The 72,089-nt window shown below is 35.1% G+C and overlaps 3 protein-coding genes across 3 annotated transcripts; 1 reads left to right on the forward strand and 2 right to left on the reverse strand.

The window, feature by feature from the left end:
- Window positions 1–3,291: 3,291 nt before the first annotated feature.
- Window positions 3,292–6,457, forward strand: LOC114322650 (trimethyltridecatetraene synthase-like). Its single transcript, XM_082924226.1, has 3 exons — window positions 3,292–4,197; window positions 5,555–6,123; window positions 6,403–6,457. The coding sequence occupies exons 1-3, from the start codon at window positions 3,292–3,294 to the stop codon at window positions 6,455–6,457; spliced, it is 1,530 nt and encodes a 509-aa protein (XP_082780352.1).
- A 1,549-nt stretch (window positions 6,458–8,006) lies between these two features.
- Window positions 8,007–12,270, reverse strand: RIPK (Protein kinase superfamily protein). The gene is made up of 5 exons (XM_028269995.2): window positions 11,657–12,270; window positions 10,781–10,916; window positions 9,441–9,577; window positions 9,195–9,318; window positions 8,007–8,965 (listed from the first exon to the last, which is right to left on the reverse strand). The coding sequence occupies exons 1-5, from the start codon at window positions 12,035–12,037 to the stop codon at window positions 8,412–8,414; spliced, it is 1,332 nt and encodes a 443-aa protein (XP_028125796.2). The 5' UTR covers window positions 12,038–12,270; the 3' UTR covers window positions 8,007–8,411.
- Window positions 12,271–34,537: 22,267 nt separating this feature from the next.
- LOC114269970 (uncharacterized) lies at window positions 34,538–37,504 on the reverse strand. Its single transcript, XM_082923059.1, has 4 exons — window positions 37,373–37,504; window positions 36,730–37,245; window positions 35,117–35,348; window positions 34,538–34,995 (listed from the first exon to the last, which is right to left on the reverse strand). The coding sequence occupies exons 1-4, from the start codon at window positions 37,502–37,504 to the stop codon at window positions 34,538–34,540; spliced, it is 1,338 nt and encodes a 445-aa protein (XP_082779185.1).
- Between the last annotated feature and the right edge of the window lie 34,585 nt (window positions 37,505–72,089).

Below are 72,089 nucleotides of genomic sequence, written 5' to 3' on the forward strand. Positions count from 1 at the left end.
TCTATTTGCATACTATCGGAGCTCCGAAAGTTAATAAAAAAATAAGACTTTTCTTCTCGTTTTCAATTTTTCTTCGAGCCATCTTTCGGATTTCATATCTTTCTCGATTCTTGACGGTTCTATTTCATTCTTTCGCTATTCTCTTCACCTCACTTCCTACTTTGCCTTACACTACCTCACTTTCTCATTTCTTCGTGTAATGGACAATTTTGGTATATCGAAAGTACAAAAATTAATTTTGAAAATTTCAAAACATTTATATTTTGTTTATTTCTCCTTCATATCCTCATTCTTCTTCTTCTTCTTCTTCACTTATAACATGATGTGGAACATGATTCTAGGTGGTAACGAAATTGGTGATAGCAATGGTGGCAGTAATGTAGTTTAGTGGCGGTGAAGTTGGTGGTTCGGGTGATATCTTCTTCTTCTTCGTCTTCTTCTTCTTCTTCTTCTTCTTCTTCAATTATCCATCTAAGCTTTTTCTTTACTTTAGTGAGAAAGATGAGAGAAAACACAAGTCAATAATCACAATATCATATTTTCCACCACAAAGAGATCTAGAGAGAGAGAGAGAGATACAGAAAGAGAGAGAAAGAGGGATGACAGATATTGCTTTGTTGGTTGCAGAGGAGTATGAGGGAAAGGTGACGAAATCAAGACAAAATGAAAATGGGTTTGAAAGGGATCAAGCGATCAACTTGTTTTTTACTGTATCTGTCTTGGTTCATAATCGGAAGAGGCTACATGATGATAATGGGTGTTTTTGGATCATGATAACAATGAAGAATTTTGGAGAAGAAGAAAAGAAGAAGAAAATCATGGAGCTATTCAATTTCAACAGGGTTGCTATGGAGATAGATTATTGATATGTATGTATGTATATATATATATATATAAACATGATTTATATATCTCTTCATCAAATTTATCACCCTCATCAACTTCACCAACATCACCACTCGAACCACCAACTTCCCCGTCACCAAACTCCATTATCGTCACCATGAGCATTACCATCACTACCACCTTACAACACCAAACCCACTTTTTTCACAACCAAGTTCCATTACCGCCACTATGAGCATTACCATCACCACCACCTTATAACATCAAACCAACCACCATCGTCGGACCACCACCACCACCACAATTACCAATTTCGTTTCCACCTAGAACCATGTTCCACATCATGTTATAAGTGAAGAAGAAGAAGAAGAAGAAGAAGAAGAAGAAGAATGAGAAATATGGAGAAAAAATAAATAAAAGATGAATGTTTTGAAGTTTTCAAAATTAGTTTTTGAACAACTTTCGACATACCAAAATCACACGAAGAAGTGAAAAAGTGAGGCAGTGCAAGGCGAAGTAGGAAGTAAGGTGAAGAGAACGGCGAAAGAATGAAGTAGTATGCAAAAAGAGAACCGTCAAGAATCGAGAAAGATATGAAATCCGAAAGATACCTCAAAGAAAAGTAAAAAATGAGAAGAAAAGTCTTATTATCAACTTTCAGAGCTCTGATAGTATGCAAATGAGGAAGAATGAGACGTGTGAGATGTGATACGAAAACTAAATTGTGAGTTGAATCCAACAACATAAAAATGTGGCGAAACGGAGGTGTGACAAAAGAGATAGAAGGGTTTGAAGTGGTGGTTGATGGTGTTGATTTGCTAGTAGGAAATGGTGGGTCTGAATTTTTCTTTTGAAATTTGAGGCCAAAATGTAATTTTTTTTTAACTTTTTCTATTTCAAATGTGACAACAAGGGCAAAATTGATAGTAACTTAAATAGCATGGGGGTATGGGTGAAAATGAGAGTAGTCTGAGGAGTCATTGAAAATCGTGTAAAAATATAAGGGTAAAAATAAAATAATCTCTTGTGAATTTGTCAAAAATCTTAAAGGAGGTTGTTGGAAATTAGCCCTATATATACAAAATGTTGTTAGAATTTACATTTTCATAATTTTAAAAAGATTTTGTTAGTGTATGCTTTTAGAATAGATGTTAAGAAATTTAAAAGTGTTGTACATCTTGCGTGAAAGCAAGTGTAATCAACAATATACATTTGTTTTAAACTTGTTTAACACAAGTTAACAATACCTAATTAAAATACCTAATACTTTTAAACAATACCTAAGAAATTTAAGAAATTTAATCCAACGAAAACAATACCTAATCAACAATACATCTTGTTAATTAAAATAATTAGGTATTGTTAGGTATAGATGGATACCTAAACGTACATGGATACCTAAAAGTGTTGTTAATTAAAATATCTAAAGTATAGATGGATACCTAAAAGTATTGTTTAGGTATTGTTTAAAACAATTAGGTATCCATCTATGCCTAATTATTGGGTATCCATCTATACTTTTAGGTATCCATACTTTAGGTATTTTTAAAGGGTTAATTGGTGAAAAATTCATTTCTATGGGGTTATATGTTATTTGGTCTAAGGTTTAATTTTTTTTTTCGTGATAATGACGCGGGTTGAAAAGGCACTGAAAAAGTGGCCCAGATATGTTGTTTGTGGCCGATAGTGAGATGGACAGATAGGTGACGTTGAACAAATATGTGAATTGATAAGTGAAATGTGTACAAATAGGTAAGATTTAAACAGATAATTGAACATATAAGTGGCATGTGTACATATAAATGATGTTTGGACAAATTGACAAATAGATATATTTTGAACAGATAAAATTACACTTGACTTGTTTACTAGTTTTCTAAATCCATTCTTTTACTTTAAAAACATTTTATTTTATTCCATCCATAATCTTCATTAGATCATACTTTTTTTCTATGATAGTGAGATATATAATACCAATCTAATTATTTTATTATTATTATAATTTTTACATAAAATTCATATAAAAAATTTGACAAGAATGTTGTGGCATTACAATTATTATAAATAAATCTATCTTTAATGGTGTTTTGTTTTGAAATTAAAGGTACATAATGAACCAAATTATTATATATCTTTTTTTTTGGTTTATATAGTATTACTCTTCTTTCAAAATTAATTCTTACGTTATAAAATTTATTTATTTTTAACATTATGTGATCTTCAATAGATCATGTTAATTATAACAAGGTGAAATTGAAATTTCACCAACTTCGTTTCAATTCATAAATAGATTAATTATTCGTCCACCAAATTTATTTAACTTGAATTCGCTTGAATGAGTCTCTTCTCATTTAGAAAAATTCGGATTAAATAAATTCGGTGGATGTAATGATGTTGTTATAAATATTCATCTCCCTCATCCTCCTCAGAACTCACAACCACACTATGGAGACTCATTCTTGGATTTTTTTAGCCATGGCATGGCTAGCAACATTGGCCATTATCTCAAAAGTCTTCAATTATCGTCAAGGCCAACGTACCTCTCCACCGGGTCCTAAACCATGGCCGATCATTGGCAACCTAAACCTCATCGGTCCCCTCCCACACCAATCCCTCCACAAATTATCCCAAAAATATGGGCACCTAATGCAACTTAAATTCGGCTCTTACTCAGTTGTGGTTGCCTCATCTGCTGAAATGGCCAAGCAATTCCTAAAGACACATGATCATATCTTCGTCTCTCGCCCTACAACCGCTGCTGGCAAGTACACTACTTATAACTATTCCAACATAACATGGTCTCCCTACGGACCATATTGGCGCCAAAGGCGTAAAATTTTCCTCATTGAGCTATTTAGCGCGAAAAGGCTCGAGTCCTACGAATATATTCGCGTGGAGGAGAGGCAAGCCTTCATATCCCAACTCTTTGCCTTGTCAGGAAAGCCTATTATGCTTAGAGGTCATATTTCACAAATGACACTAAATGTTATGAGTAGAATTGTACTGGGTAAAAAGTACATTAGTGAATCCTTGCATGACAAATCTGTTTCGACAGTTGAAGAATTTCAGGAGATGTTGGATGAGTTGTTCTCTCTTAATGGTGTCGTGAATGTTGGAGATTGGATACCATGGATAGACTTCGTAGATTTGCGAGGATACGTGAAGCGAATGAAGGCTTTGAGTAAGAAATTTGAGAGGTTTCATGACCTCGTGCTCGGTGAACACATTGCGAGGAAGGAGGAAGAGAAGGATTTTGTGGCAAAGGACATGGTGGATGTGCTATTGCAGCTTCTTGATGATCCTAACCTTGAGATTAAGCTCAATGGTGATAGTGTTAAGGCCTTTATACTGGTATGATTGATTCTTTCCTCTCTTTTTTTTTTTTCCCTCTTAATTGTCAAATGTACGGTTTGTTAGGTCCCTTATTTCATTTTTCAGTATTTCATAATATTATTCTTTTTTCAAAAATTAAAGATTAAAATAATATGAATTTTTTATTTTGTCATTATTTTAAATTCATTAACAACACAAAAATTACAATTATGACAATTGATATTATTAAAAAATGTACTGTTAAAGGGCATTTTGAAAAAAAAATATTTTTAAAGTTTAATAATTGTACTACTAAAAAAAAATTAGATTCCCAAAAAGGACTATTATTTTGGAACGGAGGTAGTATTTAAATTATAAATTCTTTTAATGCTAAGTTTGTTTTGGCAAAAAATGGTTTTCATATTTTGTAAGAAAAACTTCTTTTGTTTGGTTGTGCCTTGAAACTAATATACTAATTGTTGTATTAGTACTAATAGAGGGTAGACTACAAATGAGCCGAGTTGAGCTTTGCTGAGCTCAAGCTCGACTGATTTGCTTATCAAGCTAGTTTATTGAGTCAAGCTCGGCATGATAACTAACTAGGTTCAAACTTGACTTGATAATTAACTGAGTTCGAGTCCGACTCGACTCGTTAATATTAATGAGATTCAAACTCAGCTTTACTTGATAAGATTTTTTAAATATTATTTATATTATTTAATATATATAAATAATATATTTATACTATTATTTAATATATAAATAATTATATATATTATTTATTATATAGTAATGTAAATAATATATTTATTATATAATTTAAATAAAGATAAACCAGTCGAACTTGACGAGCCGAGTTTATTCAAACTCGAGTTTGACTTATTTACTAAACGAATCGAGTTGAGCCCTTAACAAGTCGAGTTTTTTCGTGAACAGTTCGTTTCATTTGTAGCCTAAGCGCGAGTGAAGGTAGAGATACAGGTGGAGGTAGTGGTGGTGGGGTGCATCATTCTTGTAATTTTTCATTTTTGCTCAATTGAAATCCCCCTCTCAAAATGTGCAGTTCAACTTTCATTTAAAAAATTCATAAATTTGGTTTTGTTTTCATAATTTATTTTATTTACCAAAAAAATAATTTGATGAAAATAAACACTACAAAGATATTTTGAAAATTTTATTTTTGAATATATTATTTTTTTCACCAATTTAATTTCTACTTTTTTCAAAAAATAAATTCTGAAAAAAAAAAAAAAACAGGCGCATGCTGATAGTTGCATCCATGTATCATTATAAATTTTAAAACCATTGTTCCTGCAAACATAATCTTTGTCTAGCATAAATTACTGAAATTTGCTTTGCATGGCAAATTATTTTTTTTTTTTTTTTTCATGGACAGGACCTAATAGCTGGTGGCACAGATACCTCGGCAATTACTCTAGAATGGGCAATGTCTGAACTCTTAAAAAAACCAGAACTAATCAACAAAGCAACCAAAGAGCTTGACAGAGTGATTGGAAGAGAAAGATGGGTAGAAGAGAAAGATTTTCCCCAACTTCCATACCTAGATGCGATCGTGAAGGAGACTATGAGGCTACACCCAGTGGCTGTACTACTCGTACCACATTTGGCTGTTGAAGATTGCAACGTAGCCGGTTATGACATTCGTAAAGGGACTAGAGTCTTCATCAACACATGGAGTATGGGGAGAGACCCTACAATATGGGATGCATCGGAGGAGTTTTGCCCTGAAAGGTTTTTAGGGAAAGAAATTGATGTGAGGGGACAGAGTTTTGAGTTGTTGCCATTTGGGTCGGGGAGGAGGATGTGCCCTGGTTATAGTCTTGGACTTAAGATGATTCGGTCAAGCTTGGCGAACATGTTACATGGATTTAATTGGAAATTACCCGATAATTTGAAGACAGAAGATTTGGGTATGGAGGAAGTGTTTGGACTGACCACACTTACGCTGTGTTTGGTTGGGGAATTTGGGAAGGGAAATGGAAAGGGAAATGGAAATGAAAGGAAAAGGAGAAAGAATTAATAGAATTCCAAATCCCAACTATGTTTGGTTGTGTTGGTTATAAAATAGAATTGATGTCCTAAAAGGTATCCTATTTCTTTATTTATTTATCACCCCCTTTCTTTTCCCATATATTTTTTATTATAACCAAACATAAATAGGATTACATTTCTCATTCCTTTTCCAAATCCCACCTCAAAAACTCCAACCAAACACAGCATTAGAAAAACTCCACTTGTTGCAGTTGTGGAGCCTCGACTCCTAGATCGCCTTTATTAGTTAGAAAAATATTGAAACAAACATCTCATGTTGGTTGTTTAATGTTGAATTACTAAAATAATCTTATGTCTTGTGGGAATTAATCTTTGAACTTTTCTAGTCACAAAATTGTGGAAATTACTATTGAGTGTGTGACGAGGGAGTATTTTAAATTCCAATGAGGGGCATTTGCGTGAATTCAATGTTGCAGGCAGTGGCGAAACTAAGAAATTAAATTAGAGGGGATATTTATAAATTACAACAATGAAAATTTTTACAAAAATATTTTACATAAATTTTTACAATTGATTTCAAAATAAATAAATAAATAAATATATATATATATATTATTTGTAACTAGTATATCATGGATAATATAAAAAAAAAAAAAAAAAAAAAGTCACGGATATGAGTTTAAAATAAAATATATGATGATAAAGTAATTTTTTATACCAAATTTCAATAAAAATTCAATATAATAGTTATACCACATCATAATTGACATATGATATCACTAACCAATAGTAAAGAAATACATAGAGGATGAACCTCACATGTCAAATGTAATTAATAATTCAATAAATTTCATATCTTCATTGAGATTAATTATATTTGCATATCAATAATGATAGACATCATCATTGTATTAAAATTTTTATAGATAACAATATGACATATCGTAATATGTTTATTTTCAATAAAAAAATAACCATTATTATTCTCATAATTTTAAAAATGTCATTCAAATTTCACTCTAAATAATATTTTATAATTTTTTTATTTAAAATATTTTCTTTATATTTATCAAAAATATATATATATATATATATATATATATTCCAAAACCCACAGGGACACAGGTGACCCGTCTGATCCCTCGCCTCCGCCACTGACTGCAGGCACGATAGAAGTCACTTTAGGAAAGCGGTTTTAATAACTAGAATTACAGCAAGTTTGCAGCAGTAGAAGATTGATACTTGCCACCAAAAAAAAATATTAAAAATAAAATAAAGGAACTGTAAGAATCCTTTTTTGTTTTTTAGGGGTCAAGCCATATCTTTCTGATAATTTAATCTAATTTCATAAATAACACAACCCGAATCAGGGGATTTGCCGGTCTTTTTTGAAACAGCGTATGTCATCTGCCAATATTAAAAATGTCATACAATTTTTTTTAATTATCAAATAAAGGGAAGTCGTATTTTGTGAATCCATGCAGTTCATGACTCATTAATAAGTCAGGATCATTAACTGATACTAATCTTATAGACAATACTAACAGAATATAAAAGAAAATAACTGTCTTCTCTTTTTCTTTTTCTTTTTTTTGTCTACTTTGTTCTGCTCTATGCAGTTGATCGGCTCTATGCAGTCTTGGAGACTCAACAAAGCACGAAAAGCTAGAATCCTTCAGAAAATGTTTTCCTATTCGAACAATGCATAACTGTATGACTAGCTCACACTAACCGGTCAATTTGAAATCCAACATGAAATTTTCCTTTGGAGGTATTGGGACGGTTGGTTTGTAATAATATCGATTCATACAAAAGAGAAAAGGTTCACATGCCTCTGATTAATACATTCAAGTTCTCTTTTATTTTATATAGTATGATGGTCCAAAGGTGAAACAGTTTGTTGTTGCTTCATTATAATTCAAACTGCACTATTCCAGCAGATGGAAAAAAAGAAAGGGAAAAAAAGATTGAAAGAATTATTTCAAAAAATCAGCATGTCCTCACAAGAATCCTTACACTTTTGTGCCAAAACAACCCCTTGAAAAATCTGTATTTACAGTGTGATTTACAATTCTACTTGCCAAATGTTTGGGAGTTCCTCCATTCAATCCTTTTCCTTCTTCTTGTTGGATATCTCGTTTGCAAGCATTTCTCTTTGTTTCCCGGGCCTCTAGTGAGTTAGAGACAGAACTCATAAAGGTCAAATCTTTGGCGATTCCATCATCTAAAATTCTACTAGCCTATGCCTTTCTGGGTGAGTTCAACCCATTTTTTATATTTTGGTTTAGAGCGGTTTCCGAGTAAACGCTTTGTGACTTCGGTGACTTTGTCCGGTGGTGCCTGTGACCATGGTGTCGGTTTCCGTAATTTTGGTTTCCATTCTCTCTCTTCAACTCCTTCGGCGGCGAATCGCATTCCTTCACACTTTCCTTATTCGAATCACTCTCACCAGGAGCTGTGTACACAAATGTTACCATTGGAATATCAACATAATCCTTTAGAGTCTCCAAGGTCTTGACCACAGAGCTCATTGTGGGCCTAAGTTTGGGCCTGTGACTCAGGCATTCATAGGCCAATTGGGCTGACTTTTGGGCCCCCGTCTCAGAATACTGGCCCTCGAGCCTCGGGTCCATTATTCGGCCAAGCTTTCTTGGACACTTCAATTGAGGCCTTGCCCACTCTGCTAGGCTCTGTTCTCTGTGAGGCCGGGTTTTGTCAACCGATCTCCGACCCGTTAGAAGCTCCAAAAGCACTACTCCAAAACTGTACACATCACTTGCTGCTGTTAAATGGCCTGCAAAGAATTTTTAATTTGGTAAATGACTTTGTCAAAATCTCTGTCTAGTTGAATATTAACTATTTTTTCTTGCAAAACAAACAACCGATTTCAGGCCCAACCCAATATACGAAGACAAATCAATCTTATTAGAAAATATTTTCTATAGAAAACGTTTTTGTGTTTTATAGAAACAAATGGAGCGTTCAATTGAATATTGACAATGGAACTGGATAGAGAAAATTACCGGTCATGATGTATTCAGGAGCAGCATAGCCTTGTGTGCCCATGACTCGAGTTGAAACATGCGTGTCATCTCCCTCTGGACCGTCCTTTGCAAGCCCAAAATCTGAGAGTTTTGCAGTGTAATCCTGGTATCAGCAAGAACAAAAATAAATTCAATAATTACAACAACAACAACAACAAAAAAAAAAAAAAAAGGGAGAGGAAAGTGATACATATATATGGAGCCTAATTAGTTAAAGAAGCTTACAGAGTCTAGCAAGATGTTTGAAGCTTTGAAATCTCTATATATGACTGGTTTTTCGGCCTCGTGGAGGAAGGCAAGTCCCTTGGCAGCTCCAAGAGCTATTTTCATTCTTGTCGACCATGGAAGTGATACCGAGTACCCTGCACACCAAGAGAGAAAACCGTTAAATTTGTTTAGCAAATTATTTTTGAGGAGTGTTCTATGAAATTTTTTCTAAAAAACCTGACACACTTAAAATAAAAATGAAAAGTTGTTCCCAAAATGGAAATACTATTTTAACTAAAATCATTACGGGAAATTTTTTTTAAATTCGCTAATATTAAGATTGTATAAAATAAAAGAACATACAATATTTTCATAATAGTTAAGGTCTGTTAATATTTTTACAAAGAAAATTTAACTCAGAGAAATTTCTCTGAGTCGAGACGAAATTTCTCTGAATCAGGTGAAATTTTTCTAAATCAAGCAAAATTTTTCTAAGTCGAATTTTCTCTGTAAAAATATTAAGGGACCTTAGCTAATTAAAAAAATAAAAAATAAAAAACATGTTGGACCTCTATTACCACACAAAGTTAAAAAGAGGAATGTTTCATTAATTTTCCCAATCATTAAATGTGAATCCAATAAGTCTAAGAAATATGTGTATATGTGTTTGGTGTAACAGAACGGTTGCTTCTGAAAGCAAAATAGGGAAACTTGGTCAACTTCATCCAATCCTTTTATTTATTTATTTGTTTTGTGTCCATACATGATCCACAAATAACATATTAAAAATAAAAACACTCAAAACAATATCAAACTAAGTCTAAATTCACACTGTATATTCAATTTTTAAATTTTTTAAAATATTTTTCTATAATACATAGTATTCTCTTACAATTAAACTATATTGATAAATGATGTCATGGTAATGCTCTGATACTTCAGCACTAGCGTGACCATTGCCAAGTCTTATATATAGCTAAATGAACTAACCCTTACATTAAAGAAAAACAATATTGGCAACTGGTACAAGTCATGACATATCACCTTAAAGGTAAAATTGGGTACACATGTCCAATAAAAATAATCAAGTGAGGTTAAAAGAAAAATCACAAAGTCAACTATGTCAAAAAACAATTTCTGACTTTTTCCAATTTTGTTGTCATATCTCAACTAATCCTAAGCTAATTATAAATTATCCACTTGTAATATCTTATATTTAGAAATTACCCAAATTCCACCGTAACTTAGTGTGACGTCAGGAGAAATATTCAAATATAAAATGCGTAAATATTTTAAATTTTAGTACATAACATTTATGTTATTAAAGTGTTACAAAGTGAAATAGAGAGCATACTTACTTCTAAATAGTTGATTTTCCAAGCTGCCTCGAGGCATATATTCATATGCAAGTAATCTATGTTCTTCCTCACAACAGTATCCAATTAGCTTCACTAGATGTGGATGTCTCAGTTGCCCAAGAAAGATCACTTCTGTCTGTTAAAAACAGAAAAAAAATACAAGCAATAACTAATCAGATAATGAAATTTGATTCTTCATTTGTCACTCAAAAAAATTGATAGTGTTTGATACAACAAAACTGTCATAAAATTGATAGTGTTTGATAGTGTACGATTTACCTTATCAATTATTATTGATTATCACTTAATCGCTCCAACTTTAAATTAAACTGTCCAATTTTAAAGTTGTATGATTAAACTCTCTCAACTTTAAAATTATACACTTAGACCCTCAACTATCAAAATTGTTTTACTTTCCACCAGAATTTGATAGAAAAATTGTCATAAAAACAAAGGTTAATTATGTTTTACCCCCTCAACTATTATTGAATATCACTTAAAACCCTCTCAACTTTAAAATAATTTATTTAGACATCTCAACTATCAAAATTATACATTCACCCAAAATTGCATTCATCTCCCCAGAAAGGATCTTTGTATGTTTTTTTTTTTTTATAATTAAAGAGTCTAAATGTATAATTTTAAAATTGGAGGGAGTAATGTGATATTCAATAAAAGGTACGATAACTTTAATTAACCCTACTTAAAATGCTCACACAAAACTTACATCATTGCAATGAGTATCATAGTAAATTAACCAACATAAATAAATAAATAAATATTCAAACTTATGCTACATATTCAAATTCTAAATAATTTTAATAAAAAATAATAATTTTTAAGTACGTAACATTTTTATTAACAAAATGTACATACCAGCCATTCCCTGTGACCTTGCGTGCCATCTAAATCCAGGAGCTTAACAGCCACAGGCTGAGCCTTCAAACCAGGCCTAAGCTTATCATCAATGAACCCTTTATGAACCGGTCCAAACCCGCCTTCGCCGAGAAAATTACTCTGAGAGAAGTTCTGGGTGATCACTCTCAGCTCCGCAACCGTAAAAACATAGAGGTTTGATCCAGCAAGTGACACCGACAAGTCCTCAGACAACGTGGACGAGCTCAAATCCGTCATAGAAATCCTCTGAAACGAACTCTGCTTCGAAACAATAGCTTTCTTGGTTGGTTTTGGTGATGGGTTCTCAGTCATGTAACAGCTTAAGATGAGAGATCTCCATGTTATCTTTTTGACAGTCATTGCTAGAGGTAGTGGTGATGTGAGGAGGGTTGAAGGGTTTTTAGATGTTGAGAGAATGAGTCATGAGGAGGGAGGTGAAGATGAGGAATGGGTTGGAGTTGGAGGGGTTTTTAAATGAAGGGGAGAGAGAGAGAGAGAGAGAGAGATTAGGACATAATACTATTCAAATCTAATGGTTCAGTGTTTTCTCCTCCGACAATAGAGGTTTCCAACTCCTTTCTTTGATGTTTTCCACATAGGACGGCTCGCTATTGAGCTATATATTATTTTTGAAAATTTTTAATACGTATCTTTGAAATGAGTATATTATATATAATTTTAGTTATATTATTTTTATCTTTAGGTATGATTAATTTTTTTTTTTTTTTTAGTTATAAGTCATGGATTCTTTAATTATGTCTCATATTATATTTAGTTATGACATTTTTTTTAATTATGATTCAAAAAGTATAAAATTATATCATTTTTCTTTTTATTTATAAGGTGCAAGTTTCCATATTACTTTTCCTTTTTCTTTCTTTGTATAGTTTTATTCCACTGGATTATTTAGCAGGTTATGATTTAATTTTATTAATGGCTTAATAATTATTTTTAAATAAAAACATTAATCATGAGTATTTATATAAATGGTGACACAAAATGATAAGGGAAAAAAAATCAATGATATATCAAAATTTCCAATTTTTTTTTTTCATCTTAATGAAGCATTAAATCATTAGATTATTGATTTGAGATTTATGTACTTGATATTTTCACCAATCTTGCTATGGAATCAAAAAAAAAAAATTTATCGGTAAAAGTCAATGATTAATGGTTAGATTAGCACTTTGAGAGAGTTGAAACTCACACTCATATATCTTGCAAGAAAATCTTGTCTTCTCATTCCACTCCTATGAGTGGAACCTAAAACCTCCCTCCTAGGAGAAACTTGGTGGCCAAAGGACTAACCAATAGGTTAGTACCCCTTGGTTGTCACAGAATCAATTTTGCGAAAAGGAAATGGATATTCTATGTGTTGGAGCATGTATGAAGGTAAAGTCTCACATCAAATAAAGAGTGAAAAGATATGAGTTTTAATATACATTAGATGGGCCTCCACTATAGGCTTAAGCTTTTAAGTGGGTATAGTTCCAAATAATGTATGTTGGGTCTTAATATAGCGTTTGTGGACTCTTGAGTTTCTCCTTAATGGATTGAGCCGGTATTGATGTGCGCTTATGGGCTCCCTAATTCCCTAACAATTGGTATCAGAGCCGATGGCAGACGATTTATGGGCGGACTCTTCTAGAGAATTGATGTTGGTGGGCTTGGGCTTGCACAAAAACTCTTGATGGAGCCAAAAAAAATCCATAATCTTAATGAAACAAAGAAAATTCCTGGTGCACGTGGCAAGGTTGAACCGCAACAAGGTGGCTCTCAATGGAGTATGGTGGCTCATGATGGAGTGTGTGCAGATGGCCCAAGCTAGTCTCGATGTTAGAGAGTTATAAATCAAGATTAAAGGGTAATGATCTACAATGAACTTGCTGATGATAGATCAAGACTCGAGGGGGAATATGAAGAGGCCCAATGTTTGGTTCACACATAAGAGAGAGATTGTTGGAGTATATGTGAATGTAGAGTCCCACATCGGATAAAGAGTAAAAAGATATGAGTCTTAATATACATTAGATAGGCTCTCTACTTATAGACTTAAGTTTTTAAGTGGATATGAGTTCGAAATAATGTATGTTGGGCCTTGATATGACGTTTATGAACTCTAGAGTTTCTTCCTAATGGATTGGACCGATATTAATGTATGCTTATGGGCTCCCTAATTCCCTAGCACTATGTACTTTAATTTGTTCATCTATTTTTTGATATTTGATATAATTGATTTTTACATAAATAACTTTCAGTTCAAGGTTTACGAGATAAATAATTCAAATTATCACTATGGATTGAAAGTGTGACTTACAAAGTGAAATATAGAGGATTATAGTGGATAATGGTGTGGAGATGAGTTATCCCTATAACAGTGAGGCTTATCTCATATGATTATGCGAGTCTCATTCCTATTGTAATTAAATAATAGAAAATTGTGTGTTTATAATCTTATTTAATTTTTATATAATTTAATGATTAAAAATATAGAGGGATTTTGGATTATAAAAATAATATGCTCTAGGGGTGAGCATGGTCCGGATTGGACCGGATTGGGATAAAACCAGGACCAATCCGTTATTTACGGTTCCTAAAAAATTGGAACCAATCCAATCCGTTTAAATCATGGAACCAATCCGAACCAATCCATTTAAATACGGATTGGATCGGTTTAGGACCACGGATTCACATAATTAAATAACAAAAATATATATATAACACTTGAATTTCATAAAAATATAAACATAGCGCTATATTAGTTCCATAATAGCAACATGTTTTTCTATAATAACGACATACTGTTCTAGAATTTAAACAACCATAAGAAAACTGGTTTCACCATAAGTATTTAGACCATTGCAAATTAAAACTTAAAACTAACAAACAAAAGTAATAAAAGAAGATATTATACGATTTTAGGTTTGAGTTTAGATTTTACATAGAATAAGAAAAGATACTATGGGGGAGGATGTATAATAAAAATATAGACTATTTGTATACGGTCCGGATCGGTTCCAATCCGGAACCGTGGGATTCAATCCGGAACCAATCCGTGAACTACGGATTTTTAATTATTCAATCCGGAACCGAACCACGGATTCAAAAAACCAATCCAAACCTATCGGATTGGACTGGACTGGATCGGATTACGGATTTCACGGATTCCTTGCTCAGCCCTAATATGCTCTATATAACATGCTTTCTTCCATGGCTCCACCTCCATTTTATACATGTAAATGCAAGGTAATTAATAAGTAGACTCGAAGTACTCATGTAGCATTATTTATGGAATCTTCCTATATGACATGACCAAAAAAAAATTATGAGTGGAATGGTGTTAACCCACCTTTAATAAGTAGTTGTGAGATAAGAAAAGATTTACTCAATATATTTTATAACTTTTCATTTTTTAAGAGTATCACATATTACACGTAATTTTCTAAGACTACATAAAAATTGGGTGCTCGGACCAAAAGTCCAAAATAACATTTTCCTTGGTCAATGATCTAGGCACATAAATAGTTTGTTCATAAGGACAAACAGAAACAAACTAACTAAAATACCCATATATATATATATATATAACAATCAAACCCTACATCTCTCCCATTAACCATCTGTCACTTTCTCTCTATTCTCTTTCATCTATCTCTCTCTCTCTCTCTCTCTCTCTCTCTCTCTCTTCGCGATCTAAACCCTAGGTACGTCAACCTCCACCGCTGACACCATTCTCTCCCCCTTTCTCTCTTGATCCGATCAAAGAGGTCCTTCCCGCCACTGGCTTTAAATCAAGCAACAATCGCCGCCACCGAAACCCTACATTCATCGTGCTCCTCTCCACTTCTCCATTCGGCGCATGGTTGCCATGTCTCACATCAAGGTCATGTGTTATTTGTATGTAGGTCTCGACGGTGAAGGAGACACTAGTCTCGACGATGATAGCAGTTGAATTGTCAATAGAAAATAGGCGACGAATAGAAATGGAGCTTGATCGTTTTCTCTCTCTAGATCTGAGCGATCCATACCAATCCACTGACGTCGTCTCTAGATCCGATCCATGGTCGTTGCTATTGTCTCTAGATCTGTGATCTTTTTGGAATTTGGATCTAAAGTTTATATATATATGCATTAATATATATGTATATATCCTTATATATATATATATATTGATCAACAAAAGAAGAAAAATTTATTGATGAAATTGAACATACGTTACATATAGAAACCATCAATAAAGAAAAGACGATAGATAAATAGCATCATAGCACCCCAACCTAATCCCAACTAGGTTGGCACCAAGAGAGATACGCAATCATGTGCTAGCTCAAGCCAAAAAGTTGGTGAGAAACCAACCATAAACAAAAGAAAACACCCCAGATAGAGGAGTAACCAAACAATCAAACTTGAAAATTCTAGAAATCTCCTAGATGTTGATTTGTGATTATGTATCAATTTTAAGCAGTATATAACAATCCCAATCAAACAATCAAGACAAATCGACACAACGATTTTACGTGAAAAAACCACAATTGGACACCTCCAATTATGATAAAAAAAACCGCGGGCAACAGCCACAAAACAATCCACTAAGAAGATATAAAGGAATTACACAGGTATACTCTCAATTACCTAGCGAATCCACACTCGAATTGAACCAACCTCTATGTGCCTCTTCCAACCCCGTCTTCACCTCGGAATTGTCTTGACGATAAGCCACTCCAGAATCCACCAAAGCTTCAGGCTCGAATTCTTCAGAATCCACCAAAGAACAACTCCCTCTTTTGTGTGGAACAAACAAATAATCCTTTGATATATACTCTTTAAACCATGAGTTGAATACTCAATCAAACATCAAAAAAAACTAACAAAATATCCCTAGATATAAACCCTAGAACCCAAGAAAAAGATCTGGAGAAATAATCCTAAAATTTGACAGAAACCCGTACTTACAAAAATCTGGGAATGCGAAGCTCGCTCGAGCGAGGAACCAAAAATGTGTGTCTTCCATAAGTGGCTTCGTTCGAGCCAAACAACCTATGCTCGAGTGTAAAATCATCTCTTTCAGGTTTTTACACAGACGCAGCCTTCGCTCGAGCGAGTAAGGGCAGATATGCAACTTTGAATGCAATTTTGCATTTTGCTTCGGGGGCGCTGCCCCTCGATCCCGCCGTGGCGCTGCCCCGGACCCGCCAAAGGGTGCTGTCCCCTGGACCCCCGCGAGCTGACCAGGCAGCTCGATCGCCGTCATAATTAGCGAAGTGGCAATCTTGAAAGCATTAACATCACAAACTTCTCTGCAATGCACAATTCGGGTTGGATTCGCATCTAAACACTCATAACCTCACTGAAATAAAAAAGTGCGAAAACAAATACAACTTAAAGGAGTTTTGTCAAACGGGGTTGCCAAGAATAAAAACCTAACAAAACTAACCCCACCTAAAAAATCTTCCAAACAGCAGTCACCTAACCTACAAACAATAATCTCAACAACCAAAGTAGCCCAGAATTCTGATTCTATTCTGTTACCTTGAACAGGATCTAACTTGTTGAAGGTTGAACACCACATCATTAATAGAATAATGTACCCCAAACGTGTTATATTTCAACCATAAAGAAATTATAACCTTTAGTAACTTCCCAAAAGCCGTAAAATCTTATTGAATCTCGTTGAACAAACATTCATTTCAGAGCTTCCACACAAACCACATGAGAGCAAAAGGAATAGAATGCCATGTCCTTCTTTCAAACCTGCTGCAACTTGTACCTAACCACCATTCCAGAAGACATCCAATAGATCCAAGGATTACCCAAGACAAGTTCCACCAATCCAATAATTCAAACCACATTCTCCATACCAAAGGGCAATGTAGCAAAATGTGATTGGTAGTTTCTACATTCTCCCTACGAAACAGACAATAATTGTTTACATTGGGATCCAAAACTCCAATTCTTTGAAGATAGAAAGTCGTTTTCACTCTACCTCTCCATTACCCCATAACAGTTTAGTAATCCTAAGAGATGGACCTTGAGCAGACTCACACCATCTTCTGGCAGAAGAAACAGAGAAAAAGCCCGATGGGTCTGCATTCCACCAAGCTTGATCATCAATATTGACCCTTAGATTGGGAACATCCTCCAATACCTCAATAAGCCTTTTAACCTCCTCTTTCTAGGCTCTTAAAGGTCTTCTGAATGAGAACTGCCACCCTCCTGCTTCATTTTTGAGATGAACAAAAGACTTCAGGGAGCCATCTTTAGTCTCTGATAAGCTAAAAAGCCTAGGGAAGGCAACCTCCAATTTTCCAATCTCCAACCATTTGTCCTTCCAAAAGTGTGCCTTTTACCATTACCAATTACAATTTTAAAATTTACAACAAAGAATGAGTGTAGATCAATATTTGACAGAACAGATAATAATATATCTTGCCAAACTAAGGACATAGATCTATTAATCGCCACATTTGGGCTCCAATCCCCACCCTCATGACCATATTTGCTTGTCACAACAGTCTTCCATAATAATCCATTCTCATAACCATATCTCTACCACCATTTTAGGAGCAAACTTTCATTGAGATCCTTAATTCTGCTTACTTCCAATCACCCTGAGCTTTAGTTTTGGTAACTTCCTTCCATCGCACTAGGTGAACTTTTTTCTTCACAGTTGAACCCCCTCATAAAAAGACAGCTTGTAGTTTTTCAATGATCTTCACCACCCCTTATGGCATTCTGAAAATAAATAGAGAGTAGATAGGTAAATTTGATAGTACTGACTTGACGAGTGTCAGTCTACCTGCAAAAGACAACAATTTCCTTTTCCAAGATGCTAGTTTCATTTTCACCTTGTCCATTATTGGTTGCCATGTCTTTTTTCTTCTTGGATTTGTTCCCAAAGGTAATCCCAAACACTTTAATGGTAATTTTTGCCAACCACATGAGTAATGATGCATAATACTGAACACTGTCATCTTCTATCCCAATTCCACATATCATACTTTTATGGAAATTAATTTTTAATCCTGACAATATCTCATAGCATCTTAAAATCCTTTTTATTGATAGGATCTCCTCCCTTTTAGCCTCACACAAAATTATTGTATCATCAGCAAATTGAAGATGAGAAATACTAACCTCTCGACTGCCTACCACTGCCCCTTTTATCAATCCCCTTGTTTTTGCCCTTGATAACTGGATATTTAGTTCCTCTGCCACTATTGTGAAGAGGAATTGTGAAAGTGGATCCCCTTGTCGAATCCCTTTTCCAAGAGAAAACTCCTCAGTAGGTGATCCATTTACCAACACTGATAGTCTTGCTGTTGCAATACAGGTTTTAATCCATTTCTCACCAAATCCAAAGTTATCCATCATAAATAATAAAAATTCCTAATTAACTGAGTCATAAGCTTTTTGAAAATCAAGCTTCAAAATTAAGCCCTTTTTCTTCGATTTCCTTCATCGATCCATTAACCACCTCATTAACAATCAGCACCCCATCTAGGATATATCTTCCCCCCAGAAAAGTAGTCTAGACTTCACTTTTATATATATATATATATATATATATATATATATATATATATATATATATATATATATATATATATATATTTCTTCATTCTACAAATACAAGGGTTCTTCATTTGCTCCTTCTATTGATTCCGACTCAACTGATAATAACGCCTTTATGTAATCAATCTTTATTTTTTTCTACTTCTAAACTCATTTGATTGTGCACATCTATATATATGTCGTATGTGTATTTGTTTGATTTGAATTATTTAACTTTGTATATTTGATATCAATAAGCTTCAAGTTCAAATTGAAAGGTTGAATAACCAGTCCTTCGATTTGTATTTTGAATGTATATATATACATATATCTTTCTCTTCTTTTTCCTTTTTTGTTTTCTTTTTTGATATTTCTTCATTCTACAAATACAAGGGTTTATAAGATCTTCATCGATTTTTACTCTCTCTCTCTTTCTCTTTGAGAAAGGTGGCTATTTTTTTTTTTTTTTTTGGAGGGGGGATTTAACAGAACAATGGTGTTATGGAGGACTCTAACCTAGTTTTACATCTTTATAGTGGTTTTATCACCATTTATCTCTAGCTCTACTCCTAGTTAATCTCTCTGTCTCTCTCTTTATTTGGGGTAGTTGAATAGTGTGACAACCCTCACCACTGATTAGTGCTAATCTATGATTAAGCATGTTAAGTGACTGATTGACTGAAATTCTGACTGATTGATTGAGTGTATTAGTTTAAATGCATGTCTATCTGTTTGTCATTGATTTATCTGTTAATGTTTTAAGTTTCGAACTATAAATTGAAGGCCTTATCGGCGGTCGAATCCGGAATGATTAGTGTTTTGTGTTAATTAGAATTAATGTGATTTTATGGTAAATTTAGTTAAAATTTGATTTGGTATGATTAAATTGGATTAAATAATGTTAAATTACATTAGTTGGCTTATTTATCAAAATGCCATTAAGTGGACTTTGCTAGACCAATTGTTTTGTCTTGATTTACATGTGTGGGCATCACTTTTCATCATCCTTCTTGAGACCCAAAACCGTTAAAAAGAGTGAGAGAGGAGAAAACTTGGCTGCAATTGAGATTTTACTTGGAGAATTGGAAGATTTGAGGGAACTTGCAAAATTTGAGCTTCTATATCTTGAATTACAGACTTGAGGTAGGAGACTCACCCTTTTAATTGTGAGTTTAAGTTGTATCTTGCATGTTTCATGGAAGTTTGGTGATTAGAGTTTAGAATTGGTTCAAAATGTTGAATTGAAGCTTAAATCATGCGTGCATGTACACATTGTTGAGTTTTGAGGTTGATTTCATGGAAATCCTCACATACATGTCTTTATTCTAGCCATGGTCCATGAATTCATCATGTTTTTGGAAGTTTTGACTCATTTGATTATGTATTGGAAGCTTTGAAGTTGATTAAATTCATGCATGTTGCATGTTCATCATGTTCTTGAAGTTTTGTTTGGAAATGGGTTCAATTGAACTACCTTTGGGCTTTGATTTTACAAATTGATCTTTGAAACATGTCATATTATGAGTTTGAAAGTGTTTTCCAGAAAATTAGCCCAAAAGGATTGAATTTGATGCTTTAAATGTTGAGTTTCATGCTTGGAGACAAATCTGGAAATTCCAGATTTTGGATCCACGCTCGAGCGTACACTCTGAGTTCATGCAGTCCGCTCAAACGAGTAAAGTAACGCTCGAGTGTGAAATGCGTGTATCCAGTACTTTGCATGTGTTTACAGTCCGCTCGAGCGAGGGAATGCACGCTCGAGCGAGGATCTGTGTCTCACGCTCGAGCGGGGGTCAAGCGCCCGTCGAGCGTGAATTTCGTGCATCCAGTACTGTTGTAGTCCGCTCGAGCAAGGAAAGTCACGCTCAAGCAGAGCTCATTTGTCTGCATGTCCGCTCGAGCATAGAAAGCCACGCTCGAGTGAGGCCCCTGTTTTTTTGAAAATTCTGAAAAGTGTTTTAAAGTGCATCTTTGCATCCTCATTCCATCCTAAGCATTCCTAGGCCTAGTTTAAGGCATCTTAATGAGGATAATGCTAGAACCACACTGAGTCAAGATAGGGACTAAGTTATTGTTTCCCAAACGTGCAACTTAGTGTGTGTTCATCCTGTAACTGTGTAGGGTTGGCATCTAAGGACGCTCACTAGCCTATCTGTAGCCCAAAACTCTGTGAGTAACAATGGTGTAAAGATATATTCAATCATGAATATTTTCTGAATGATCAACTGTACTGCTTTCTGAAATGATATTTCTTACTGAATGAATGTCTGTCCTATTTGCGAACTGTATTCGTAGCTTCCATAGCAATTTACTGGTACTGTATTATACTGCTACTGTCACAGAGATCTCTGTTGGTTTCCATGTTTGGAACCACTACTATTTACTGATATAATGGCCATCAACTGACTATTCGGTCTGTTAAGACCTACTGTACTGTTTTACTATGGGATGTACCACATATGACTGCTATGACTGAATGACTGATATACTGTTATAACTGACTATTTTAAATACTGAAAGGACATTCATTCCTAACATCTTTATGCATATGTTATTCACTGGGCTTTAGCTTACGATTTATATATATATGTAGGTGTCCAAGCACCGGATCGGAGCTAGGAGCGTTGGGTTTAACTTCTTTTTTGTCAAGCCAACCACTGTGTCTCACTAAGAGGTTCCAAGTCCTTCAAGCTAGGGCTTTTTGGGGTGTTTTAGATTCATCCTTTCTGTCTCTGTTTTTGTATAGACTGACTGTATCTGTACTATACTGTTCTAATAGGGATTAGGTCCCTGTCCTCGATGATTGTATATGTATGTATATACTGTTTTGGTTCTGAATGTGAATATGTATGAAAAGTCTTTTTTTTTTTTTTTTTGCATACAGACTATCACAGCTCATTAGACATCTTTTTTACTGTTTTGGCTTCCGCCAGCCCCTGTACTCTGTATTACTGTTATTACTGTTAAGCAGGCCTTCGGTAATCACGGATTACTGGCCGGTTACAGTGCTAAACCCATAGGGGCGAGTTTGGGTCGTGACAAATAATGTAGTTAACTTCTTCATTTTTTGGTGTTGTTGACTAGGATCTTCATTTTTTTTCTTTTACAGATACTTGCTTACTAACAATTGTTGTTAGATAACTATATAATCTAAATGGTTTGATGGTTGGAGACTTTGGATTTGAAGATCCTACTGTGTTTCCCACCCCCAACAAAATATCTATGAGCTTTTTCTGTGATTGGATTTGAAGATCTTAGTATGTTTTTTAATAAATGTTTATCTGTGTTGTTGTTGTTGTTGTGTGAAAAGGATTCTTCAAATTGTTACAACAAATAGTGGATTCAAAAAATTGAATAGATTTTTAACAAATAGAAAAAAAATTTACACAGATAAAAGATTTGAGTAGATAAAAAATTGAACAGATAAATATAATTTAGGAGAAAAAACTGAACAGATAAAAAAATTTGAACAGATAAATAGAATTTAGGAAAAGAATTGAACAAATAGATATATTTTAGGGAAAAAAATTGAACAGATAGATATAATTTTGAACTGATAGATAAAATTTGAGCAGATAGGAAAACAGATTTAAACAGATAGATATATATTTAAACATATAGTCAAAAAGTCAAACATATAAAAAAGTCAAAGGGTAAAATTAGAAACAAAATTTTTTTCAGAACTTCTCACCAGACTATTTCACAAAACGTGGACCTTTCATCGATAAAAAATATATCTTAGACCTAATATCTTATACTCTCCTTAGATTGGATTAAAAAAAATTTAAAATGCCCATGCGTGCACAGCTACACGCGCACGCACACAAACACATATATTTGCGCTAAAATTTGAATGTCTGAGAGTTTCACCACTCATGTAAATTTTTTACATAATATTGGTAACTAAACTGACACATCATATAACAAAAGTAGATAATTATTGTTTAGTAACTCAAATTTAAATATGGTAATAGATATGTTGAATCTGATTCACAGAATTTAAATTCTTTATATCTATATATATTCTTTTCGGTGTAATTTTTTTAATGGATAAAAAGTCTATGAAGTCTAAAAATTTGGTTGAACGGACGATGACTTAGCCACCCATTTGACTTTGTTTTTTGGTTTGCTTTGTGAGGAAAGTTCTTTCCGGACCTTCGCAAGACTCTCTCTCCCTCCCAAACTTTATTATGTAGTTTTACAAATTTAATTCATTCATGTGTTTGTTTTGTTTTACACTCTTCGTTGGTTTATTCGTCTAATTTTGTGAAGATATATATGTACAAAGTAAACACGGTTTGGTGGATTCATATGATGATTTGGTCTTGGAGGCGATATGGTCAGATGTTGTTTAGACTTTTTATTTATGAGAGAAAAATAAAGGCAGGTTGGTTGGTTTGCACAGTTGTTTCTCTTCTAGAAGCTATTTGGACCCCTCTCATTATATTTAAAAATAAATAAATAAATTATTTAATCAAATAACCCCATCCTGATTGTTAGGTTACAAAACACACAATCTAAACCACCTAAGGTTTATTATATAAACAAATTTTAATATTATCTAATTAATGGATCATCATAATCATGAATTCTATGCATATGGTTTTATACAGAGAATAAAATTAGAGATTCTTAAAATATTACTTCTAAATTTCTAAATTAAATCTAAGTTAATTTCTAAGCAAATGAACCACTAACAGGATTGGTGCCCTGGTGGAGGATGCGGCACATTCCCTAGCCGAGAGTCCGAGTCGATTCCTGGGAGGGGCGTTTGACATCACTCCCTGTGAACACGCTCATACTCTCCTCGAACCCTATCCTCTGCTGCGGCGTGTGGATGCCCTCCATTGGTGCCCTGGTGGTGAGTCTCTCACTTGGTAGGGGTTAATTCCTAGTTGGCAACCGGTTACCCCGGGCTAGGGCCCAACGGGACCGTGATGACACCATAGAGCCCTTTTTTTCCTGATAAAAAAAAAAAAAAAAAAAAAAAAGGATTTAAACTTTTTTTATATTTCTCGTGAGCCAACAGACTAGGCTGGGCCACCCAGGGTACACACGATTGGTGGGGCACCATCACCAAACATACTGTTCTTGCTAATCTCGTTGTTCTTGCTATTCTCATTGGACTTCTCATGGTTGCATGCATCATGCATGAACATTCTTGAAAAAAAGCTTCATTACCAAACTTATGTATCTTAATCACAACCATTTGAGAGAAGAAATTAACAATTTTGGGTTATATTTCTTGTCAACCAAGGAGTAGGTATGCGGGGCCATCCTTCTTGCAAAGTCAGTGGGTATTATTGTCATTTGACTTATAAAATAACAAGATCATGACGATTTCATCGTGAAAGTCAGATATCAATAAATCATGAAAATGATTTATTTTATTTTTTTTTCTTTTTATATCTGCGTATTAGATAATTGGTTACAATTAGACATGTTTTGGATGCTAAAACACATCAAATAATTGACACATTAATTAACCAGTTGTAATGGGGCTGTTTGGGAAGAAGAGTGCGCTAAAATAACTCACTAAAAGATAAAATAAATAAAAATAGTTATAAAATAAAATGTCACATTTAATTCATAATCATTTCACTTTTTCTTTCACAACTATCAAATCAACTATAAAAAATAAAAATAAATAATCAAAAAAAAGTCAACAAACTTTTCAAACACTACTATTTTAGTCATGCTAAAATAACTAAAAAATCAAATAGTCAATGAAAATAATTAACTTTCTAAACAAGGCCAATAATATATAGAGATATTTTGGCTGAAAATAATTCAGATTTTTTTAGGGGTTCAGGAAGAATACGTGGCATGACCCCCTTTTGGTATGAGAATGATTTAATTTGGTTTCATATTTTTAAAATGATACCCTACTTTGCAATATGTGAGAGTTATTATTATTAAAAAGAAAAAATGATACATAAGTTTATTTTTTTAATTTAATAATATGTAAGTAATATGATTATTTAATGATTAGAAAAGATATGAGAAAAAATATTACATTTAATATTCTAATTAATTATCACATCATTGACCTTAAAAATTGAATTTAATTTTTGGATCTTAAATAGTAATGATCTATTAAAAATAATTGAAGCAAGAAAGAGCGTAAAAGTAAAAGCAAAAGCAAAAGAAAAATTACACTGAAATGAGTAACAGTAAAATTACATTAAAAGCATGAAAAATTAGTGTATGTCACCATTGTCCATGCCTTTATGCTCACCAAAAGACCTAATTTTATGATTTTTTAATAAATTTTCATTCAAAAAAATTAGAGTGATTAGATATTTATAGTCTTATATGATTTTTTAATAAATTTCCATTCAAAAAAATTAGAGTGATTAGATATTTATAGTCTTATAACTAAATTATATTTATTTTCAAAATAATAGACGATCCAAATTTAAAATTACATACATGATCCCATCATACTCTATTAATCTGATCAATTTGATTTTTTTGCATGAAAAATTTGCTAAAAGGTCCTACAAGATTAATGATTTAAATTATTGAGACGGATCACGTGATAAGCCCACATAAACCAAACAGTGCCCTCCTCTTAGAGAGTACCTCCATCAATAGATAATTGAAGAGTAATGCTATGCTAACTAACAAATTTTCTAAATCTTTTAAACCTATGAGTTGTGTGTATTATTATTTTAATAGACCTTGAATCAGATAACAAAAGTTTTATTACTCTGTACATGTCATACTTGTTTGTAAGAAAAATTTGTCAATTTTATTAATTGATACTGCATTTTTCACGACTTCAAGTAATTTTTTTGTTGAAAGGAAAAAAATTGTAAAAAAATTTGAAATCGTATTTTTAAAACATGATTTCAAGCTTAAAATTACAATTTCATAAAAAATCAGGCATTTAAAAAATAATTTTAAAACAGTTTGAGTTTAGAAATTCTGCTTCAAATCAACCTGATTTTGAAAATAAATAAATAAACTCTTCACTCACTACTCAAACGATAAAGTACCAGAACACTTTTGGGTCACGTGTTTGAGTTATTTTGCTGGTCTGCCACTGTGCTTTGTTACCTTAAAAATTATCAAAAACACATACAAACCATTGGTTTAGTTCTATACTATGTAACAATCAAGTTTATTATTATTATTATTATTTTATATATTTAATCAAGTAACCACAAGCCACACTTCTACTTTATCTATTTAAGAATTGTCTACTTGTGATATACTATGGATTAGTATGTTGTATTGGAGTTTGCTTGTACTAGAAGGTCAAAGATATAGGATGAACAAATATAGAAAACCAACTACCTCACCTTCTCAAATGGATTGTTACCAAACACCAAAGAAAAATCAAAATTCTAGAGAAAAAAAAAAAAAGAAATTATAATTTTGCTGACCCAAAAAAAAAAGTGTTGTTTTATGGTTATTAGTTGATGGTTGCAATATGTTACAGGTTATAGTTATTGGGTGTTCGATTATTCAGGTTTGAAATACTGAACCTTAGCTGTAATTCTTTTTAAAGTTGAAGATAATCACTTTTGATGTATTTGTTCTATCTATCAATGAAATCTAACTTTGGCCAAAAAAAAAAAAAAAAAAAACTTGGGTCTTCTTGTACCCTGAAACAAAGGTAAATAGAAAAGTTTGAAATCAAAATGTTGACTTCCCACAGTTGTAGTGCTTGTTTACACACTGATGATGTTAAGTTAATAATTGTTCCAAATATTTAAATTGTTAAGAAATGAATCTAATAATATATGTCAAATAACATTGATGGTGTATGATCAATTGCAACGAGTAAAAAAGGGGGGGGGGGGGGGGGGGGGGGGGGGTTAAGTAGAAAAATAGTCTAATTATAACCAAGCGTGGTAAATGTTCTTTATATCAAGGATTCTCTTCGATTATTCCAGATATATCATTTGTCAACGGTCTAATTTGACAATCTCTAAATAAATAAATAATGATTTAAAAAAAATCAAAGTAAAATATCTATTTAGTTTGTTAAAAATAAAAAAATAAAAACCTCCTTAAGAAAGTAAACATTTTTTAAAATGTCAACAGAATTGTTAAAGACACAATTTTACCTTTAATAATTTGAAAATTCTTTGGATTATATTGATAAGGCTCTACAACTCTAATTTACGAACAAGTTTTGTATACCAATAGGGTACCAAGTGATACTACTTTTTCACCAAATAAATATATATGTCTCTTAAAAGCAAAAATTTGAAAGATCCTCAAAACTTTTTTTTATTAAAAAAGAGTAACTTTTTAACAATTATAAAACATATCAATTTTATAAAATTATTTTAAAAAAACACAGAAAAACTACTTAAAACTGAGTTGTTAAACCCCACTTAATTAATTAATACATATAGTTTGTTGATGACTAGGTAGCTATGGAATTACTCTGCAGGAGTTTAGAGTTTACAAAGCTAAACTGTGTACACACTTTTTTATTTTAGAATGTACCATAAGTAAAATGTCATAACTAAATTATTTTTAGTAATATTTACAAAAATAATAATAGATTATAACAAAACACAAATCAAAAAAAATTTCGATCCTAATCAAAATAATAATCGCAATAGACAATATCATGTCATAATCAAAGATCATAAACTTTATAATTAGAACGAATGGTATATACTTCAAAATAGAATATGTATTATAGAATTTCCCAAAATTATGTATATATTATAATTTGTAAACAGAACAACACAGAATATGCAGCGGATAAAATAATTTTGATCATACCTTCTTGATGACAGAACCTTCTTGGATAAATCACGTGCTTCTAGGAAACTTCTTGATGAACCAGCCCAGCAGTGGAGTGATATCACAGATTGAATATCACCCACACCAACCACTAGGGGTGTGCGCGGTGCGGGTCGGTGCGGTTTGAAAGAAAAATAGAAACCGTATGGCGGGTGGCGGATTGATAAAAGTGTCACTAGAATTTGCCATTTTCCTTATCAAAAACCGGCGGTTCGGTTGGCAAATAATAGCGGATTTGCTTTGGCGGTTCGGGCGGATTGGCGGTTTATAAAAAATATAATTCAAATTACAAAACTTAAATCAAAGAGTAAAAAAAAGACGAGAGATACCGTGATGTTAAGCTTCTTGCGAAGCTTTCTTTTGATGCAGCAAGTGTAGCAACAACATGATAATATCAACGACTATGCCATCAATTCATTACAAGCATCTGTGGAAGCTACAATAATAAAATACAATACATAAAATTAATATTATTCAGGGTTTACAATATATTGAAAATGTTTACTGTTGAAAAGTATTTAGATTGAAAAGTGAACTGATGCAAGTTTGCAACATGGCCAGAAAAAAAAGATTGAAAAGTGAATTGGAATCCAACTTTATTTTGGATTATTGACATCTTGAATTTCCCCCGAGCAGTAATGTAATACTATATTCTAAGGTATAGAACAACAAGCAAACTTAAGTAAAAAAGAATTTTTAGAATCTTATAAAATATGATTTAATAGCGGTGCGGGTCGGTGCGGTTTGGAAGAAAAATAGAAACCGGCGGATTGATAAAAGTGTCACTAGAATTTGCCATTTTTCTTACCAAAAATCGGCGGTTCGATTGGCAAATAATAACGAATTTGCCTTGGTGGTGCGGTTCGATGCGGTTTTGGCGGTTTCAGCGGTTTCGACGGTATTATGCACACCCCTACCAACCACAGTGTCAAAGACTTGATCGTTGTTTTTTTTGTGGGAGAGAGTCAGTATGTGGGTAGAAAAACAGACTACGTTGTTTTTCCTTTTTTTTCTCAGATTACCCATAACCATATCAGATATTTAATATATTATAATATCTATCCATATCAGTTAAAACTGATAACAACTGTATCTTGAGTGGTTATCCTAAATAGGTTTGAATTCAAAATCAAAACCTATTTGGATAAGGATCAAATGTTAAATTTAAATGGTCATGCCACATGGGCGCCCATTACTAACATAATTGCAAAAAACCTAGGGTTTCAAAATTTGGGACTCAGAATTTATCCAGAAATAGTATGCGTGGTGGAGATTGAATTGATAAAGTGCGAAATCCATAGATAAAATAAAGGGGGAACTACATGCAGGTGGGAGAAGAGGAAAAAAATTATCTACACATGGGGGTGTAAGTTGTCACAACCCAAATCCAGTACCCAAAGGCTCGGCGTCGTAACAAGATAAAAATAAATAATTCAAATAATTTTGTAATCGTAGCGGAAGCGGATAAATTAAATAAATTAAAATGAAATAATTGGATACCAAATGTTTATCAAAAGGAAACAACCATAGTCAATTGAGTTTTATTGTATTACAAGAGTCCAAAAAAAACATATAGAAATCTTAAAAAATGAAATAAAAAAAACAACACTGCGATTCATTTCCCATCTTGATCCCGCTAAACCTCGTCACCTGAAAGGGGTAACAGTTATAAGCACATAGCAGAGTGAGAAATATTATACTGTGAGTATAGGGATACAAAATAGTCATAGATAGTTATTTAAGCTAAAATATTTAAGTTGCATAAATAAATTATTTAAGTGGCAGAGACTAAAATAAAAATTATGTAAATAACTATAACCACAGTACAGAATAGGGGTCACTGGAGTGACAATCAGAGCAGGGGTCAATAGATCCATGACAAACAAAGGACCACAAAGTGGTCAAACAAGAGTTAATGGTTATTTAAGTCCCTCAAGGCTTGGGACGTACTTACAGAAAATAATTATTTACAAGATCATTGTCAAATAATTTCTAAAATTTAAACAAATATATCTATGAGTTTTAATTTAAGCAAATGAAGTTCATGAAATAATCCACGTAATTAAAACATTAACATTATCATAAAACATAAATTATATAAAACAAATCATGATAGCTCAAAACATTCGTAACATATATTATGATAATTCAAAATATATAAAAAAACATATTATGATAACTGAAGATATAATATAACTCATTTTAACATCAACCTTTAACCTTTACTTTCCTAGTATAAACTCCTTGCTAATGGCGCGCTGCTTCTTAGCTATTCGTATCTCCCTATATTTTCGAAGCTCTCCAACCGTGCACTACTTATACGTGGTACTTGCATGTTGTTTTCTCACATGTGATTTGCTTAAATTCAGCCACCTGTCTAACAAATGGCAATTCCCTCCTTATCAAACTTGATGATTCACCAAGGCCATATGGCTTGGTCACCATCTTATTTATTAGGATGGTGATAAGCTACCCCCTTTCTTTCTTTTTTTTTAATTCAAATTTTGTTTTATTTTTATTATTTGGACCAAGATTTGTTTTAAATGTATTACTACCATTATTGTTATTATTATAATTGATCATGATATTAATTATATATTTAAGGTGTCATATAAGTGTATTTATGGTGATGTGCAAATGAAAGGCTTGCACCCCTCTGTATATGAATTATTTTTTTCTCCTTCTCTTACTTATCTATAATTTCTTCTAAAATGAATCTAAATCATTGATGTGAAATTTTAAGTAATTTTAAAATTTTTATATATGAGTTCGTAACATTACGGATGACAACTGGGTTTTGTCGTGGGAGCCCCGTGGATCTGATGTATCTTATGTGGCTGATTTATTGGGGGCTGCGGTGCGTTGAGTTGTTGCTTTGGAAATAAGAAGATTAATAAAGGTGCTTTTTTGGAGTTTAAACTATGATGTTTTTGGCTCAAGTATTTTTGGTCTATTTACTTTGTTAAAATCATACAAAACATCATGCTTCCAAACTAGCTAGCACATTTTTTTGGCTTGGAAGCATCATGCTTTGTATATACTGTTTAGGGAAGTGGCAAGGACAGCCGGCTTTGGGTTTGGCAAACGGCAATGCATAGTGCATTTTGTGGGTACTCGGTTGTCATCATTTAAAAGGCCAAAAGAATGTGTATTTACTCTGTATATATCTTCAATTATCTTGAATAATGTATAGGGATTGAATTTTTTCATGTTGATCATCTATTTTGTGAGAAGAGTTTGAGCTTAGTAAATTTATTTTAAAGTCGATTTCAGGAATTTGAACCGTTTACTTTTTAAAAATACTAGCATGATACTTGTACTATGCATAAGCAAAAAATAAACAATTAAAAATTAAATAATAACATAAATTTTGTTTAAAATATACAAGAAAACTAATTTAGAATTGATTAAGTTTTAACCTCTTCTAAAAATATTTTTCTACAAATAATTGTATGTTCTTAGTTATAAATAAAAAAACATATCATATTTTAATTGGTAAAAAAATAATTAAAAAAGGGGAGAGGATAAATTACAAAAACTATATTTAAGATAAAAATAAATAAATACGCTCCATCCTATGAGTTTTGTATTTTAGTTTATTCTAAGAATTTTTCAATACATTAATTGTGTATTTATCTTTATTGTAGTTTTATACGGTGTATATTTTATGTAAAATTTAATAAATTTTAAAAATAATAAAAGAGAGGACTTACATATGGTTAAAAGATATATCTAGAACCATAATGTATTTTTAATCATGGAAAATATATTTTTAGATGTCGAATAATAATATATACATATATTTTTTTAATTTCTTTTTACTTGTACATTTGAAATTTCTTTCTTGATTTATAAATGTGTAGTAAATATTGTGACACCACATATATTTTTTAGTTTTTAAAAATAATTTTTTGATAATTATCTTTAAATAAATATTTTAAAATTTTAAAATTATATAAGACTAAAGTTATATTTGGAATTTCTTTAGAAAAAAATTTAAATTTCAAATTAGAAATGGGTTAAATATTACTAGATTTTTTATTTTTTTTACTTTCTATATAAAATTTTAAATTTTAAAACTATAGATACAGTTAGATGGACCAAATTAAATTATTGCATATTCTTTCCAATATTTACAATCAAAGAAAAATAGAAAACTTGCCATATTGATTATTATAGTAATTAAAGCAATGGTAAGATAAAAATGAAAAATTTACCCATAAATCCCATATGGAGGAATATTGATCCATTTAATTTTAAGAATTTTTTATGAACTAATTAGTCCTTTTTTGTTTAGAAAGTTGTGTTTATTTGATTTGGTGTCATTGGAATTTAAATGTCTTTTTTGTAATTCATTTTTATAATTTTTTGATTCTTTTTTTAGATGAGAATGGAAAGGCGAGGTGTGATGTGGAAGATTATTTTGGGGGGATTGGTGGCTGAAGTGTTAACTGTCGAGCATGAAAATTTATATTTCTAATAGTGTGATTTTTTGGTGTTGTATTGGAGTGTTATATTAGAGTGCATTGATTAAAGTGTTTCGTTTGAAAATCAATACACTAAGAGTTTTTTTTTTTTTTTTGGAATATTACGTCGTTACATTTAAGAAAAATATACTAAAGAGTTTTTTAGTATGTTACATTGAAGTGTTACGTTTGAAAAAAATATACTAAAAAAAATTTTAGTGTGTTATATTGATTGGAGTGTTACGTTTAAAAAAATACATAAGGAGTTTTCTTGGAATGTTACGTTTAAAAAAAGTAGATTAAAGAGTTTTTTAGTGTATTACATTGAACTGTTATGTTTGGGAAAGTACACTAAGACATTTTTTTGAAATGTTGCATTGTTACGTTTAACAAAAATATACTAAGGAGTTTTTCAGTATATTACATTGGAGTGTTACAAAGTGTTATATTGTAGTGTTATGTTTGAGAAAAATATACTAACGAGTTTTTTTTGAAGTGTTACGTTTAGTAATTTTAATATTATGAGAAAACCAACATTTGTCTCTCAACATATAACACATGCACGTTTATACTTGGCCCTTTATGTAAAACACACTAGAATGTGACCTTTGGGTCCATAAGAAAAAAGAAAGAATCAAACAATTCATAATATTACTATTTGAAATTTATTAGTGTTTCACCAGAAAAATTATCAATAAAATGAAAAGAACCAATAATATAATCACACAAAAAAATAATATAATTTGATTAGAACTTTGACCCATGCTTACATAATTGTATAGATAGATTGATGTGATTTTGTTTTTATTTCTATATCCAGTTTTTAGAAAGATTGTTTTTATTTTTTATATAGATTATATTTGATTTTGGAAAGTATGAATTTTTATTATTATCGATATCTTTTTTAACAGAAAAATAAAAATACACAAATATCTCTATTGGTACCCATTTATAGTTGGGGGTAATTTTTTGATCTAAAAATATAAATCAAACAGAATTACGATAGAAATGAGTGTTTTTTTATTAAGAAAAATGGGATAATGAGAAGGGATGTGAGAGCTCCAAGTTCTCAAACTAAATTTTTGATTTTCAAAATTTAAAATGTAAAATAAAAATAAAAAATCTATTGGTTAGTTAATTAAGCTTCCGTTTGGAAAGTGGATTGACTTTTTGGCTTTTTGACTTTTTTAGTTATTTGAGCCTGGGCTTAAAAGCCTGGTTTGGGAAGGGCTTTTTGAATTTTTTGGCTTTTTGGCTTTTTGGTGAGGTGTTATCCCGTTAAATTACCAAACTGCCCTTTTTGGCTTATGTTTTTTTTTTATTTTGGGTTTGGATTTCCCATATTTTGCTTTATTTATTTATTTATTTCTTTATTTTAATTTTGGGTTTGGATGTGGCGTTTTTTGCTTAATTTTTTTTAAAAATTTTTTTTATTTTGGGTTTCGGTTTGGCGTATTTTGCTTTTTTAATTTTTTTTTTTTTTTGTTGGGTTTGGATTTGGCGTAGTTTTCGTAATTTTTTTTTTTTATTTTGGAAGTGGATTTGGCATTTTTTTTTTCATTTTTTTAAAGTTTTAATTTTTTTTATTTTGGGTTTGGATTTGGCGTATTTTGCTAAAAAAAAAATTTAGCATTTTAAATTTATGTTTTTGTCTTTTTTTTTTTTACATGAATTAGTTCTTGTTCTTTATTTTTATTGGTATAGAAGAACTTTTGTTGTTATTTATGTGTTTCATTTATTTGTAAATTACGTGGCGAATGGTGATTTATATTTTCATGTTTTTTTTTTTAAATGTTTTTGAATGAGGCGTATTTTTTTCTTTTTTTTTTAAATTTACGATTTTGTCATTTTCTTATTCACTCACATTAACTTTTTTTTTTTTAATTTTTAAAAAATGGATTTTCTTTTACGATCTTGTGAATTTTGGTTTTTCAAAGTTAGGCACGTCACCAAGTGAAAGGGGGTATATCCCCGTGTAAACACATACATATTGTACATGATAATATATTTCAATACAGTCTGTTCCACGTGTGTCATTAGTAATGTTACAACCCTACGAAAATTAGGTCCACTATTGTATATTTCCTAACACTCCGTTATTACGCATGTAACATAATTTGTCGCATATGTGAATGCGCACCAATGCCATATGCGGGTTCTCATCCCCAACCATTAAACCATCCTCGTCATGTTCAACTTCTGGTATGGCATTTACTATTTTCATAGCCTCTTCCTCGTCACAGATTGGGTGAACAGTTGTTGGGTTACCTGTGTTGCGCCGTATATAATTATGTAATGCCATTGACACACCTACTAACTGAACTTGCACATTTGCAAAGTCATACCGAGGCATGTCTCGAATAAACCCCCATCGATTTTTCCAAGCACCGAAAGTGCGTTCCACCACACTGCGTAAGGATGAGTGCACTTTGTTAAATAATTTCCTTGGCGTGTTTGTCGTCCTATTCCGTGCAATATGTCGAAATTCTTGTTGGTGGTAACGGTGCCCTTTGAATGGTGCTAAGTAACCTATCCAGTTTGGATAACCAGAATCGACAAGATATTATTTCCCTGCAGACATGATAACAATGTATGACACCAAAAATTTATATCTGTGCCCACTAAATCCACAAACATCGGCATGTGTTACCTTCGTCAGGATGTGGGAATGGGACATTGTCATTTGTTAGTATCTCGTTGAATATGCGACTATCATGCATACTTCCTTCCCATCCGCACGAAATGAATATGAAACACATGTCGAAATCGACTGCGGCCATGATATTTTGCGTGTGACAGTATTTCCTACCGAAATATATTGCTACATCTGGCCCGGTAACCCATGCACTTACATGTGTTCCATCTATTACGCCAATGCAGTCCTGCAAACAACCCAATTATTTTGTTGCTTATTAGGGTATACGATGTTTTGTTTTTTCCATACATCACGTCCAGTTAATAATAAAAACAAAATAACTGACACTCTTTATGTATATGTGAATAATATATTTCGGTAGTACCTTGAACGGTAGGTATTTCCGTCTAGACCGCACGTATGGATGTATACGATGCTGATTGTATGTGGGCCGGCAATGAACAACAGTGAACTTCTTCATGGAAGTTAATACGTTATGCACATACCGAGACACAGTCTCTCCCGAATGTTGGAACCGTTCTTAGATTTCCTGATTTTGCTTCCCTTTTAACACATGGATAAACATTGCAACGCTTTCTTCAACAGCTAAACCATGTGGACGTTGCGGGACTTGTAACCCAAAATCATTTACTAATGTCTGACACAGGGCGACAAAAACTTCCTAAAGGCATGGACACGTTTTCCTCAAATCGGCCCATATGGCCCGCATATAGTTCGGATATCCATGCATTCACGGTCAGTATAGAAGTGCGACATGGCGTTTTAGCCATGTGTTTTTGGTACCACTCTGTCGCATACTGGCATGCTTGTAGAAATGTACAATTGTGTTCTTGTTGCACCTGGACCGCCATTTGATTAAGCATTTCCGTTATTCTGTCATTGTTGCTTCCATCCCAGGGATTCATTACGTCTTCGTTGATGCGAAACCTACAAGAGTCGCACTGTTTTCAATCAGTTTGCTTCCCCTTCATCGAGTCAATAAATTTGAAAATGTGCAATTACAAAATTCGAAATGTTGATAATAATTTAAGGATTGTTAAACTTATAGATTTTTCACACATAATGATATGAAAAATGGAAAAATTGTAAACCTGCTAAACTTGAATTTACAGGGGGACCATGGTTGTGACAACCACAAAAGTTGACGTCAAATATGAAACTAACAGTGAACTTTGCAAAATATAAACATACACAAAGCTAGCAAGCAAATCCGTTGTTGCCTTTCTCGAAAATATCCATACATTTAATTTGAACAGAAACATTCCATTCATTTCTCAGAAAGCGTGCACAACCATGCTTCCATTGTGTCAACCCATGCACTGAACTACAAGTTTTTGAAACCATAGGTAGCAAGAAAAAACAAAAACGAAGGAAAAAAAAAAACATGCACACACAACCATCCTATTTTAATACAGTGCCAACAAATTAATAAGTAAAAGTTTTTAGAATGCAAGAGAAGGAAAGGCATCTTCAACACTCGTAACACCGATACATCACATCCGGCGAGCCCCGAACAGATTTGCGAAAGGCGCCGACGCAGTACACTGGAGCTATTTCTAGGTAAGCCACCCTATGATAGAGTCGTCATCAAGCTGGCACATCATCACCTCCCGTAAATCGGCGTTATCCATAAGTGTCGAGGCGAAGTGGAATAACGGCGTACCAACCAGTGATGTAATACCTGTCAGGCGATGCATGCACTCTGAAATAGTAAACAGCGATTCGTTGCCTGTGAGGTGCCTCACCGTAACCTGCTGATTCTTCGTTCGCACCACATCTGTCAGAGTGTTCATGCTTTCCGCAATAATTGACACTCCATTTGTTGCCTTCTTAGACTTTGAAACGCTGCTCGATGGCGTCTTTCTCTTTTTTCCCTTTTCAATCGGAACATGCTCCAGTGAAGAATCTGAATCCACGTCCTGTACTCCTACGGGTATCGGAACAGCAAATGGTTGGGCTTCCAAACTGTGCACTGAATCAGATGAGTCATCAGCAGCTTCAGGAAGTTTCTCGCCCAGGGTCCAATGGTGCTTACCAATAGCTGATGCCCCCATGAAGACGGTCTCCATCAACTCACGATGTTCCAAGGTTTTTTTCCTAAACTTGGCACACTCCTTGTTTATCTGTTGAAATAGAGATATATGAAAGAGAATGACGTTACATTTCATATAATTAATTAAAATTTAACTACAAAAGTAAAAAATGTACTGGTAAATGACACATATGAAACATAAGAGTACATGTACTTACCGATTTCATCTTGTCCCACCACTCCTCAGGTGCTTGAAACATACCAGTGTCACAGTCAAACCCTATCCCTGACACTCCTTTGCTTGAATCCATCAACTTTGTCCACGCTTGCCAGTCTTTTTTCAAACACATGTACTTATTCTTCAACTGTTTGAGTCCATGTTTTCTTCCTGTTTTTCTCTCAAATTTTCGTGCCAAGGACTTGTACCCTGCTTGGCTGAGGACTAGGAATGGACGATTGCCTTTAGCTATCTCATTTGCAATCAACTGCAGGAAAACTCAGATTGAGGCACTGTCCTATGTGGCCTAAATGATTATGTGTATCTTCAAGACTGCTTGACTTGTCAGTGACAATGCCTTTGCTTTTGGATTGGGTACGCGGAGAAGTACGTATGGAAGCCATTACTAATGTACGGTTACAAAAGATTACCATCACACATACGGTTCTTATATACAAAGACGTAAGCCATTACACATTAATAACAAAGAAACAAAGAGATAGGATGCTAAATTACCCAGCATATAACCATTGCACATTAATTTTATACTACCACAGGTTCCATGGAAGGTAGTAGTGCACATAGTTATGATAGTCATTAATACGTCTACCGTTTCGAAGTGGAGGAAGCATGTGGCAGCTTAAACTCATACTATTGTACATACTACCAATAAACAACCAACATAGTAATGTGTTTGTACATACTGAAACATCGTAATGTTGCTTACATACGGAACAACAAAACGACAACGACAATGCATAGCACATACACGATGGTCTTAAGGACACGCAAGGAATGTTGAATGTCTATGACATCAGCCCGCAATTGCATGACAAATTCATCCCTGGGTGACGCATAGTCTTGGTTATCTCACCTGGGTTCATCGCACCAACCAATCCAACTAACACAGGGCTGATGAGTGCAAATTATGGAACTATTAGTTTCATGGGTTGTTAAAGAAGGACAGTTATGACCTAAAAGAATAGGTCACTCACCAAAGGGCGGGGACATGCAAAGTAGGCACGCCCTGAATTTTTGGTGGACCTAGAAATCTTAACAACACAGGGGCTATGTCCACAGGCACACATTCGTGGCCATGTACTAGAAGTTGCAATAGAGGTAAACGAAGCCATGCTACGCCATGACAACAATCGGCATTTTTTATTAATTTACATGAATCAACAACAAAATGTACAAAGAGAAACGGTATTTAATTTTTGATTCCGATCATGGACATTGAATTATGATAAGGGTATTGTGCATCTTCAATCAGTAGTATATTGGTAGGAGTAGTTACCGACCCATATGCACTTGCACAGAGTTATGTTGTAACCATGGCATTTTATTATAATTATGCACATTATTATTACTATACTAGTAAAATATGTTTTATTATTGTCAGCTGTTTGACTCAAGTGTTTGACAATACTGAAAAAATATATATAACTTGCAAGATTGAACTTAATTTTAAACACATTGGAGATAAAAGTATAACAGAATTGACATGCACATGAAAAATGGACATACTTGTTTGGTAATAAAATTCCGTAACATAAACTCGTGATTTCATGACAAGTCAATGGGTATTTCACAGAATCAGACATGCATTCGCAGTGGTCATTCACAATACGAACAGCAACTGGGTGGAGACTAGCTGTGGAATTTATGTATACATGAATTTGATAAATAAGAATTCATTCGGGTACTGAATTCGTAACATTCGAAATGCATTGACAATAATCAGAGTGTTTCATCAGAGTGTTTTAGCAGAATCAGATATGCGTTAACCATAACACGGCCTTCTTCACAGAGTTATGTTGTGGATTGATTTGGAAAATGGGTTAAGAGTTAGCAGTGGAGCAATGTGTAAATATTTCATTCACCTAATGAATTCCTAACATTCTGAATTTGTAGCTGAAATTTTCCATACATTTAATGATCATTGCAAAACCAAAAATCAGAGAGGAAGAACTTTCATGTTTAATGGATCTCAACCACCTATGAACGTATACCGGCCCTCATTACTCACAAAAATATAAATTTATATATAAGAACAGATATATGTATATATATATATATATATATATCTGTGCCCAAAATATGTGAACCCAAGCAAAACAAAATGCACTTCAACAAGTCGATAATGAACCCAAATTGCAATGAACCCAGCCTGAACTCAAAAAATTTGGAAATTTTTTAAAACAAAGAGTCCCCAAATATCCATACAAATTTTTTCAAATCGTAACCTTGTATGCAGAGAAAGGGATTGTAGACATGAACCCTAAGCAGAGGCAACACACACTCACACAAATCTACGAAATCAGAAGGGTTTGGAAGAGTTACCAGTTAATCGGTGGTGTATCACAAAGGGTTCTTTCTTGTTCTCCGTCGCCAGATGCGTACTCTGCTGCCGATCGCCTCTGCGAAGCCGTATTTTGATGTAGTCGCCGTTGGTTGGGAGAGATCGCCTCGTTCGCTTCTTCCGTGCCCTAGAACAGTTCTGTTGTGTGTGTGTGTGGTGAGGCGTTTTTTCGAAATGAATCAGAAGGAGATGTGAGGGTAATTTGGTCAATTTACCCGTAGAAAGGTTCCTCTCAAACCCTAGCAAGCATTTTTGGTGTCATGTGGCTAAATGAGGCTCTTTTGTCGCATGTGGCTCATATAGCCTGAAGAGGCCTTCCCAAACACACGCTAATTATAAAAAATAAAAAAAAAAAACCTAACAACTACCAAGCACACAAATTCCAACATCTTGTTTCATAATTACTTAGATTTTATGCTAGCAATTTTAAAATATGTTTAACATAACCATAAATAGTCTTTTTAAATTGAATCCCATGCATATCATGGGTGATATGCTAGTTAATATTTATATTGTGAAAGAGAATGTTAAATAATATATTAATTAACTTAATAAGTTTTTAAAAACGACAATTTAATTATAGACAAACAAAATCAACCAAAAACATAAATCAAACTCATATCACAATATAAATATTTTATATGTATATTGTAACTTCATAACATAAATTGGGTCCATTGGCTATTGACACAATTATGAAATTCATGACATATCAGTATTGTAAAATATTTATAATATTAAGAATGTCACTTAAGATACACAAAGGGAAAAAAAGCCACACTCAATTATTTTTCTATTTCAAAAAACACAATAAGTTATTTTTCTTTTAAGAATGTCTCGTACATCTTACACCCCCCTCCCCCACCCCCAAAAAAAACAAAACAAAACAAAACAAAGAGAAAAAGAGAGAGATAGATAGATATCAATAAAGATAGAGATCAAATTTGTTAATTAACAAAGTTTTAATTAGAGAGATAGAGATCAAGTTTATTAATTTCATCTGTTTATATATTTGATTTTTACATTTTTTTGTTAGGTTTATTTTAAAAAAATAATTAAAAATTAGATAAATGAGTAAATGAGACTTCACATAATGTCATGTAGGAGAGACATTAGTATTAAGAGTTTAGAGGCCCCTCATATTTCACTACATTTGTTGGGAAGCCAAAAATTGGCTTCTTTTTTTGGGGGGGAAGGGGGGGTTAAAATTCACAAAAACACAAAATAGGCTAAAATAGTCAATAAGACAAAATGTCATATTAAACCCATAATCATTTCGCTTTTTCTCTCACAAACATCACATTCAACTATAAAAAAAAAAAAAAAAAAAAAATATTCAATCGTCTTCCCAAATATAAATATTTTAACCTACTAAGATAGTCAAAAACTAAAATAGCCTACTAAAATAGTTAACTTTTCAAACGATGCCATAGTATAGGTTTTACTCAATGAATCTTAAAAAATGAATGATTTAAATCACTGAGGCCAATCTCAAAATTGGCCTACTAAGCTTAACTGCTCCCTCAAGTTGGATAGTAAACTTGAGAAAATCCAAACTCCATAAACATAAGTGTATGGATTGAGTTGAGAGGAAGAGGGAGAATAGTGTAAGAGGAGAGAAGAGGAATGTGAGATGTAAAATATCATAGTGAGTAAGAAATTTATTGGGCTTCAAGTTGAAGGACTTGGTTACTTTTAAGCAAGGGTCTTGAGTATTGATGTTGGGCTTTGAATATTTTTATCTTATTATTATACTCTTATTTATATATTAGATTATTTCTCTCAAGTAAATATAGGCATTAAGTCTAAATCACGTTAAAAATTGTGTTGTCTTTTTCTTGTGACCATTCGATTTTATTTTTGCTTCCATTATTTGAGTGAGATTTATTCCCAACAATTGGTATCAAAGCTTTTATGGTGAATTTTTTTTTTAACAATTATGACTCATTGTGTGATTGGTTATAACTTAATTTTGACCTGATTGTTATTTTGGTTATCAACAATGATTCATCCCCCCTTTTCCTCTCACCCCCTTTGACCCCCTCTCTCTCTCATTTGTTACATTTTCTTTTTCTTTTTCTTTTTTTTCCTGCTCCTCCAATCACCACCCGCCACGTGGCAAAGGGGGTGAGGGGGTGACCCCCAAAAGGGGGTCCCAAGCATTATTCTTTGGTTATAACTTGAGAGATCTTTAGTTATTTCTCAAATGTTATTTAATTATGACCCATTATGTTTTTAATTATGACTTGATTAAGATTAATTATAGTGTTGGTTATAATATAATTAAGATTTATTTAGTTATGATTATAAAGGTTTTTAGTTATGTCCCAAATAATGTTAGATCTTTAGTTCTTATAAAAACTAATATAATTATATTAATTTATGATATTAATATTATAAAATGTCATAACTTATATAATAGAATTAACGAAGTTAGCTCGATTAGTCAAAAAAAAAAATATCTTATTACAAGGTCAGTAGTTCAAATCTTTGTAATTTATTAAATTTTATTATAATATCTTATATGAATTAAATCTTAAAAAAATAAACTTACATAATATAAATAATAATACAAAAAATAAAGTGCAAAAAATTGAGGGTGCACGTGAGGGATAAATTGTCAGTTCAACAACCAAAGACTCTGCCACTGATCTACGTGGCCCCACTTTGTCTATCTCACATCTCTAAGGGTGATTCTCCCTCTTTATTAGTAGAAGTTATTGGTTAGTCTAGAGGTAGCGTCATGTGACGTTTTACATGTATTGTGATTGATGGAACGAGTAGAGTCCATGATTTTATGTTGAGTGCTTGGAGAACATGAAAGAAATAAGAGTTTATAATTGGCTGAGGGTATGATCACGTAGTGTTTCAAGATCAACTAATAATTTTTTTTCTATTAAGACTTCGTTTGGGATGTGAGATTAGGGCTAAAATAGTCACAAAAAGACAAAGGCCTCGTTTGACAATTATATATTTTAGTCAAAAAGTCACTATAAGTTGTCACATCACTTTCTCTATTTTTCTACATATTTTTTTGTAAAAAGTCAAAAATTTCCTAAAATACTCAAATGATGCCAAAATAAGTTAAAAAGTCAATAAGACAAAATGTCACATCTAAACTATACTCATTTCATTTTTTCTCTCACAAAAGTCAAAAAATTCAAAAAATTCATCTCAAACGAGACTTTTTAGCTCAGGCTAAAAGTCAACAGGTCAAAAAGCCAATTTACTTCCCAACGAAAGCTAAAGATTCTATCTTCGTAAATTTTTAAAAATATTATAAAAAATTACAAATTTTAAAAATTAATAATAAAATAACGATTGCAAAAGAATCAAAAAATAAATAAATAATAATTACAGAAGCCATGAAAAATTTTAAAATATTCACATAGAAATAGAATATGAAAGCGTCTAAATATTTCAACAATAATTTATCAAATATTTAATTTTTTTCTCAATTCTTTGAACCGTTACTAGATAATTAAAAAAATTCTTTGAACACCATAATTGATATCAAAATTATTCTCCACACTCTCAAAACCCTAACACTAATTCCATCCATACCCACTGCTACTAGCTTTGACGTCCCTTCTCCATCTCCCCCAATTCCAATCCATTACAATTTAGCCACTTCCCACTACCCACTACTACTAGCTTCGACCTCCCTTCGTCATCTCTCCCCAATTCCAATCCATTACAATCTAGCCACTTTCCACTCTTTGGCACTATCTCCTTATACTTTTTCTTTATTTTCTAGCCCATCTTACCATTCCCTCAACCCTATCACTACCACAGCTCATTCTTACCTTTCGATAGCACTCCTTGACCCTTCTCCCAACCTTCTCTACCCCTCTTATCGAGAGAGAAAGGAGTTATGAATGGTTACCCTTACTCTTCTCACTCTTCTCTCGCCATGACTTGTGTGGTGCCTTTTGTGGCTAGAGATTGAGTGGACAAGGTTGTTAGGTGGGATAGAAAGGGCTAAAGTAACATGAAAAAGTTTGTGATGCTTCCTACAAATGGAGAACCAAACACATTAGGTGAATTCTCTATTGTTTTCTAATAACTAGTAATGGAAATGAAGTGGGGTGGGGTTGGGTTTGTAATATCATCCTACCCTCGTTTTCCATTGAAAAGAAGGTCGGGCATAGGAAATCAAAGAGGTGGCGGGGGCAAGGCGGAAGTATGGCACTATCAAGATAATTTGGCACTTTCAAAGTGAAACAAATAAAAGTAAAGATAATATGATATATGAAAAATAACTTTCAATAAGTAATATTAATTACAAGATGTATGATAAGAGGCAGAAATTTGAAAAAATGTACAATGAGTATAATATTTAGGTGATTTATCATATTTAAAAAAAATTATATTATATAGCATATATATTTGGAGAAATTATATAATACATGTTGAATATTGGCTACAGATTCTGGAGGTCACCCCATGTAAAAGGGGTGATCCTCATATCAACAATGGAAGGCAACCAACCAAGGCAACCAACCAAGTCAAGCTTGGTGGCCACCAACCATGTCAAAAGTCAAGAATGAAGGCTCTCCCACCTACTCCTTTGTGTATAAATAGAGACGGGAGGGAGAGGATATAGAGATCAGAATTGGAGCTGAGAGGTGTGAGTTGAGAGCAAAGAGAGAGAGAATTACAGAGAGTGTGTAATTCTTACCATTTTGTTCAATATAGTGAATCCGCTGCCCGTGGACGTAGGCGACTTGCCGAACCACGTTAAAACTTGTGTGTTATTGCTTGTTTGAGTTCCCTGGTGTGCCCCCGATCCTCAACAATTGGTATCAGAGCTCGGGTTGCGAAAAATCGAATTTTTCCCGAAAGTGCCCAGATTTCGAAGTGCTCAAAATCCACTTTTGACCATACCAGGAGGAAGAACTCCCCGAGAGGAGTCCAGAACAGCAAAAACAGAGCCAAGAAGCCTACACACGCGCCCTCACGCGCTCTCTGCACAAAGCGCGTCTGCCCCAGTCGCACCACGCGCCACCACGCGCCGTTCAGGCACCGGCGCGTGATCTCCAATCTCACCCACGCGCCACACGCGCGTCTCCCAGGAAGAAGACGAGCCACGTGGCGCCATGTCAGTGCCGCGTCAGCGCCACGTCATCCGCCACGTCATCGCCACGCGTCCGACAGTCAGGCCGCGTGTCAGACACGTGTTAGCCACGTGTCAGCCCAGTCAGCCTGAGCCGCTGACCAGCCGCATTGACCAGCCGTCAAGCCGTTGACCGCGCCGCCTGCGCCGTTGACCGCGCCGTTGACCAGCCGTTGACCGTAGAAATTATCCGGTGCATCTCAGCGCACCAGATTCTGCAGATCTGACCCGTCGAAAGTGTTTTTGCCAGATCGGAGCCATTCGGAGTCCGTTTTGACGATCCAATAGTGCTTCCCAACTATTTGGAGTATTCCGGACACATCTGTACGGTCAGTTTTTTGAATTGAAGTTTCGAAAAAATGGCAGAATCTAGAGCAACCGAGTCCATAAGTAATTCAGCCAGTACAAGCACTTCTAGGCATTGGACCCCGGTGTCCCATGCCAAGTTCGAGGTAGAGAAGTTCGATGGAAGCAGCAACTTCGGCATGTGGAGATGCGAAGTTAAGGATATGCTTGTCCAAATGAACCTGCACTTCACTCTGGGAGACAAACCAGATGACCTGGACGAGATTGAATGGGAGAGGGTGAATCTCCTGGCTTGCAGTTCCATCCGACTTTGCCTTGCAAAAGAGGAGAAGTATGCCTTTACAGAATATGATATTGCGAAGAAGCTTTGGAAGGCGCTGGAAGATAAGTTCATGACAAAGAGCATTGAGAACCGGCTCTACTTGAGGAAGAGGTTGTTTCGTTTCGACTACATTAAAGGTATTTCGATGAACGAACACCTAAATAACTTCAACAAAATTATTACGGATTTGAAGAATTTGGATGATGACGTTGGTGATGAAGACAAAGCACTGTTATTGTTAAATTCCTTGCCTGACTCGTATGATCATCTCACTACTACTTTACTGTACGGTAAAGAGAAGATCAAGTATATTGATGTTGCAAACGCCTTGGTGAACAATGAGTTCAGAAGGAAAGATAAGTCTGCAAACAGGGACTCAACATCCGAGGCATTAACAGTCAGAGGCAGAACAAATAACAGAAGAAATACAAGGCGAGGAAAGTCTCGCTCAAAATCTAGGGGAAAACCTTCAGACAAAAGACGTCTTGCAAAAGACGAGTGTGCAACTTGTCACGAGAAGGGACATTGGGCAAAAGATTGTCCAAATAAAACAGAAGAGAAGGTGAATATTACACGAGATGGAGATAATGATGAAGGAGGAGCCTTCACAGTTTCATCATATGGCCAGTCGGATGAATGGATAATAGATTCCGGATGTTCATTCCATATGTGTCCTAACAAGCAGTGGTTCTCGAGCTTACGAGAGTTCGATGGAGGAGTTGTGCTGATGGGCAACGACCAAGCTTGCCAGACAAAGGAGATTGGAACAATTAAACTGAAAAGCCATGATGGAACAATCAGAATTCTTGAAGATGTACGGTATGTACCAGATCTAACCAAGAATCTCATCTCAGTGGGAGTTTTAGACTCCAAAGGTTACAGAGTAACCATGGAAGGTGGAGTCCTTAAAGTTGTTCGAGGAGCATTGGTTGCAATGAAGGGTACTCGACAGGGAAATTTATATTTCCTAGATGGCTCTACAGTCACAGGGAGAGTGGCTGTCTCCACCAGTTCCAGCTCAAAAGATGATGCATCAGACACTTCCAAACTTTGGCACATGCGCCTAGGGCATGTCGGTGAGAAGGCTTTACAAGGGTTGGTAAAGCAAGGCCTGTTGAAAGGCGCCAAGACGGGGAAGCTTGAGTTCTGCGAGCATTGTGTATTGGGCAAGCAAACAAAAATCAAGTTTGGTACTGCAATTCACCGTACCAAAGGGATTCTAGACTACGTCCACACCGACGTATGGGGTCCTTCCAAGACTGCTTCGTTAGGAGGTAAACACTACTTTGTGTCGTTCATTGATGATTTCTCTAGAAGAGTTTGGATTTATACAATGAAACACAAAGATGAAGTCTTAGACATCTTTCTTACGTGGAAGAAGATGATTGAGACCCAGACAGGCAGACAGATCAAGAAGCTCAGATCTGACAATGGTGGAGAATATACATCAGATCCCTTCTTTGAGGTTTGCCAGAATGCAGGGATAGTGAGACATTTCACAGTTCCTGGAACACCGCAGCAGAATGGAGTTGCAGAACGCATGAACCGCACTTTGGTGGAGAAAGTCCGGTGTATGCTGTCACAGTCTGGATTGAGCAAGGCATTTTGGGGCGAGGCATTGAACTATGCTCGTCATCTTGTCAACAGACTACCTACTACAACATTAGATGGGAAGACTCCCATGGAGGTATGGTCAGGAGTCCCAGTTACTGATTATGATCAGTTACGTATCTTTGGATGTCCAGCATATTTTCATGTTACAGAATCTAAGTTGGATCCAAGAGCCAAGAAAGCCATCTTCTTGGGCTTCGGTGACGGTGTCAAGGGATACAGACTGTGGTGCCCTGAATCAAAGAAAGTTCTCATCAGAAGAGACGTTACCTTTGATGAGTCTGCAATGCTGAAGCAATCAGATCCTCAACAGAATGAGGAAGCATTGAAGAAGTCAGTGCAGGTGGAGTTTGAGATTCCAACAAAGACTAGTCAGCCAATCAACCATCTTGAAGAAGTCTCAGAGGATAGCTCTGAAGAGAGTTCAGATGAAAATGAAGATCCAGAGGCTCCGCAACAATTAGAACCCATTACAATCAGGAAAGGGAAAAGGGTTACTAAGAAACCCAGTTGGATGACCGATATGGTAGCCTATGCACTTCCAATCATTGAAGACAATATTCCTTGCACTTTCAAAGAAGCCGTGCATAATGTAGAAAGTGTCAAATGGAAGGAGGCTATGGATGAAGAGATCGGGTCACTTCACAAGAACCAGACTTGGGAGTTGGTGCAACTTCCAAAAGGCAAGAAAGCAATTGGGTGTAAGTGGGTTTACACCAAGAAGGAAGGCATTCCAGGCAGAGACAACATCAGATTCAAAGCTAGATTGGTAGCTAAAGGCTATGCTCAGAAGGAAGGAATAGACTACAATGAGGTATTCTCACCTGTTGTGAAGCACATGTCTATTCGCATCTTGTTAGCTTTGGTTGCACAGTTTGATCTCGAGCTCGCCCAACTCGACGTCAAAACTGCCTTCTTACATGGAGATCTTGAAGAGGAGATATACATGTCCCAGCCAGATGGTTTCAAAATTGCTGGAAAAGAGAATTGGGCCTGTAAGCTGAACAAATCGTTGTACGGATTGAAGCAATCCCCGAGACAGTGGTACAAGCGATTTGATCGGTTCATGATGAAGACAGAATACACAAGAAGTCAATTTGATCATTGTGTATATTTCCGTAAGCTTCCCGACGGTTCCTTCATCTATTTGCTCTTATATGTAGATGATATGCTGATTGCATCTACGAGCAAGGTGGAGATTGACAAACTCAAGGCACAGTTAGCAAGGGAGTTTGAAATGAAGGATTTGGGAGAAGCAAAGAAAGTTCTTGGCATGGAGATCCAGAGAGACAGGAAGAAGGGCACGGTTTGTCTGACACAAACCCAGTATCTGAAAAAGGTGTTAGACAGATTTGGCATCAATGGGAAAACCAAAGCTGTAAGTACACCATTGGCCCCTCATTTCAGGCTTAGTGCTTCGTTGTCTCCACGCACAGAAGAAGAACGGAAGCATATGGCACAGGTTCCATATGCAAATGCAGTTGGTGCATTAATGTATGCTATGGTTTGTACACGGCCTGACATCTCGCATGCTGTGAGTATGGTAAGCAGGTATATGCATGATCCAGGAAAAAATCACTGGCAGGCAGTGAAATGGATCCTAAGGTACATACATGGCACGGTCAATCTGGGATTGAAGTTCGAGAGAGATAACCGACTCGGGCAGAATTTGGAAGGATATGTGGACTCAGATTATGCTGGTGACTTAGACAAACGCCGGTCAACAACAGGGTATTTATTTACGCTTGCTAAAGGGCCGGTAAGTTGGAGGTCAACGCTTCAGTCAACGGTGGCTTTGTCTACTACAGAGGCAGAGTACATGGCAGTAACGGAAGCCTTTAAGGAAGCTATTTGGCTACATGGGTTGATTAAAGACTTGGGAATTGTTCAGAAGCACGTTGAGGTGTTTTGTGACAGTCAGAGTGCCATTTGTTTGGCAAAGAACCAGGTTCATCATGCCCGCACCAAGCACATTGATGTCCGTTTCCATTTCATCCGAGAAATAGTGAATGAAGGGGATATTCTGCTTCAAAAGATTGGTACTGCAGATAATCCGGCCGATATGCTCACAAAGGTAGTTTCTGGGATCAAGTTCCAACATTGTTTGGACTTGGTCAACATCTCTCGGAACTAAGCACCTTCGGGTGCATGGCAGTGTTGATCGATCACTATGTTGGATAAAAGAATCCTCGCCAAGGTGGAGATTTGTTGAATATTGGCTACAGATTCTGGAGGTCACCCTATGTGAAAGGGGTGATCCTCATGTCAACAATGGAAGGCAACCAACCAAGGCAACCAACCAAGTCAAGCTTGGTGGCCACCAACCATGTCAAAAGTCAAGAATGAAGGCTCTCCCACCTACTCCTTTGTGTATAAATAGAGACGGGAGGGAGAGGATATAGAGATCAGAATTGGAGCTGAGAGGTGTGAGTTGAGAGCAAAGAGAGAGAGAATTACAGAGAGTGTGTAATTCTTACCATTTTGTTCAATATAGTGAATCCGCTGCCCGTGGACGTAGGCGACTTGCCGAACCACGTTAAAACTTGTGTGTTATTGCTTGTTTGAGTTCCCTGGTGTGCCCCCGATCCTCAACAATACACACCTTATTTTTGTATGTATACCCATATGCCCTAATTATAGCATTTGTGAATTATTGTAGCATTAATTATACTGGCTTAGTTATGAGTTATTATGGTGTTAGTTCTAATATATTTTGATTATGATCATAGAGATCTTTGTTGCTTTATGTAATATTTTGTTATGACTCATTATTATATTTTTAATTATGATAGAAAATGATTTAGTTATGATATTTATGATAATCAACTTCACAAATGTCATAACTTACATATAATACACACATTTTTATAAGATTGTGTATTCTAGAATGATCCATATATTTGACATATATAAACTAAGCAATGTCAGGACACAAATGTGAAACTAATGTTGTACTCATATTATGAACATTATGAGTAATCAATATAATATTATCAAATTAGTGAATAATATGATGAATCATAACAATGCAATGCATACGCGTTACTTCTTGTTAGGCAAAGAAGCGAGTTCACAAGCAAAATAGAAAACTAAACAAACACGGTGTAGAAGATTTTCCTTCGGTCAACGGTCAATCCTCTATTATTATAGCCTTGTATTTCTGACAAATTCTTTTCTTGTTTGTTTGTTTAATGTCATAAAATAAAATTAAATTAAATTGGGTTGAGTCCTAAGTGCTTTCTCCCCTGCTCAAGCAATAATTGGATTTTAGCTCTGCCATCTGGTTCTTACGACTTTTGTAATAAACTTGGACACAAAAGATATAAAAAAATAATTTATAAAGGTCTTTTCTGGAGTTTGCACATAATACAGTATTAATACCCTAACTTCTTCTTTAATAAGGTTAAAAAGATGGTATAAATATATAAAGATAAATAAGATATAATATACGTTTCAATATATAAGAGATAAAATTATTATTTTTTTTATTCATATTATTAATAAATTAATGATGAAAAGAGGGCTAAATATCATGTGAATTAAAAAATTTACAGGAGCCGAAAATAATTATGTCAAACTTGTATAATTTATTGTATTTTCTCAAAACTTCTGGAGAGAGGTAGTGTAATTTTTCTAAAGAAAAATATAGAAAAACTCTAATAACTCATAAATTTTTTTAAGGAAATTACACAATTAAAAAGTCAAAAAATCATATAAAAAAAATGAGCAAATTACAAACACCTCCCTCGAGATTTGGTGAAAATACAGATTCTCTCCTGAGGTTTGAGAAATTACATCCCACCTCCTGAGGTTTATATTTCCATAACAAATTATTCCCTGAGGTTTTTATTTTCATACAGATTCCTCCCTAATTTCTCCTAATTTGTTATGAAAATTTGACCTTTAGGGGGCAATTTGTAATTTCTCAAACCTCATGGGAGAATTTGTATTTTAACCAAACCTCGAGGGGGTGTTTGTAATTTGCCCAAAAAAATCAAAAATTCATTTTATTTCTCTATTTTTTGCACCTTTTTTTTAATGAAAAGTTAAAATATTATTTCCAAATACATTTTATACAAATTGTTGGTACATTTTAATATTTAATTGGTTTAAATGAATTTATTTGGTAATACTTATTTATCAGAGAAAACAAAAGTTCACGAGGCTTCATTGAAGAGTTTAACCAAAGGTTCTTACTTACATTGATTAGGGAAGAGTAGTATATGCTTTTCAAGTTTTTTATTAGGTATGTTTGGTATAATTTTTGTAAGTTAAAAGTTAATAACAAAAAAATATAAACTAAAACTATTTTACTCCTAATTTTTAAATAATTAATTTTTTAAAATTTATTTAAGTTATTTTTATCTTATAAGTTACAAGACAAAATTATGCTAAATAATCTTATACATATTTTTAATAAACAAAAAAAAAATTGAAATGAAAAGTTACGAGCCAGCAGAACCAACATATATGGGCAATTTGAAAAGTTGGTAAAAAGCCAGCTTTTTAACTTTTTTACACAAAAAAGTCACAAAAAAACTAACTTTTTTAGCCAAAAAAACTAATTTTTTTAGCCAAAAAAGTCACCAAAAAGCCAAAAAATCAATTTTTTACCAACTTCTCAAAACATCACAAATTATCAAGTCGGCTTTGGCATTAGAAGCCCCAACACATTGTGACATGAAATGGGCCTACAAAACGTTGGTCTTTTCAACAAGGTATTTTGGGCCTCAGAAGATCCACTAGCATATATTTTTTAGATTTATGAAACTTTTGTTATTGGATTAGACTTTACATATTTCTAACTATTTACATGACTTCATCAATAATATAAGTCTTGAATAAGAATTTACAATGCACTAGAATGTCCTTGTTGACTATCTTTTACTGCATCTAGCCTGCAATTGCAAGCCCACCCCTATAAAAAAAATTAAATAAATAAATAAAAAGAAAAAATTGCAATGGCAGATCTCGGAATCTCAAAAAGTATAATTGAATTTTTTTTTGTTGGGCCCAAAATTTTCTATGTAACTGAAAATTTCAGAAATTTATTTTGCTTTTAGTTTACTATTCACTTATGAGAAAATTGTTTATTCGACTTCTCTTTTTGAAACTGCTACGTCCTCAATTTAATAATAAAAAAAAAATTAAAAAAAAAAAGAAGAAGAATTATGTTTGGTAGCCCAAAGGTAGACTTGAAGGTGAAATTAATCTCTTCGGATCTAATTGGTCAAGTTTTCAGAAATTGTTTTTTATTTTCATAAAAATAAATACTAAAAAAGTTATTTTAAAAAAACCATTATTTCCATCTTAAAATTATTTTCATATGATTTTTTAGAAATTATTTTCTATTTTCATAAAAATAAATACTAAAAAAATTTATTCTAAAACGTTTAACCATTATTTCCATCTCAAAAAAATAAAAAATCATATGAAAATAATGAAATATTCTTATTTTTATTTTTTCCAAAATAGTTTTGAATTTTTTTATAAAAAAATAAAATTTAAAAACTCAACCAAAACATAGGCTTTATTTGTTATACTAGTACTAGATTAAAAGCATAGATTGCAAAATAACAGAATTTTGCAAAATTACAAAATTATAAATTTAAAAAACTCAATCCATGTAATGTTCTAGCCTTTATGTGAAAAAAATTGTTCACCAAGAGACCTGGCAAAACTCAACCAAACTAACATATATGTATCAATTTTAAAGCTCTATCACTATAAATTTCTTATTAATATCCGAAAAGGTAAATGTTAACAAGTGTCTTGAAATATTATTTAGCATTTAAAATTACTTTAATATTATTTTAAAAATGGTGAAAATTTTGAATAAAAAAAAGTGAAAATTATCTTTGTGTTTTCAAATTTTTTTTTTTTTTTGGGAGAGTATTTGCTGCAATGTGATATGCTTATAGTTAGGGGCGGAGGCACAGGAGAAGCAAGAGGGTTACGTGTCCCCTCGATTTTTAGAAATTATATTTTTGCTCCTAATAAAAAAATTCAATTTAATTCTTTCAATTATGTTCTTAAAATTTACATCGTTTATTCTTTCTTTTTTTTCAAAAAAATTTGTTTAATTTGTCATTTTTAATCTTTAATTATGCTAATTTTTTTTTATAAATTTTATATTAGAGAAATACTATGTGTCACTTCTTCTTTTTTTTTGTCTATTTTATATCACTTCTTATATAAATACTCATAATTAATTAATTTGCTTAGAGATAATTATTACACAATCTATGACAACTAATAATATATTATCATGTAATTCAATGACTCAAAATTGTAAAGAAAAATAAGTGATATATAGCAATCTCTTTGTATTATTTATTCACTCTCTCTCTCATTTTTTTTTTTCCTTCTATTCCCATTTACATCTCTTGTGTATGCAACTTGATATAATTTTGTTTTCTTATTTTACGAGATATGTGATTATTTTTTAAACCATGTGATCATCCCACAAAAAATTAAATTAAAAAAATAATTATGATCGGTCAACTCGAGCTTATATCAAAATATAACTTTTGCATTCCAGGAATTTGTATCCTTACCACAAAAATTGGGTTAAATTAGATTATGATTTTTGTTAAAATTTGAACTTAATGATATCCCTCTGAGTCAAAATCTTGACTCCGCTATTGCTTGTAGTAATCAAGTATTGGAAATGCTCTAAAAGAATATTATAAAAATGTTTAAAATTCATAATTTTAAATTTTAAATTCTTTCACAATAACCTAACGATGGATTAAATATTATATGATTTATAATAAATGAAGAATTTCAAAAAAGTGATATGTAGACAAAATAATGAAAGTAGAAGAGGTTCATGCATAAATTTATGCAATAAAAATTTGTTTTGTTATCGTTTTGAAATTATTATCTTTTATTTTTATTTTTTGAAATTTCCATGTAATTAATTAAAAATTAAAATATAACTTAAACAATATTATGAATCACATTAAAACTTGTTAAAGGTTTCTCTTGTTTACCTACCTAATGGGAGATTTATTAGGATTTTTTTTTTCTTTTCAAATACTTAGATCTTAATTACTTCATAACATATTTCTTATATTTTAGTAAGCCTTATTATTGAAATATTTGATCCATCAAATCCTAATTCTTATATTTAAGATGAGTATGGCTAGAGGCCTTGAAAGTTCTACTAAAATTTCTACCATATGTCTCACATGGGTATGGAACCCATAGCATGTGGGTCCTACACCCATGTGAGGTATTTTGTAGAATTTTTGATAAATTTTTTGAAATCTCTAACATTTTTTATTTAAGATATTTTATAGGCATTACAAATATTTTTTTAATGCTTACTAATTTGATAATGTGAATATTCATATTTTACATGTTCACATTAATGTGTGAATATTCACATTAACAGCATGAATGTCCAAATCATGAAACATTCACGCTGTTAATATGAAATTCCCTAAGAGCTTTATCCTTATCCAGGCTGAGGTCCTTCCTTATTCTAGGACTCTTGTCCCTTATCCGCTTATCCCGGATTCCGATATCTTTGGAGATAACCTCAGCCTAGCCGAGATCACCTCGGCGTCACGACCAGAACACGTGGCACCCCGGCTGACACGTCGGCGTCACCTTGGCCACGTGTTGGTACTCAAAAAATATATCCCACAACTGCCCCCTAGGTTCTATTACCTCGACATCCTGAGGTGATGGAACCTATATCGTGAATAACAGCGATCTTGCTGTATCATCCATTCACCGAGGTCATAATATGTCGGCTTCACACGATCAGATCCTGTAGTCTGTCTCATCAAGGCTTTTAGGACCAATAACCTAGTTTATTCGAGTTATTTGGCCGAGATCTTCCTACCAGCCGAGGTCATGGCTTCATTAAACCAAGAACTCCAAGAGTTTTATCACGTGTATAAGCTGTCACGCAAAATAAATCAACCATTTCTGCCACGTGTTTGTCCCCCACTAGACCGTGTCCGATACGCGCTTGTAAGTCGTCTTGTGTCTGGGTGCGCCATCTGACAAACACGTCACCCTAGACATATTAATGGTTTTTTGCTGCCATTCTCCGCATTTTGATCAAAATCAATTCTCTCACTCCGTCTCTTCACTTTTGCATCCTTGTTCCCAAGCTCCCAACTCTTTCTCTCCCTAACTTCTCTCTTCAGAATACAACATTGTTCCAGATTTTCAAGCTTTGTAACTGCTATCATTCTTCTCCTCCGGTGAAGCTTTCACTGTCCTCTTCTGATTGTAACCGTCTCCTGACTCTGGCGTCTTCAACACCGGCTTCACTCCTCTGATAAGCTTCTGTTCCCTCTTGGTTTCTAGTTCTTGAGAAAGTTTTACCTTATTATTTGTTGCCATTACTGTTTTGCTCGAGTTCTTGATTTATAAATCACGTATCTGAGCACATTTATTTTACGATTTTGCTTTTGTCCAATTCGTGTCTTGAATACACACATTGCTCACAAATTTGTTCACTTTTGCCACTGTTCTTGGCCTCACACCCTTGTGCACACTTCATCACAGTGTTCTTGATAGTTCATCATTGTTCTTGATTCTAAAACACGTTCTTTGTTTTCTGTTTTCTGTGTCTTTTCCAGATCCGTGCATTCAATCTTTGTTTCCATAGATCTAGGTTTGGGATTTGCTTGTAAAACCCACAAACTTCAGGAAAAATTAAAACGAGTTCCCCTTAGAATCCCCACAAATTCTGACCATAGTGCATTTTCTTATGTTTTAGACGAGGTCCCTTAAACCCTTCCAAAACACTCTCTTCTGAAATCCAACTCCTTCAATTAAGCCGACGTCATGGGTATGTGGAAGCATAGGGTAGACACCCCGACCAAGTTAGAATACTTTAGACGGGAGTTTTCCATCCCTGCCGACGTCCACCTCAGGTCAGCAGGGGAGGAGGATTCCATTATGCCCGATATGAACCTCATGCCTTTCCCAGTAATGGCCTTTATCGAGTGTGGACTTAGGTTTCCACTTGACACCTTTTTTCGAGAAATCCTTCATTACTATAAATTGAACCCAATACAGCTTGCCATCAATTCTTACCGAGTTATCAACGGTATAATAGCCTTAGCCAAACAAGAGAATGCTAGGGTTACTCTTGCCGATATTCAGTACTACTACACTATGTGTCGCCTGAAATCGAAAAAAGGCCACATCTATTACCTCAAGTCGAGGTCCACTGAGTACAAGCTCATTGCCGACCTCCTAGACTCAAACAAGGGTGCTGGAGACGATTACTTCATCGTCTCGGGCAACTGGGAGTTTCAGCCAAACGATGACCTTCACCTTTATCCCCTAAGCCGAACAGTTTTCGAAAAAGGAGATGGTAAGGGCCAAGTGCCACTTTTTCTTGCTCTCTTTTTTAAAGTTTTCAATACTTTGTTCTAATGTCTGTGCTCATCTTTTTGCAGTTCTTCCCCAGCCACCAAAGGGTTTTTGCAAGTCTTTCTTCTCCGGTAAGGACTTGAAGAAGCTATTAGATTTGCCAGTCCATAAGCGGAGAGCCCCTCTGCTACTCAATTTCATTCCTACTTATAAGTCAGTTCTTCCCGACGTTCCAAAGAAGAAGAAGAGTCAATCTCCTCTGTCCGTCACAACTCCACCAACAACTTCATCATCTCGGCCAAATCAAGGGTCAACCTCAGATCTAGCAGAACAACTATCTACCTCGGCTCCACAGCTGATCCCGCCTTCCCAACGCCGACGCTGTCGCCGAACTGCAATTCCTGCCGAGATGGGTTGCAAGAAAGCAGTCACTGAAGATCTTCTAGCCGACATCCTTGTCTCGGTTGACACTCAACCAACACAAACCCAGCCTCAACCAAAGCCGAAACAAAAAAGGCTGAAGAAGGCTCAGCCGAAGGCAACGGTGACTCAGATTGACACTGAGGACACCTTGCCAATTTCAAAATTGACTTCGAGGGAGAAGACCCCTTCCGTCCTCGAAAAGAGGCCCGCCGAGACCGAACCATCCCAATCAACTCGATCAAAGAGGCCGAGGTTTGAATATGCCATGACCTCGGGGCCAATGAAATCAAATGCCCCATGGGCCCCTCCGATCACCATCGAAGACAAGCCAGTCAGAGCGGGCGACAGTGCGACCGACCTCGAAGTCGGCGTCGCCCTCTCCACGGCTTTACTGCTTCTAAATGACCTTAACCGGAACGCCGAGATGAGCGAGTATGAAAACTTCGCTCTGATGCTCCAGCACTCTGTTCAAGTAAGTCTTTCACGCTTGGTATTTTTTTTTCTCTATTCCTTTACACTCAGAGAATTTTACTAACTTTTGTTCTATTGATTTTCATTTAGGCGATCCAGCACGCCCACTCCTTCTCTATGCAAGCTTTTGAAGTGAGGAAGGTGTTGGCGACAAAATAAGGGAGGTCGACGCTCTACAAAAGTCCCTCAACGGGGCCAAGGACAAGATGAAGACCCTGGAAGATCAAGCCGAGGCAGCTGTAAAGCTCATGACGCAGCTGAGGAGAAAGCTGACGCTGCAGAGGCCATTGCCAAGGTCCTTACAGCTGAAATGAAATAGGCCGAGACAAAAATGGCCGAGGCCCAAAAGGAACTGCAAGATGCCTTGGCCACAAAGGAGGCCGAGATCAAGGCCATCGATGAGAGGGCATATGCAGAAGGGGCGGACGACGTCAAGAAAGACTACAAAAAACAAGTGAAGCAGGCATGCAACAAGGGTTTTTCCCTTGGTTGGATGGCTGCTGTAAAAAAGCTTGACGTCCCCAAGGACTCCCCCTTCAAGAATGCCGATGTCCTACCCCTGTCATTCCCCCCTACTCCAAGCCAATCCGAAGATGATTCTGAGTCTGAGGAGGAAGCTTTAGTGAGGAAATCAAAGGAAGCTGCTGGGACCAAGTCCCCTACTCCAAATGAGCAAGTCCTAGACTTGACTCAGGATGAAGAAGGTGAGGTTCCCAAAGACGCTCCTCCTAAGAAGGCAACATCGGACGCGCCTATTACCAACAAGAGCCTTGACCAAACTCTTCAAGATGCCGAGCTTGCGGCTGAGAGGGTTATCGAGATGTCCTCTCAGCTGTCTTCTGAACCCCAGACCCGACCAGCCATAGACGCTAAAGAGTCTTAGTTTTTGCTTTGTACTTAGTATTTTGTCTTACTTTTTGAATCAATGTAAGCTTGGATCTGGCCGAAGTGTCGCTTTTGTAATTTCTGAACAACTACTCTTTTGGTAAGCCGAAGTGCCCTCTTCTTTTTTGAACTAATTCTTCTAAATGCAAGTACAATTTCCTTTGTATGACCCCTGTATGATTCTGTACTTAGAATAATTTTGTATGCTTTCAAGCATACACCTTATCTGTGTAATTTCCTCGGGGTGATATACCTTAGTTATACAAACCGATGGTTTACCTCGGCAAGTACATAAGTACTTGTTTTAATACAACCTTGGTCTTTGACTTATAAATTTTTCTAAAAAATTTCAACAAGTGTTTAGACCAATTTTCTTTTAAGTACAACCTCGATTTAACTTCAATTTGCAACTTCAAATTATAAATTTTTCACAAATTTCAACAAGTGTTAAACATAACCTCAGTTTAACTTCAACTTGTAAATTTTTCACAAATTTCAACAAGTGTTAAACATGACCTCATTTTAACTTCAACTTGTAAATTTTTCACAAATTTCAACAAGTGTTTAAACATGACCTCAGTTTAACTTCAATTTATAAATTTTTCACAAATTTCAACAAGTGTTTAAACATAGCCTCAATTTAACTTCAACTTGTAAATTTTTCACAAATTTCAACAAGTGTTAAACGTGACTCAGTTTAACTTCAAGTTGTAAATTTTTCACAAATTTCAACAAGTGTTATACATGACCTCGGTTTAACTTCAACTTGTAAATTTTTCACAAATTTCAATAAGTGTTAAACATCACATCGGTTTAACTTCAACTTGTAAATTTTTCACAAATTTCAACAAGTGTTAAACATGACCTCAGTTTAACTTCAACTTGTAAATTTTTCACAAATTTCAACAAGTGTTAAACTAATTTTAGCTTGTATATTCTACTTTTCCATGAACCATTTTTCAACTCTCTACCCCCTAATGTGAACTTAAGTTTCACTTGAGTTCTCATTATGCATGTATTCCAGAAACATCGTCAAGTATCGTATCAGTCATAAGTGTAAAAAATCAAGCTAAAATTTTATTTATTACTTTGGCTAATAACAAAGAATAAGAAAGTCTAATGATAAAAAAATTTCAAATTGCAAGTATTCCAAGGCCTTGGCAACTCTTTGCCCTCATTATCTTCAAGCCGATATGCCCCATTACCTAATATCGAGATGATTCTATAGGGTCCCTCCCAATTCGGGCCAAGTTTTCCCTCTCTAGGATCCTTCTTGTTGCCGACGACTTTTCTCAAGACGAGGTTGCCGACTTGGAACTCCCTTGGGTTGACCTTCTTATTATAATCCCTGGCAAGTTGTTGCTGGTATGCCGCCAGCTGAATTGCAACTCTCTCCCTTCTTTCTTTTAGCAGATCCAGATCTCGGGCTAATAATATATCATTAGTCACATTCTCTACTCCTTGAGTTCTGATTCCTGGGATACTGACCTCTAGTGGAATTACTACTTCTGTGCCATAAGCTATAGCAAATGGGGATTTCCTCGTTGATCTTCTCGGCGTAGTCTGATATGCCCAGAGTACACTGGGTAGTTCATCCACCCATTTTCCCTTTGCTGCTTGTAGCCTCTTCTTTATCCCACCCAAGATAACTTTGTTGGACGCTTCTGCTTGTCCATTACTTTGAGGAAAACTTAGGGTTGAAAAATAATTCTTGATTTTGAATTTTGCACAGAAGCTTTTGATTAGCTTACTGTCAAATTGTGTTCCATTATCTGCAACTATTGCTCTTGGGATCCCAAACCTAGTGATGATGTTCTTCCATATGAAGCTCTTCACATCCACGTCTCGGATCTTGGCAAGGGGTTCAGTTTCTATCCACTTGGTGAAGTAATCTGTTGCTACCAGCAGGTACTTCCTTTGCCTAGTTGCTTAGGGCAGTTTTCCAACAAGATCCATGCCCCATTGGACAAACGTCCAAGGACTGGATACTAGGTTTAGGTCTGCTACTGGTTGGTGTGTTAGAGGTGCAAGCCTTTGGCACTTTTTACACTTCTTGACATAGGCTTCTACATCTTTCTGCATGTAAGGCCACCAATACCCCTAGGTAATAGCCCTATGAGCAAGTGATCTGTCCCTAGCGTCGCTTCCACATATTCCTTCATGTATTTCGTACTAAAAATTTTCAACTTGTGAAGGATGTACACACCTCAAAAGGGGTCCAATGAAGGATCTTCTGTAGAGATGTCCCTCTGCTGTCAGACTGAGTCTTGCCGATTTCAATCTGATCTTGTGTGCCTCTTTGTGATGATCTGGCAGTTTTCCTTCTTTCAAGAATGTTATTATGGTGTCCATCCAGCTTGGTCTCATGTCCACACACATTGCTTCACGCTCTGTGGTCAGTGGTTCGATGCTCGGGCCCGACAAGTAGTCAACCATTATCGTCATTGTCTTTCCAGGTTATATTGCACTAGCCAGGTTGGCCAGGGCATAGCCGTGACTGTTATCATCTCGGCTAATCTGCTGTAGCTAGAAATTTTGAAACAGGGCCATCAATCTGCCGATCTCCTTCACATAGGTCGCCATCCTTTTGTCTCGGGCTGCGAACTCGCCTATTGTCTGGTTGACTATAAGCTGAGAGTCACAAAAGACTATCACCTCATCTGCTTCTACTGCTACTACCAGTTTCAGTCCTACAATTAGTATTTCATACTCTGCTTCATTGTTTGAGGCCTTGAACCCCAAACGAATGGATTGTTCTAGTATCTGTTCATCTAGAGATACCAGTACTACTCCAGCCCCCACTCCTTGTCGGTTTGAACTCCCATTAACAAACAGTCGGAAGGAGCCGCCGATATAAATGCTGCAAGGCCTGAGTTGTTCTTTTTCCTTTGTTCTGTTGCCCTTGGTTGGGCTCCTCTTTGCTCGTTTGGACATCGTTCACCTCGGCTCAATGGAGCTCGATGTACTATGGCTCTTGGAGTGAATTCGGCTACAAAGTCGGCCAAAACTTGGCCTTTGATTGTTGTTCTGGGTCTGTATTCCAAGTCATATTGGCCCAAGGCTACTGCCCACCTGGCTATTCTACCTATCAGATCTCCTTGCTGTAACAGTGACTTCAAGGGATGTTCAGTTAGCACCATAATTTTGTGGGCTTGAAAGTAATGGGTCTGCTTCTTTGAAGCCATTACTAAGGCCAGCGTTAACTTCTCCAAGGGTAAATACTTGGTTTCTGCATCAGCCAGGGTTTTGCTTACATAGTAAACAGCCATTTGTTCCCCTTTTTCTTCTCGGATTAGCACTGCACTTACCGCATGTTCCGAGACTGCTAAGTACAAGAACAGTTCCTCTCCAGGTTCTGGATTTGAGAGAACTAGAGCCGTGGTCAAATACTTCTTCAAGTCAACCAAGGCGACTTCGCATTCTTCTGTCCACAAGAAGTCTGTGGCCTTCTTCACTATGCTGAAGAAGGGCTTACATTTGTCAGAACTTCTGCTTATGAACCTATTCAGGGCTGCAGTCCTTCTAGTCAACATCTGTACTTGCTTCGCCGATGTTGAGCTTTTCAATTCCAAGATGGCCTTGATCTGATCTGGGCTGGCCTCAATGCCCCTTCTAGTCACCAAGTATCCCAAGAACTTACCAAATCCAACTCCAAATACACACTTCGATGCATTGAGTCGGAGCCGATATGTTTTTAGGATGTCAAAGGCTGCCTCTACGTCTTCCAGATGGTCCTTAGGTTCCCTAGTCTTCACGACCATGTCATCGATGTATACTTCCACTGTTCGGCCAATTAGGTGTCTGAACATCTTGGTTACCAATCTCTGGTAAGTTGCTCCTATATTTTTCAACCCAAAATGCATTACTCTGTAGCAATACAGCCCCTTTGGGGTGATAAACGCAGTCTTCTCCTGGTCTGGAGGGTACATGGCTATCTGATGGTACCCTCTATAGGCATCTAGGAAGGTCATCCTTCCATGCCCTGAAATGACATCCACCAGTTAGTCAATCTTGGGTAAAGGAAAACTGTCTTTGGGACAGGCTTTGTTTAGGCTGGTAAAGTCCACACAGACCCTCCATTTACTATTCTTTTTCTTCACCACCACTGTATTCGATAGCGATGTCAGGTAATTTACCTCTCAAATGGCTCTGGCCTCCAGAAGTCTGTCTACTTCCTCTTCCACTGTCTCAACATGCATCAATGTCGGTCTTCTTGCCCGTTGGATTACAGGTTTTGCCGACCTATCTACGTTCAGTTTATGGCAAGTGACCTCGGGGTCAATGCCTGGTATTTCATAAGGCGTCCAGGCAAACACTTCAATGTTTGCTCTCAAGAAAGCCTCCAGTTCTTTTTCCTCTTCTTCGGCTAAGCCCTAGCCGAGAAGGAAGAAGCGTTCTTCATCCCCTTGCTAGATGAGGATTTTCTTTAGGGCTTCTTCACTCTTCTCGGCTGGCTCCTTGCCGATATCTTCTAGGACTTCCACGTCCTCGTCTTCGATCTCTGCCCTTTCAGGTTCTCGTATGCTGCAGGTGGATTTCATTGTTGCCATGGAGCAGTTCTTTGCCTGCAACTGATCCCCTCTGACCTCCTCTATCCCATGCTCTGTTAGGAACCGCAATAGCTGATGCAATGTTGAGGGAACAGCCCCCATTGCATGTAACCATAGCCTTCCCAGGATAACATTGTAAGGGGATGGTGTGTCGATTATGGTGAACTCTGTCTTTATCTTCTTGGTGCCAGCCTGCACCTCCAAGCTTGCTGCTCCTAGTGGCCACGTCAGCGTTCTATTGAACCCGACCATTGGGCCATTAGATTGCTCCATATCGTCTAGGTGAAGGCCAAGCTCCTTGTAACACCTGACATACATGATGTCACAAGAGCTGCCTTGGTCGATTAGGATGCCCTTCACTTGGCACTCCCCAACCTGAAGGGATACTACCAAGCCATCGTTGTGTGGATGTTGGACCATTTCCAGGTCGGCTTTAGTAAAGGACACCAATGGTCTCTAGCACTCCTCAGCCCGAGGTCTTTTCTGCCAGACTTGGTACACATGCTGCAAGTGCTTTACCTTTTGGATCTCTCCCCGAATTTCGTTTTCATTAACCTTCGAGTGAATTACGTTAATTACTCGAGGTCCGCCTGCCTGCGGTTGCTGTGCTGGGAGAGGTGGAGCCGCTGGTGCCTGAGGCAGTCTTGGCTGCTCTTCCCTTGTCTTGGCCTCATCTACAAGGTCCCTCAAATGGCCCTGCCTTACAAGGTCTTCTAGGTGTGACTTCAGAGCTCTGCAACCCTGAGTCAGATGCCCATCTTCATTATGGTAAGCACAATGCTTTCCAAGATTTCTTCCCATAAACTCTCATGGTACCCTTGCTGGTGCTCTGAAATAGGATTGGGTTCAGATTTTATCCAGAACTTTGTGAATTGGGATTCGGAATACAGTTGTGACTGCCTGTGCGGTTCTCAGTCCTATCTCTTGTTTGTTGGATTTGTTGTTACCTCTGCCTCGCTTTGGCGAGCTGTTTCTTTTCTCTTGCTTTGTCGCCTTAATCCCCAGCGTGTCTTCCTCGACTCTAGCATATTTCTCAATTCTGGCCATGAACTCCTCTATGCTTTTTGACAATTTCTTTGCTAATGACTTTCGTAGTGCACAATCATCTTTTAGGCCGTTCTTGAAAGACACGACCGCCACATCTTGGTTGCACTCGGGTATTCGGTTGAATACCTCATAATACCTTTTTGCATAGGCCCTAAGGCTTTCATCCTCACTGATTCTCAGAGCCATCAGGGCGTCTACCCTTAATGGCTGTAGTTTATTTGTCACAAACCTAGCCACGAACATCTCGACCTGGCCTTCCCAGGTCTTCACACTTCCCTTTGACAGTTTGTGGAACCAATCCGATGCAATTTCCCCGAAGGATGAGGGGAACACCTTACAAAGCAACGGCTCGTTCCTCGTGTACAATGCCATCAAGTTCAGGTATAAACCAACGTGAAAGTTGGGGTCCGACTTACGATCGTATATCTGGAACCTCGACATATTGAATTTTTTCGAGGCCTCAAATTTGTCTAACTCCACATAGAATGGTGTTCTCGGCTTAACAGGGGAAGTTACCTCGGCATTTTGTTGCTTCCTCTTGAGGTAATCTCTCAAGTCCTCTTTGGTTCGCCCAGGAGCTCGCCTATCTCCTGATTTTAATCTTTTAGGTGCACTACTCTCAGCTTCGTTGTGAGCCATTTTCGATCTTTCTCCATTGGTTGCATCGAAGCATAACTCCTGCCTTTGAACATGCCGATGTTCTCTGGGATCTGCTTCCTTGGTGTGGTGTGTCCTTTGAGATTCTTTCCTTCTCGACTCTCCTCGCCCGACCTCCCTTGAAGGCCGGTGAGGGTGTTTTTCGCTCCTGGTGTGCTGGGGGGCTACAGGGACTGTTTTCTGCCCTCTCTTCTGGGCATTGGCCACTGGAATCGGTGTGTCTTGTAGTGGGAACGGTGGCTGCATGACGTTGTTTTGCATCATGAAATTGACGACCGATTGCAAGTCTGCCAATTTATTCGCCATCCCCTTCATCTCTTCATCCCTCCGTAGGCATCTATCTTTCCATGCCTGGAGGTTATCCTCGTTATAGTACCCGCTTTGGTCCGTTTTCTTTGGTACGTCGCCTTCCTAGCCGACGTCTTTTCCTCCGTGATTCTGATCACGAGTCTTTTCGTTGCAATTTTCTTTTTCGACGTCAAGGTCAACAGGTCTCCCACTCCCAGTAGGAGTGTCATCCCCAATCTTCTCTTTCTGTCCGTCGTTAGCCATCTATTCTCCTTTCTTTCCCACAGACGGCGCCAAATTGTGTGAGTAAATTTCTGACCACACTGCCAACTCAGTATTCAACTGGAGAGCGCTAACATAATAGATGGCGCCTGAGTGACCTGCAGTAAAAAAAATAGATTCCGGCGGTGGCTCGTCTACCCGGGGGCACTCTAATGATCAAGTCAGTTATCTCTCAAAGATAGGTAAAGTGCTTAACTCACTGTTCAGAATATAAATTGCGTACCTTAGACCCATGGGGGTGCCTCTCTTTTATAGCCAACACAATCCTAGTCCCAATAGAAGCCTTACTTCAATGGACTTCAGCTTAGTGCTTATCTTAGACTCTCGAATAGATAAAGATAAACTCCCTAAGAGCTTTGTCCTTATCCAGGCTGAGGTCCTTCCTCATTCTAGGACTCTTGTCCCTTATCCGCTTATCCCGGACTCTGATATCTTCGGAGATAACCTCGGCCTGGCCGAGATCACCTCAGCCTCATGACCAGAACACGTGGCACCCCGGCTGACACGTCGGCGTCACCTTGGCCACGTGTTGGTACTCAGAAAATATATCCACACAGCTACTGTTAGCAAAAGGTAAATAGAAAAGTTTGAATTCAAAATGTTAAAAAAAAAAAAAATTGAATAATGTTGGAGAAAATACCAGAAACTAAACTATATTATTGATAAATGATGCAAAGAAAATGAGATACAAATAGATCAGGCTGAGGCACGGATATCTCGTTTTCTTTAAGGAGATCAAGCCCACTGCGGTAGGAAGAATCCAAATACCGATGCAGCAGTCACAACACTATGACTTGTCCCCTCCAGGATACAACAGCCCGACCACTTGTCGTATGGTTCAGGCCAACGCTGCACAAAATGGTGAACCCAAAGCTCCACCAATAAAACACCCTTCTTTGCTAGTAATCTCTCTTGTATAGAAAATAGTTGATCTATATAGATAGAAAAGAGTAGACTATATATAGGTTATAAGGACCTTACAGTTACACCAAAAATAATGACCATTAAACAAGAAAATGGTTACACCAAAATAATGACCATTAACCAAGTTCATGAATTCTATTTATCCTTCATTTATGACCAAGAGGTTACCAAAGTAATAAAACCCCATTTATGAAAAGGATAAACCAATAAATAAATATAAGATATTAAAATGGTCCAACAATCCCCCACTCATTTTAATATCAACAAGGATAAAAGAGATTACTAAACAAAGATAGACTAGTATGCATCATGAAGGTGTGCTCTGCATTGAACCTTCATTAGTGAAACAGCAACCTCTACTCCAGAGTCAGTAGTGGTCTCAGACTTGAACTATGACTGCTTAGGGGAAATAAAGTATTACTGCTCACACATAATAATCCAGGTGTTGACATGAGCTTTAATAGCCAGAATATTACGGCCTTGTGCTAATCCCAGTTTTCATGAGCATATTTGAGAATAAGCCTTGTTCTCATAGAAAGCGGCCCCACTTTCATGCTCACATAGGTGAAATCTGTCAAGGATGTTCCTGTAATTTACACACCCCACTTAACAAGAGCTACAGAATTTCATTAAGAGTATAAAAACTTAACCCTCCAACATTACAGGGCAAATGCACTTACATCATAGGGATGAATAACAAAAATATTAAAGAGTGCATTTTTACAACCACCATATGATTCGTTCTTCCCATTGAACCTAGTTACAGGATCTCTGGTCCCTAGGTTGGGTATCCTCATACATGGTTTTTGATTTTATAGGCTTCAAACCCATCCCCATCGATGTATTCCAGACCCTATCTCTTGCCAAGGCCTTGGTTAACGGATCCGCAACATTATCACAAAATCTTACATAATTCACAGTTATGATGCCATTACTCAAAAAGGATCTCACATTACTGTGTTTCCTTCTAATAGGTCTGGATTTACCATTATAAAAATGATTGTTCACTCTACCAATAGCATCAGTGCTATCACAACGAATTAACACAGGAGGAATTGGTTTTTCCCAAAAAGGAATTTCATGTAACAAATCTCTCAACCAATTCGCTTCCTCACATGCTGAAGCTAACGCTATAAGCTCAGCTTCCATTGTAGAATTAGCAATTATCGTCTGTTTTTTAGACTTCCAACACATAGCACCACCACCCAAGGTAAAAATAAAACCCGAGGTAGAGAGAGAATCACCTGACAAAGTGTTCCAATCGGCATCACTATATCCCTCAAGTACCTCAGGATACTTGTTATAAAACAAACCATAATTTTTTGTTCCAGATAAATATCTCATAATTCTTCCCATAGCTAGCCAATGATCTCGACTTGGTTTGCTAGTAAACCTGCTAAGTACTCCAATAGCATATGCAATGTCAGGTCTAGTACAGTCAGTAGCATATCTCAAACTGCCAATCATACTAGCATATTCCTTTTGATTAATCACTTCTTTTTCATTTGTTACAACAGATAAGTGTATGCTTGCATCAAAAGGAGTAGCAACATGTTTACAGTCTAGAAAATTATATTTCTTTAAAATTTTCTCAACATAATGCGACTGATCAAGAAAAATGCCATCCTTAGTCTTGGTAATTTTAATTCCCAAAATAAAATTAGCTTCACCAAGATCTTTCATATCAAAGTGGCTATTAAGCATATTTTTAGTCTCATTTATAATATGCAAATTAGAGCCAAAGATAAGTAAATCATCCACATATAGGCTAATAATCACATGTGCATTCTCACAAGTTTTATAATATATGCACATCACATTCATTAGTCTTATAGCCATTCTCAAGCATGCAGGAATCAAATTTCTCATGCCACTGTTTAGGAGCTTGTTTTAAACCATAAAAGGATTTAGTTAGCTTACACACTTTGCTTTCTTGGCCAGGCTCCACAAAGCCTTTAGGTTGGTCCATGTAAATCTCCTCATCTAGATCTCTATTTAAAAATGCTGTTTTTACATCCATTTGATGAATTTTTAAATCATGAATTGCAGCCACTGCAATCAACAGTCTAATGGATGTTACTCTAGTAATCAGAGAAAAAGTATCAAAGAAATCAAGATCAACTTGTTGCTTAAAACCTTTAGCGACAAGCCTCGCTTTATGTTTATCTATAGTTCCATCCGATTTAAGTTTTATACGAAGGACCCATTTACACCCAATAGTTTTACAACCTGGAGGTCAATCCACTAACTTCCATATTTTATTTGAAAGTAGTGAGTCTATCTCATCATTTACAGCCTCTCTCCAGAAAATAGCATCAGGTGATGATAAAGTTTCTTGTACCGTATGAGGAATTTCTTCCACATTGTAAAGATAATAGTCAAGGCCAAAATCTTTTTCAACTCTAGCTCGTTTACTTCTTCTTGGTTGGATTTGAAAATTTTCTTTTTCCTGAAAAACTTGAGAAGGAGTAGAAGAGCTAGGCATAGATAAAATATTTTCAGATATTATTTGACCCCCACTATTTCTAGATTTGAAAGGAAATTTATTTTCATGAAAAATAGCATCACCTGATTCAAAAATAATATTATTTTCCATATCAAAAAATCTATAAGCTGTACTATGCAACGCATACCCAAGAAAAGCACATATGGTAGCTCGTTCACCCAATTTAGGTCGTTTAGGATCTACAAGCCTCACAAAAGCTAAACAACCCCAAACCCTCAAATAACTTAGATTTGGTTTATGCCCCCACTACAACTCATAAGGGACAATTTTAGTCTTTTTGTGTGGCACTCTATTTATCACATGACAAGCTGTCAAAATAGCCTCACCCCAAAAATTTGAGGGAGCACCTGAATCAATAAGCATAGCATTCGTCAAGTCAATTAACGTTCTATTTTTTTTTTCAGCTACGCCATTTGATGAAGGTGAATATGGTGGAGTAGTCTCATGAATAATTTCCAATGACTGAACAAAAGAGTTGAATCCTAGAGATTCATACTCCCGGCCTCTATCACTTCTAATTCTTTTAATCTTTTTACCGAATTGATTTTCTACTTCAAGAAAGAATTCTTTAAATTTCTCAAAAGTATCACTTTTATGTTTTAATAAATATACGTTTGTATATTTTGAAAAATCATCAATAAAAGTGATAAAATATCGGTTACCACCCCGAGTTAAAATTCCTTCAAACTCACACAAATCAGTATAAAATAATTCTAGCAATTCGGTATTTTTATCAACACTTTTATGAGGCCTCTTGGTAATTTTTGCTTTACTGCAAACTTCACATTTCTCAAATTTTTTTTGTCACTTTAGGAATTAATTCTAAACTACTCATGATTCCCACATATTTACTATTTATATGACACAAGCGAGCATGTCAAAAATTAATAAAAGATAACATGTAAGTGGTGTCATAGTAATCATAAAATTGATTAGCAAGGCAATTTAAGAGATAAAAGCGACATTTATACTCATCTGTATTATAGGAAGCCACTTTTGCTTCATGTGCCTCATAGTCTTCATTATTCATCTCCTCGGTTGGGATTTTGTTCGGATTCTTTTCGGTAAGAACATATGCAACTTTCAAAAGGCTAAGGTAAAAAAGAACTTTTCATTTCCACCTCTTAAAATGAACTCCTTTGAACTTGAAAGGCTTGTTGAGATCTCCAATTCCATCATTGGTTTTTTTTGGTACTTGTTCCATGATTGATCTCCTTAAAATTGTTGGAGAAAATACCAGAAACTAAACTATATTATTGATAAATGATGCAAAGAAAATGAGATACAAATAGATCAAGCTGAGGCACGGATATCTCGTTTTCTTTAAGGAGATCAAGCCCACTGCGGTAGGAAGAATCCAAATACCGATGCAGCAGTCACAACACTATGACTTATCCCCTCCAGGATACAACAGCCCGACCACTTGTCGTATGGTTTAGGCCAACTCTGCACAAGATGGTGAACCCAAAGCTCCACCAATAAAACACCCTTCTTTGCTAGTAATCTCTCTTGTATAGAAAATAGTTGATTTATATAGATAGAAAAGAGTAGACTATATATAGGTTATAAGGACCTTACAGTTACACCAAAAATAATGACCATTAAATAAGAAAATGGTTACACCAAAATAATGACCATTAACCAAGTTCATGAATTCTATTTATCCTCCATTTATGACCAAGAGGTTACCAAAGTAATAAAATCCCATTTATAAAAAAGATAAACCAATAAATAAATATAAAATATTAAAATGGTCCAACAAATAATATAAAAGAACTTGGGTCTTCTTGTGCCATGAAACAAAGGTAAATGGAAAAGTTTGAATTCAAAATGTTGACTTCCCACAGTTGTAGTGCTTGTTTACATACTGATGATGTTAATTAAATTAATAATTGTTCCAAATATCTAAATTGTTAAGAAATGAATCGAATAATATATATCAAATAACATTGTGATCAATTGCAACGAGTAAAAAATAAGGGTGAAAAAAAAGTAGAAAGATAGTCTAATTATAACCAAGCATGATAAATGTTCTTTATCTCAAGAATTCTCTTCGATTATTCTAGATATATCATTTGTCTACGGTCTAATTTGACAATCTCTAAATAAATAAATAATGATTTTAAAAAAAAATTCAAAGTAAAATGTCTACTTAGTTTGTTAAAAATAAAAAATAAAAACTTCCTTAAGAAAGTAAACATTTTTTGAAATGTCAACAGAATTGTTAAAGACAATTTTATCTTTAATACTTTGAAAATTCTCAACCTATTCCTTTGATTATATTAATAAGGCTCTACAACTCTAATGTACGAAAAAGTTTTGTGTACCAATAGGGTATCAAGTGATATTACTCTTCCACCAATCACAAATATATATATTCCTTAAAAAGCAAAAGTTTGAAAAGATCCTCAACTTTTTTTTATTAAAAAAGAGTAACTTTTTAACAATTATCTAACATATCAATTTTATAAAATTATTTTTAAAAAACACAGAAAAACTACTTAAAATTGAATTGTTAAACCCCACTTAATTAATTAATACATATAGGTCCCGTATGTTTTCAGATGTAGAATGAAGGAGCTTCATAGTGAAGGGATTGTTAATGAGGGGATTGATGGTGAGATGATTAAGTAAAATTATGTTTGTTTTGATGATAGTTGTTAGTATAGGAATTATTAAATTATTTTTATATAAAATAATAAAACAAATAAAAAAATATAAAAAATTAAACATTAATGTTTAAAAAAAAATTCCCAATATGTAAAAAATAAAAAAAAATCTAATCCCCTCACTATTTTTCTAATACCACTTTCACATCCTCCATCACAATCCCCCTTCCAACCTCCATCTTAATCTCATCCTCCATCCTAATATCTTCCCCAACTCTACAAATAAACACAACACTAAATAACCTCACCTCCATCCTAATCTCCTTCCATCCATTACACTCCAAAACAAACAGGCCATAGTTTGTTGATGACTAGGTAACTATAGAATTACTCTGCAGGAGTTTAGAATTTACAAAGCTAAAGTGTGTCACGCTACTATACACACCTCTTTTTTTTTCTTTTCTTTTTTTTAGAATGTACCATACGTAAAATGTAATAACTAAAGTATTTTTAAATATTTACAAAAATAATAATACGAATCAAAAAAAAAATCGATCCTAATCAAAATAATAATCACCATAAACATCATAGTAACTCATAATCAAGTCATAATCAACAACATAATATGTCATAATCAAATATCATAAATTTTATAATTGGAACAAATGGTATATACTTCAAAATAGAATATGTATTATAGAATTTCCCAAAATTATATATATATATATATATATATTGTAATTGCGAAAAGCTAGGGTTTCAGAATTTGGGACTTAGAATTTATCCAGAAATGGTATGTGTGATGGAGATTGAATTAATGAAGTGTGGAGTCCATAAATAAAATGAAAGGGGAACTATATGTAAGTAGGAGAAGGAGAAAAAAATTATCTACATATAGGGGTGCAAGTGTGTTTATGGTGACGTGTAAATGAAAGGCTCGCATCCCCCCATGTGTGAATTTTTTTTTTTTTCTTTCTTCCATTTGCTTATAGTTTCTTTTAAAATAAATCTAAG

The sequence above is a fragment of the Camellia sinensis genome, chromosome 4, assembly GCF_055761805.1.
Source record: "Camellia sinensis isolate YWXY chromosome 4, ASM5576180v1, whole genome shotgun sequence".
In the NCBI taxonomy this organism is placed as follows: Eukaryota; Viridiplantae; Streptophyta; class Magnoliopsida; order Ericales; family Theaceae; genus Camellia; species Camellia sinensis.

Bases quoted from the DNA above. Each gene is read 5' to 3' on its own strand.
- LOC114322650 (XM_082924226.1), top strand. From the start codon at position 3,292: ATGGAGACTCATTCTTGGATTTTTTTAGCCATGGCATGGCTAGCAACA. The intron at 4,198-5,554 runs GTATGATTGATT...TTTCATGGACAG, and splicing joins GTGTTAAGGCCTTTATACTG to GACCTAATAGCTGGTGGCAC. The intron at 6,124-6,402 runs GCTGTGTTTGGT...ACACAGCATTAG, and splicing joins TTTGGACTGACCACACTTAC to AAAAACTCCACTTGTTGCAG.
- RIPK (XM_028269995.2), bottom strand. From the start codon at position 12,037: ATGACTGTCAAAAAGATAACATGGAGATCTCTCATCTTAAGCTGTTAC. The intron at 10,917-11,656 runs GTATGTACATTT...TGTTTTTAACAG, and splicing joins AAGGTCACAGGGAATGGCTG to ACAGAAGTGATCTTTCTTGG. The intron at 8,966-9,194 runs GTAATTTTCTCT...AATTCTTTGCAG, and splicing joins TCCTGAATACATCATGACCG to GCCATTTAACAGCAGCAAGT.
- LOC114269970 (XM_082923059.1), bottom strand. From the start codon at position 37,504: ATGTGTTTGAAAAAAGACTGGCAAGCGTGGACAAAGTTGATGGATTCA. The intron at 35,349-36,729 runs GTGATGATGTGC...GGTTGTTTGCAG, and splicing joins ATAACGCCGATTTACGGGAG to GACTGCATTGGCGTAATAGA. The intron at 34,996-35,116 runs GTAACACATGCC...CAAACTGGATAG, and splicing joins ATTCCCACATCCTGACGAAG to GTTACTTAGCACCATTCAAA.